At 46.0% G+C, this 61,809-nt stretch overlaps 3 protein-coding genes across 3 annotated transcripts; 1 reads left to right on the top strand and 2 right to left on the bottom strand.

The window, feature by feature from the left end:
* Nucleotides 1-13,216: 13,216 nt before the first annotated feature.
* Nucleotides 13,217-14,428, bottom strand: LOC308325442 (calcium-binding mitochondrial carrier protein SCaMC-2-A-like; the record flags this gene model as incomplete). Its single annotated transcript, XM_080777934.1, has 1 exon — nt 13,217-14,428. The coding sequence occupies one exon, from the start codon at nt 14,426-14,428 to the stop codon at nt 13,217-13,219; it is 1,212 nt and encodes a 403-aa protein (XP_080634060.1).
* Nucleotides 14,429-19,468: 5,040 nt separating this feature from the next.
* Nucleotides 19,469-24,583, top strand: LOC308325441 (nipped-B-like protein A; the record flags this gene model as incomplete). Its single annotated transcript, XM_080777933.1, has 2 exons — nt 19,469-21,226; nt 21,461-24,583. 2 exons carry the CDS (start codon nt 19,469-19,471, stop codon nt 24,581-24,583), a joined length of 4,881 nt encoding a protein of 1,626 aa, XP_080634059.1.
* Nucleotides 24,584-32,961: 8,378 nt separating this feature from the next.
* Nucleotides 32,962-58,766, bottom strand: lrrc53 (leucine rich repeat containing 53; the record flags this gene model as incomplete). The annotated part of the gene is made up of 12 exons (XM_080777932.1): nt 58,682-58,766; nt 57,555-57,683; nt 55,644-55,742; nt 54,916-55,091; nt 43,917-44,080; nt 42,751-42,940; nt 42,581-42,631; nt 42,425-42,475; nt 39,773-39,986; nt 37,791-37,958; nt 35,436-36,363; nt 32,962-34,702 (listed from the first exon to the last, which is right to left on the bottom strand). Exons 1-12 carry the CDS (start codon nt 58,686-58,688, stop codon nt 32,962-32,964), a joined length of 3,918 nt encoding a protein of 1,305 aa, XP_080634058.1. The 5' UTR covers nt 58,689-58,766.
* Nucleotides 58,767-61,809: the final 3,043 nt, after the last annotated feature.

Raw genomic sequence — 61,809 nt, 5'->3', positions numbered from 1 at the left:
TCACTCTCTACACCCACTGACACCAACACTATAACTAGGTATATCTACTCAAGTACTGTTACTCCCTGCACTCTAGTCTCACTCTCTGCACCCACTGACACCAACACTATCACTATATCTTTACTCAAGTACTGTTACTCCCTGCACTCTAGTCTCTACACCCACTGACACCAACTACGTATCTTTACTCAAGTACTGTTACTCCCTGCACTCTAGTCTCTACACCCACTGACACCAACACACAGTGGTATATCTACTCAAGTACTGTTACTCCCTGCACTCTAGTCTCTACACCCACTGACACCAACTACGTATCTTTACTCAAGTACTGTTACTCCCTGCACTCTAGTCTCTACCCACTGACACCAACACACAGTGGTATATCTACTCAAGTACTGTTACTCCCTGCACTCTAGTCTCTACACCCACTGACACCAACACTATCACTATATCTTTACTCAAGTACTGTTACTCCCTGCACTCTAGTCTCTACACCCACTGACACCAACACACAGTGGTATATCTACTCAAGTACTGTTACTCCCTGCACTCTAGTCTCTACACCCACTGACACCAACACTATGACTATATCTTTACTCATGTACTGTTACATGACTCCCCTGCAGTCACAAAACAATTTATGTTTGAAATAGACACTCATGCTTTCTAATGTGTGATTTTGGGACCCTAATGATGAATACAAATAAATATCAACATCCTAAAACGGTCCAATAATCAGATGGGGAGGGGGGTGAAATTATGACAGGCAGTTCATGCTGCTGTGAAAATATGACTCCCCAGTCAAAAAACACTTTGTGTTTGAAATAGACACGTGATTTGCGTCCCTAAAGATGGTCTGTCTGTCTGTCTGTCTGTCTGTCTGTCTGTCTGTCTGTCTGTCTGTCTGTCACACACACACACACACACACACACACACACACACACACACACACACACACACACACACACACACACACACACACACACACACACACACACACACACACACACACACACACTACCACATGCCCCCCGCTATGATCCGACAGTGTCTATTGGATGAATGTCAAGTACACTGAATTAATTTGCACATTTGTAGCGATGAGTCCATGCATCATTCACACATATACGCGCACGCACGCACGCACGCACGCACGCACGCACGCACGCACGCACGCACGCACGCAGTCCATGCATCATTCAGCTGTCACTATGTTATTTTAGACACCATCTCATCATTATTTTACACTGCGCTATTTATGTATAGTACTATAGGCCTACCGCCAGGGAGATAGAACACACACACACACACACACACACACACACACACACACACACACACACACACAGGCCTACCACCGCAGAGATAGAAACACGTACACACAAAACCAAGTATGTGCAATTCATGACCTCAATTATACACCCTGCACACAACCTGAATTTTGAACATTCAGTGCAGGGCTTTCTGTGGTCTGGGGCTTTCTCTGTGCGTTCTGAAGCCTTTTGAGCTAAAATGAAAACAGGCAAAACCGTGAACACAGTGACATCTGCAGGCAAATCCTTATTGCGAACGCAGTGAGCACTAACTATGAGACCTAGCAGATCATGTCTGTCTGTCTGTGTGTCTGTCCCGCTGTTACATCACCATGACTCAGCCATAAACATCCCCAAAGCAGCTATACGTCCAAAACCCAAATATGTACGAGCTGCGTTCGCTTCCCGCGTTTGCGCGTCTTACTTGTGTCATATAGACCTCACAGTCCACAGGCCAATCGGAGCCAGACCACAGAACATCTACTGAATGTTAAAAGTTCAGTTTTTTTGGTGCAATTGAGCTCAGAAAACAAAACATTTTTTTTAAAAGAAAACTTACAAAAACATTTGTGTCTAATGTCACAATCCTTTTCAGGTACTTTTACTTTAATAGAGTATGCTTTTACTTCTACTCCAGACCACTACATCTACGATCCAAGTATTACACTTTGACTCCACAACATGTGAAAGGAGGTGTGTGTGTGTGTGTGTGTGTGTGTGTGTGTGTGTGTGTGTGTGTGTGTGTGTGTGTGTGTGTGTGTGTGTGTGTGTGTGTGCGCGCTGACAGCCTGTCAGCTTGTGTACACAACAGTGTGCAGATGAGGTCCTCGTTTTGACAGGTTGGACTACACATATAGGCTACACAAATACATATACGCACGCGCACGCGCGCACACACACACACACACACACACACACACACGCACACACACACACACACACACACACACACACACACACACACACACACACACACACACACACACACACACACACACACGCACACACTTGGAGGGCAAGAGAGAGAGGGATCGAGGAACACAAAATAAATTGGATCACACAGGTTCAAAGTAATCGCCCGTTGTCAAGGTGACGAGAAGGCCAGCGCGCCAGAGAGCATTATGGGATGGACGGGGCTGATCAGTGACAGAACACTGAAGGGCAAACCACTACAGTGTATAGTCTGCTGATTTTTTACGAAAATTTATAGTTTTAGTCATATAATCCTGTGAATATAATTTAATTCACTTTTAGTCATATTTTAGTCATTTGAAAAGTTATAGTTTTAGTCTGGTTTTAGTAGACTAAATATACAGTTGATTTTGTAGACAAAAAATAATATTTCATGCAGGCCTCGCAGTGACGTCGTAATGGCTGATTTTACACTTGGTTGCGTGCTGAAAATGGCAGAACTGTGCCAGCTATTTTCAGAGCGCGACACAGAGTACAAGCATAAATGACTCGTCTCTTAGTTCTACTGGTTCTCTTCTCCACTGTATAGTCCCTCCCTAACATTTAGTTCTACTGGTTCTCTTCTCCACATGTAGTCCCTCCCTAACATTTAGTTCTACTGGTTCTCTTCTCCACTGTATAGTCCCTCCCTAACATTTAGTTCTACTGGTTCTCTTCTCCACTGTATAGTCCCTTCCTAACATTCAGTTCTACTGGTTCTCTTCTCCACTATAAGTCCATCCCTAACATTTAGTTCTACTGGTTCTCTTCTCCACTGTAGTCCCTCCCTAACATTTAGTTCTACTGGTTCTCTTCTCCACTATAAGTCCATCCCTAACATTCAGTTCTACTGGTTCTCTTCTCCACTGTAGTCCCTCCCTAACATTCAGTTCTACTGGTTCTCTTCTCCACTGTAGTCCCTCCCTAACATTTAGTTCTACTGGTTCTCTTCTCCACTGTAGTCCCTCCCTAACATTCAGTTCTACTGGTTCTCTTCTCCACTATAAGTCCCTCCCTAACATTCAGTTCTACTGGTTCTCTTCTCCACTATAAGTCCCTCCCTAACATTTAGTTCTACTGGTTCTCTTCTCCACTGTAGTCCCTCCCTAACATTTAGTTCTACTGGTTCTCTTCTCCACTATATAGTCCCTCCCTAACATTTAGTTCTACTGGTTCTCTTCTCCACATGTAGTCCCTCCCTAACATTTAGTTCTGCTGGTTCTCTTCTCCACTGTAGTCCCTCCCTAACATTTAGTTCTACTGGTTCTCTTCTCCACTATAAGTCCATCCCTAACATTCAGTTCTACTGGTTCTCTTCTCCACTATAAGTCCATCCCTAACATTCAGTTCTACTGGTTCTCTTCTCCACTATAAGTCCATCCCTAACATTCAGTTCTACTGGTTCTCTTCTCCACTATAAGTCCATCCCTAACATTCAGTTCTACTGGTTCTCTTCTCCACTATATAGTCCCTCCCTAACATTTAGTTCTACTGGTTCTCTTCTCCACTGTAGTCCCTCCCTAACATTCAGTTCTACTGGTTCTCTTCTCCACTATAAGTCCATCCCTAACATTCAGTTCTACTGGTTCTCTTCTCCACTGTAGTCCCTCCCTAACATTTAGTTCTACTGGTTCTCTTCTCCACTGTAGTCCCTCCCTAACATTCAGTTCTACTGGTTCTCTTCTCCACTGTAGTCCCTCCCTAACATTTAGTTCTACTGGTTCTCTTCTCCACTGTATAGTCCCTCCCTAACATTTAGTTCTACTGGTTCTCTTCTCCACTGTAGTCCCTCCCTAACATTCAGTTCTACTGGTTCTCTTCTCCACTATATAGTCCCTCCCTAACATTTAGTTCTACTGGTTCTCTTCTCCACTGTAGTCCCTCCCTAACATTTAGTTCTACTGGTTCTCTTCTCCACTGTAGTCCCTCCCTAACATTTAGTTCTACTGGTTCTCTTCTCCACTGTAGTCCCTCCCTAACATTTAGTTCTACTGGTTCTCTTCTCCACTATAAGTCCATCCCTAACATTTAGTTCTACTGGTTCTCTTCTCCACTATAAGTCCATCCCTAACATTCAGTTCTACTGGTTCTCTTCTCCACTGTAGTCCCTCCCTAACATTTAGTTCTACTGGTTCTCTTCTCCACTGTAGTCCCTCCCTAACATTTAGTTCTACTGGTTCTCTTCTCCACTGTATAGTCCCTCCCTAACATTTAGTTCTACTGGTTCTCTTCTCCACTGTAGTCCCTCCCTAACATTTAGTTCTACTGGTTCTCTTCTCCACTATAAGTCCATCCCTAACATTTAGTTCTACTGGTTCTCTTCTCCACTGTAGTCCCTCCCTAACATTTAGTTCTACTGGTTCTCTTCTCCACTGTAGTCCCTCCCTAACATTCAGTTCTACTGGTTCTCTTCTCCACTATATAGTCCCTCCCTAACATTTAGTTCTACTGGTTCTCTTCTCCACTATAAGTCCATCCCCAACATTCAGTTCTACATGGTTCTCTTCTCCACTGTATAGTCCCTCCCTAACATTCAGTTCTACTGGTTCTCTTCTCCACTGTATAGTCCCTCCCTAACATTTAGTTCTACTGGTTCTCTTCTCCACTGTAGTCCCTCCCTAACATTTAGTTCTACTGGTTCTCTTCTTCACTGTAGTCCCTCCCTAACATTTAGTTCTACTGGTTCTCTTCTCCACTGAATAGTCCCTCCCTGACATTTAGTTCTACTGGTTCTCTTCTCCACTGTATAGTCCCTCCCTAACATTTAGTTCTACTGGTTCTCTTCTCCACTATAAGTCCATCCCTAACATTTAGTTCTACTGGTTCTCTTCTCCACTATAAGTCCATCCCTAACATTTAGTTCTACTGGTTCTCTTCTCCACTGTAGTCCCTCCCTAACATTTAGTTCTACTGGTTCTCTTCTCCACTATAAGTCCATCCCTAACATTTAGTTCTACTGGTTCTCTTCTCCACTATAAGTCCATCCCTAACATTCAGTTCTACTGGTTCTCTTCTCCACTATATAGTCCCTCCCTAACATTTAGTTCTACTGGTTCTCTTCTCCACTGTAGTCCCTCCCTAACATTTAGTTCTACTGGTTCTCTTCTCCACTATAAGTCCATCCCTAACATTCAGTTCTACTGGTTCTCTTCTCCACTGTAGTCCCTCCCTAACATTTAGTTCTACTGGTTCTCTTCTCCACTGTATAGTCCCTCCCTAACATTTAGTTCTACTGGTTCTCTTCTCCACTGTAGTCCCTCCCTAACATTTAGTTCTACTGGTTCTCTTCTCCACTATAAGTCCATCCCTAACATTCAGTTCTACTGGTTCTCTTCTCCACTGTAGTCCATCCCTAACATTCAGTTCTACTGGTTCTCTTCTCCACTGTAGTCCCTCCCTAACATTCAGTTCTACTGGTTCTCTTCTCCACTATATAGTCCCTCCCTAACATTTAGTTCTACTGGTTCTCTTCTCCACTGTAGTCCCTCCCTAACATTCAGTTCTACTGGTTCTCTTCTCCACTGTAGTCCCTCCCTAACATTTAGTTCTACTGGTTCTCTTCTCCACTGTAGTTCCTCCCTAACATTTAGTTCTACTGGTTCTCTTCTCCACTATATAGTCCCTTCCTAACATTTAGTTCTACTTCTGGTGGGCTCCGTGAAGAGGCCTGGTCCACAGCGGTCACAGTCAGTTGGGTTATAACTCATTGAGTTAGTCGACGGAATCAAACACTTGTGTGTAAACATTATATGTACAGCTTTTAAGGATATAGAACAATGTGTCGTAAACCATTACATGGTATCAAAACATTCTGATTAAAAACATCTCCATGAATCTATATTATTTTCTTTTTCAGCACGTAGAGAAGTAAAAAAAAATCATGCCACTAGAAAAAGGTCTGTGTCATTTATACATATACTGGACACATAATTAATATGTATTGCATTGTTCGCCCCTTGTTTTCTTTTAACCTGTGCAGCACTTTGGTTGACTTTGTCATGTTACAATTTAGGCATTTAGCAGACGCTCTTAATCCAGAGCGATTTACATTCATCAAGAACAAAAAAGCATGGCAATACATCACACATACATACAAAGTATAGTTACCATAAATCATACGTATAAGCTAAGCACGCAACAGTGGAATATCTATATAATGAATTAAATTAAACTATGCACATAGGGCCATGTTTACATACAATGTTATAAATTTACATAATCTGCCATCTAAAGTCTACATAAAATGCTGTCTAATTTACATAAGTTGAGCCTACGCATATACGCCTGTAGGAGGTCGAGGTCAGGGCAAGTAAACTATGTACGGAAAGTGGCTACGGGCTAAGATGGAGTCTGAAGAGGTGCGCTTTCAGACTGCGGCGGAAGACTGGGAGTGAATCTATATAGTTCTGATTCTAATGGGGAATACATTCCATAGTTTAGGACTAGCCAGGAGGGAGAAGGGTTTGGGACGTGTGGAGCGTTGTTGTCCCGGTGTTTTTAACAAGGGTATATACTTGCAGCTTCCCTGCAGATCTGAGCGCGCGGGAGGGTTTGTATAGGGTTTGATCTATAGCCTGGGGTCCACCTATAATGCTTTCTATGGCATATAGGCAGCCCCCGGCAGGATCCGCCGGGAGAATCTAGACGCAGCTGCGCGACATGAGACTAATTAATTAGAGCGACAGAGAGAGAGAGAGAGAGGAGTATGTGTGTGTGTGTGTGTACGTGTGTGCGTCAATTTAACAAAGGTGCAGACGATCAGAAATCAGCAGAGAGTGATCGACGCTTATTGCGCCACTCTATATGCCGTATTGAAGTGGACTCGGTCCAATACTTTTTCTTCTCTCCCTGGAAATAAAAACGTCTGGGTTTCCGAGGCTATAGGTTTGATCAGACTTGCGAGATATGGCGGTGCCAAACCATTGGTTGCTTTGAATGCCAGCATCAGAGTTTTGTATTCTGTGCGGGCATGGGGCAGCGACCGGGAGCCAATGGAGGGAGCGGAGAAGGAGCTGGGACTGACATGTGAGAATTTTGGCTGGTTGAAGACCAAGCATGCCGGTATATAGGCCAGCAAGGAAGGAGTTAAATGTTAAATGTGCTATAAATAAAAGTTGTGTTCAGTTCAGTTGAGTGTCATGTTTATATAAAAACCACTTTACACACAGTCACACACATATCCGTGTATATATAGGCTACTGGACAGATATTCAGACGTGTGGCTCCACCATATAATCGGCAGCGTATCGAAATCGGCCATATCGGTATCGAATCGGTCTCAATATTACCCCGTTTACACGCACGCATGCATGCACGCACGCACACACACAGGCACGCACGCACACGCTCATCTAACGCCTCAGTGCTCTAACACAATGACACACTGAGATTGATTCAGGCTCCCAAACAGGCCACGTCCCCATCATATTAAATTATGTCTTCTCCCTCTCCTCTCCTCTCCTCTCCTCTCCTCTCCTCTCCTCTCCTCTCCTCTCCTCTCCTCTCCTCTCCTCTCCTCTCCTCTCGTGTATGAATGTGTGTGTGTGAATGCATGGGTGAATGTAATGCACAATATAATATGAAAAGGTGTATGAGTGAATGTGTGTGCAGTGCATGTGAGTGGGTGAATGTAATGCACAATCTATGTAAAGGTGTATATGAGTGCGTGAGTGCGCGCGTGCGTGCATGCGTTTGTGCGTTAATGTGTGTGAATGGGTGAATGTAATGCAGTAAATGGTAAATGCACAATCTACGTAAAGCTGCTTGGATATAAAGGCGCTCTATGATATAATATATAAATGCACCGTTTATACCATCTTACCTACAGTATGTGAAATGCTTGCGATTATCTCAATGAATTGCGATGAGACAGTTATTACATAATTGGGACAGGCCTAGATTGATCATCACAAAGTAAACAGGGGGAGAGAGAGAGAGAGAGAGAGAGAGAGAGAGAGAGAGAGAGAGAGAGAGAGAGAGAGAGAGAGAGAGAGAGAGAGAGAGAGATAGAGAGAGAGAGAGATAGAGAGAGAGAGAGCGACGCGAGATGAATATAGAGGCCAACAGTCTAAACAGGGAGAAATGGAGCGCGGCACATCAATCATCATGATGATTATTATGGCAGTTGTCATGGCAACCCCTCCACCCCTGCCCTCCATTGTGCCCCCCCCCTCCCCTCCCCTCCCTCCCCTCCCCTCCCCTCCCCCCCTCTCTCTCTCTCTGCCGGTGTCTCTCCATCTCAGTTCAGTTCCAGTGGTGTTCTAATAATGACAACGACACACAGTGAAATAATGTAATAATGTGGACTGTATATATGTGATACTGCATCCGACGCCACAGAGATCGTCGTGATAGGTCAAAAAAACCCACTGGTGTATATACGGCAGTGGGTTTCAACCAATCAAGACTCATTATTTATATATTGGGTATTTTGAGCCACGGACGGAACCACCATTTGATGAGATTTTGCCTCTCAGATCCAAAACTATAAAGAACAGTTATTTGTCGCTGCATGGGGAAGATTTAGTCCAAAATTCCATTCTATTTAGGTGGGACGGGGGAGGGAGGGGGCTGGGAGGGCTAGCAAACTGGGGGAAGTGAGAGCTATAGGTACCTGAGAAACAGGAGGTTTCTGAAGCGCCGAGCAGAGCAGGTTCTGGAGCGCCGAGCAGAGCAGGTTCTGAAGCGTCGAGCAGAGCAGGTTCTGAAGCACCGAGCAATGTGGTTTCCGGAGTGCGGGGCAGTGAGGGACGCTGGTGGCGCCAGGCCTCTTTCGGGCCAACCCAACTGGGCATCAGAAGGCGTGGGGTCTATAGCAGCTGCTCTGTAGGTATAGGAGGTATAGGAATCTTAACCTTGCTGCTAAAATATAGTGCAGCAGGCTCACAGAGTCCGTCTTCGGTGAGGAAGACTTTGGGGGCAGGCATGGCTGCAGGTTCATGACCCCGAGTCTGACAGGAGGAGGAGCAGGCTATAGGCTGGGAAGCAGGGGTGACATGGGGTGGAATGACGTCGAAAACCCTTTTAACCTCTCACGGACAATGTTGAGATGAGGCACAGAGTGGCTCACCCTGCACGGCCGCTCCCGGAAAACCATATAGCTGCCGGGTGGAAATCCTTCTTTCAATGTCAGCATGATTGGGAGCTGAGGTGATGTTAGTGGAGTATTTCCAATTTCATCTACTGTTACTTCTACTTCACTAGAGGCACATATTGTACTTTTACTGCACCAAAATTATTTGAAAACATTAGTTTATACTTTGTAGATTTCGATTATTATTATAACAAAACATATACAGTGATCACTTCAGTATACATTTCGGCATTTTGAAAATAGCCGATCTATACAAGCTCACAATGTGTTGGCGATGCGACACATTGTGTTGTGAAAGCTTGTAGATCTGCTATCCTTCATTTGAAGTGGGACATGCTGCATCATGAGTAATTTTGGTAGTTAAAGTACATTTTGATGTCAATACTTTTGTACTTTTACTCAAGTATATTTTGAATTCTGGACTTTTACTTAACACCCCCCCTCTCTCTCTCTCTCTCTCTCTCTCTCTCTCTCTCTCTCTCTCTCTCTCTCTCTCTCTCTCTCTCTCTCTCTCTCTCTCTCTCTCTCTCTCTCTCTCTCTCTCTCTCTCTCTCCCTCCCTCCCTCTGAATTTACGTAATAAACGGGAGACCATGGTTTCCATGACAACCAAGTTAAATAACCCCATAATCAGTTTTTGAGATGGGATGGAGAGATGGAGAGAGAGAGAGAGAGAGAGATAAATGATCATCTCTGCCCGTAGCGTATAGCACTCGCCCTACATATACTGCATAGCTTCGACGACCTTGCAGGCTTATATGCAAGGCTAAAATATGTCATTTAGATACATAGCATGTTATGTAGTATAGACACATGCCAGCCAGATGGGGCGGCGGTGGCTCAGGGGTAGAGCGGTAACCGCAAGGTTGCAAGTTCTCTCCCCCAGAGTAGTGTCGAAGTGTCCTTGAGCAAGACTCTGAACCCCTAATAGCTCCTGATGTGCTGGTGGTTTCCTTGCATGCAGCAGTATACTGTATGCATGTGGAGTGAAAAAGGGGATATGGATTTGATAAGATTTTTGTCTCTCATAACAGTATAGCGAAAGTATGAAAGCACGTTTGGTTGGTTGCGTTGGGTGGCGGACTAAATCTATATGACCAAAAAAAATGCTATACAACTAAAGACAGATTATATTGAGATCAAACAAACATAACTAGACAAAAATGTTAGGACCAGTAGAGAGAGATCCAGTAGACCTGAAAGACAAGTTATTTCTGAATATAGCAGACTTGTAGATCGGCTATTTTGAGCATGCAAAATCAGCCACATTATGCCATCAAGTCCTGCCAAAAATATATTTGACTAGATTCAGTCGACTAAAATCGTATGGTATTACTATTTAGTTAGTCTCTCAAGACAGACTGTTGCCTCGCGTCAACTAGTCTGTCGGCAAGCAGTAGAAAGAAACGTATCACTGGCCTACAAGTATGGACGCTGTAGTTCAGGAAGTCAGCCGCGCAATCACCCAATCACATTTAGTGGGCGGGATTTACATGTGTGTGCAGCGAGGAAATTTTGTCCCACTGGAAGCAAACCTACACGCTTCCATTATTATTGAACATGGCTTCCTCTGGTCAACAAACAACACCAAAGATTAAGAAACCTATTACGAATGTATGTAGAGTTTGTGGAGATTATTTAAAGTATGGAGTAAAAGGACAAGTATTTAATTTATTCACAAATCAGGGATTGGAGACTATAGTCTCCAATCCCTGATTTGTGAACCGAAGAACCTGTTGTTGCAGACGATCCACTGTTGAACAAATAAGTGTAAACTCCGTCAAACTAAATGTAATGTAAACTGTGTACAGTACAAAGTATGAATAAAAGCGTTGGTTATGATTAAGTGTAACTTCAATCAAATGCGTTAATTGTGTTGTGTGCTAATATTTACGTTTCCCAACAAATGACCCCTTTATTTAAGCAACTTCAGAACAGTCCGTGACTACAAATATAACGGACGTAAAACAAATGTATTTTGCAGTACAAATTAAAGTTATAAAAGCTTTGGTTTAGTGTTCAATCTGAAAGTGAATTGATTTGGAAACCGCGGGGGCTCCTTTTCACACTGTTTCACAAATCACATTAGGATACAAAGCCTTTCAGACGTGGTATTATCTATATTTTTGCTTTAAACTTTGAGAAGGGGTCCATTACGTTTTACAGGTCAACAAGGACCCATTATCTAGTGTAATCAATGAATATAAATCCTCTTACATTAGCTACATTTATTGTCTAAATTTCAAATTGTGTTGCATATTTATAATAAACTTGATTAAATGGATGGGTCCATATGATCGTTTGACAGTACTAAAAGTACATTCAGTGTATTTTATTTTAGACACTAATCCCTTAAATACTCAGCACTTGATCAAAATGGGTGATCTATAAGGTCACAATACTATAGCACTGAGATGCATTGTGACTCGTGAGTTTAAAGCTGGCTGTTTTTCTGCATGCCATGATGCAACATGCATAAGTAGTAGTACACATGGTTAAATTTTATTTTCTAGCATTATTATGATTAAATGTTAATAAACGGCATGTTTTCAGAGTCTGTAGATGCATTCTGCCCAGCATATGCTGCAGAAATGCCTCGCTCCGTCAACATTTTCACTTGCTCTTCCATTATAGAAATGAGTGGGCATATAACTAAAAGGATAGCGTCCTTTAGCCATCTCTCTGGAAAGGCTTCGGAAAGTAGGGAACACACCGTTGGCCAAGCTTGATATACGAGGCTTTTTCCAAAACCAGTAGGTAAACATAATAAAACATCTCGTCGATCGATTAAATATTTCAAACAAATGTGCTGAAGCGGTTTGATATGTTCAACATTGTGTAGAACAGCAACTCTCCTTAGCACACTAGCAAAATTTTCCTCCTCCGTTACATCCATGTTTTGTTCCGCAAAGGAATGGTTGAAAGTAGGAATGAAAACTGTGCGACACAGCGGTAGTAGTGGAACTCGGCGGAAAAGCAAGGGCCTTTTCCGGTTGATCGAAATTCTAAACAGACGTTGCCCCCAGAGTCTAATTTCGAGGAACAACAGCGGAGGCGCTGTTTTCCCGAATATTTGACGATGGGATTCTCAGATTGCTATTTAGTTGACCCAAAACTAGCATGACCACGACCACTGAAAACGCTGCACAACCACTGAAAATGCCTGTAGTACATATGCCGGGCCTGTAAGTGGCGCTGCAAAGCTGCCTGCCACAAAGCACCAGAAAGAGTGAAGAAGACAACTCATGTGACGGAAACAATATAGGAAACGGAAACTGCACGAGAACCCGTCTGCTTGTTGCTGACAGTGGTCGTATAAGGAGTAAATTATTGTTACACACCATCACAGACATTCCCAAACCCAATTAAGCCTATAGAGCGTCGCAGTCCCTCCCCCTTTCAGAACGAGTGGCCCAGGAAATGAATCCCAATGCATTTTTCCCATAGGCTTTTCTTAAAGTATTTATTTAAAGACGGTTACGCCGCGGACAAAGCCAACTCGGATCGTAACAAATCATGACAATGAACACAATGTTTTGGGCCGATCAAATCATTAGAAAGAAGAAAAAAACGGCAGGTTACAACACTTTTTTTGTTGTTTTTCTTCTTATAAATTATTTGATCGGCCCAAAACATTGTGTTCATTGTCATGATTTGTCACGATCCGAGTTGGCTTTGTCCGCGGCGTAACCGTCTTTAAATAAATAATTTAGGAATCGCCTATGGTGAAAATGAATGGAGAACCATTTCCTGGGCCACTCGTTGTTCTGAAAGGGGGAGGGACTGCGGCGCTCTATAGGGCTCAAATTGCACTTGAAAGTTAAACCCTCTCTATAAAAAAAAAGAAAGCCGAGTTGCCTCAGCGTGACGTCACCCCGAGGTACGTCTTCAGGCGCTCATAGACCACGTAGCTGATGCTGACGGCCGGGATCACCTTCACAAAGTTGGGGACCAGGCCCCTGTAGAGGCCGGCGGGACCCTCCGTCACCATGATGCTCTTGAAAAGGACCATCATGGTGGTCACCCCCCCCGTGCCCGCCTGCATGCGGGTGCACACCAGGGCCAGCGGGTAGCTGGCCAGCTGAGCGCAGGTACTGGACACGGTGCCGCAGGCCAGCAAGACCAACACGCCGGGGCTGTCGGTACCGCCGGTACCGGTGCCGCCATACCGCTGCAGATAGGAGTTCTTCAGCGTCTCGTAGACCGCCAGGTCGATGCCGGCGTACGGGATGACCCCCAGCATGTTGGGGACGAACCCTTTGAAGAACGCTCCCGCGCCTTCCCGACGGAGGGTCCGCCCGGCGCAGTCCGAGATGCCGCCGTACTGCCCCGTGGTGCTCAGGGCGAGCCGCGTCTTCAGAACCTCCAGGGGGTAGATGGCGCTCTGGGCCAGCAGGCCCGCCAGAGAGCCCGCCGCGACGCGGTCCGCGGCGCTCAGGGCCTTATTGGCGTCGCCGGCGATCAGCCGCTTGATCCGCTCGTAGGCCATGAACTTGAGCGCCGACTCGGGGGCGATCTTCAGCACGTTGATGCCGTTGCCCCGCCACAGGGACCGCACGCCGCCCTCTTTGATCATCCGGGCAAAGCCGCCGGCGATGCTGCGCGTGTGGGCGTCGACCTGCATCGTGACCTTGAGACGGTCCAACGGGGCGGTGCAGAACCGGGACACGGCCCCGGCGCCGCCGCCCGCCACCAGGTGTCTCCACAGCATCCCCGTGGGTTTGTCCTCAGTGGGTTTGTCCTCGGTACGTTTGTCCTCGGTACGTTTGTCCTCGGTACGTTTGTCCTCGGTGCGTTTGTCCTCGGTACGTTTGTCCTCGGTACGTTTGTCCTCGGTACGTTTGTCCTCGGTGCGTTTGTCCTCGGTGCGTTTGTCCTCGGTACGTTTGTCCTCGGTACGTTTGTCCTCGGTACGTTTGTCCTCGGTACGTTTGTCCTCGGTGCGTTTGTCCTCGGTGCGTTTGTCCTCGGTGCGTTTGTCCTCGGTACGTTTGTCCTCGGTACGTTTGTCCTCAGTGCATTTGTCCTCAGTACGTTTGTCCTCAGTACGTTTGTCCTCAGTGCCAGACATAATATTAATCGTCAGACAGCGCCGGATTATCGCCCGCGTCCTCGTCACAGACTGCAGGGTGCTTCTCCGCCCTGTCGCCCCAGCGGATCGCCATTGCTCCGTCGTCGTCACCTGCGCTTCGAAGGGCCGTCTCTGCGTGCTGCTGCCGTTCGGAGGCGTGAACGGCGGCGACGTCTCGGAGAGACTCCGTCGTCGACTCTCTCACCTCGGAGTCGACCCGGCCTTCATCCCGACCGTTCACCACGAGCTTCTGGTCTCTTTTGTAATCTCTTTGTAAGTAGTTGACGAACTCCTCCTGTCCACGTCGTATACGGTCCCTCTCCTCCTCCTCTGCCCTCTTTGAGGATCTAACGGTCCGCCATTTCCGGTAGGCGCCGTGTTCTCGGGGCGGCAGGCACACGCTCAGCTTGGGAAACGACCTCAGACCCAGCGGTAGCCGTTGGGATTCAAGAAGTTCTATGTTAATCGGGTCCAGCATGTTGAGCTCTCTGACTGGGGAGAGACTGGCTGTGACTGGGGAGACTGGACCACATTTGGAGGTGTTTTCTTTAGCTATACTTGTGGGCCGGTTGCTGCCATCAACGCAAATCATCATCGTTATAGGCAATGGTTTTATGCCAATAATGGGGATTCGAGACGTGCCTGGCTTATGCCCAAATATGGGCACGTCACAACTGGCCACATCGTCATGCTGATGTCACTATATGACTCAGCCATATAACCAAGGAGTTCGCAATGGTATAGACAAGACAGAAACAGACATCTCCATATATGGGCACAAAAGGGACACGGAGAGATGACAGGTACTCTGACAAAGCCACGACACTACAGGTATATGAAGGTATACAGGGAAGTGAGGACGCTGGCGTCGACTGTTCGCCGCTTCACCTCCCAATGTATGAATGAATGAACCATTGTAAAGCGCTTTGAGCACTTGGAAAAGCGCTATAAAAATGCAATTCATTATTATTATTATATGACTCAGACTAGTGCGAAAGGCTAGAACTCCTAGCGTGTGTGTGTGTGTGTGTTATATTTCCCCAAACTTCGAGCTTGTATATCTGCTATTTTTGAAAAAAAACTTGAAAATGTGTCGCAAATCTTTGAATATATATTATTTCAGAACGATTTTAACTCAAATATTTTCTTCTGGGGAGGTCCCTGGAACAACATATTTCAGATGGGGTTCAGCGGCCAATTACATATATTCTTGGGGGACCTTGACATAGAAACATGTTTTTTTTGGTGAAAACTGTGATGATTTAGAAGTAGAAACATGCGAGTATACTTTTCCCCCCACTGCGGTTTCCCTCTGATAGGGAGATGCGGAGATGCATGGCATGTCATCAGAGCTGTATTCTATGTGACAGCTGAACTATCTGTGTGATCTTATCGTCCTCCTCCTCTCGGTTCACTTATCACTATAGTGCTCGTATCCAGGTCAAACAGAGGCTGGGTGTGTACAAACATGGGTAATACATACTCCTTCTACAGAAACCAATAGAATACGCACTTAGACCCACCGGTTCGGCCTCCAAAATTTGGAACATTAATTATGAATTGAGTGGGGAAAAACCATATCTATATTAAATTGTCAATACAAGTCAATTAATATTATGATAACCTGTATAGTATACTTAGCTTTTTCATATTTTTATTTATTTTTTGCTACATAATGCCCTCGTATATTTAAATGTACAATTTCAGAAAATGTGTAATACAATAAATCATTGTCAGCGTAAGTAATCAACTGGGGAAACTATTAATTACATTTTTTACCAATTCACCTATCACGTACAGTGCCTACTGGTGAAAATTACAAAATGTGTGATAAATATGAAAAAGCTATACTCCTGTGGAAGCGTTATCATATACAGTAGGCCTAATTTACTTGTATTGTTCCTATATACAAATTTAATATAGGTATGGTTTTGCACACTCAATTCATAATTATATAACGTTCCGATTTTGTAGGTCTGGCTCATGGACTAAAAACTGGTTCTAACTGAACCGGTTCCCAACAGGTGGAAAAGGAGCTTTTACTAGAGGTGCTGGGTTTAAAAGTGACATCAGACAAAGAGAAAAGAACCTGCAGAACCACTCATCTGCTCCAAATGTTATACCTTATTGACGACGTTTCGAACCAAGGCTCTTCAGATGAAGAAACATCATCAATAAAGTATATAACAATTGGAGCAGATTTCTAAATACTCCTTCTAAACGTAAACTTAAAGGTTTTATGACATTCATTTTCATTTATTTTTGTTTTTTGTTTTAGGTTTTATGACCTCAATTACACCCAAAAAACCTGAACTTTGAACATTCAGTGGATTTTCTGTGGTCTGAAGTTTTCTTTGGGGTTTGGAAGCCTTTTGAGCTACAATGAAAACAGGCAACACAGTGAAAACAGTGACATCTGCTGGCAAATCCCATTGACATATATGGGGATTTGCAGGATCTTACATCACAAACTGCCGGCAAATCAGAGCACCTGTTTGAGCCAGAAAACCCCAGATCACAGAAAATCTATACTGAATGTTAAAAGTTCATGTTTTTTGGGTGCAATTGAGATTAGAAAACCTAAAAAAAAAATAAGAACAATTCCAAAACCGTTTTTTTAATGTCACAATCCCTTTAAATATGTTGACAATTTCATCAACAAACAAAAACTATATAGACTAAAATGTTAGGGAGAGAGACTAGTGGAGAAGAGATCCAAAGACAAGTCATTTCATGTTTGGTTGCGCGGCTCAAGCGACCAAGTGTAAAATCAGCCATTACGACGCCATCCACGCCTGCCAAAATACATTTCTACTAGACGACAAAACCAACTGTAGAGACGTATAGTCAGATGGACAAAAATGTGACTAAAACTACATTACGTTTCATCCAAAAGACTATGACTAAAATAAAATGAGCTGCTTCCCATTCTGTAGACCAGGCTCATGGTCACACTCAGGGGTCACCAATATGTCTGTCCACGGACACATGTGTCAAAGAACTTGGTCGTGTCCGTGGCAACCTTTTAGATTTTCTGTTTTACACACCATCAGAGATTAAAACAGGGTGCATTTTGCATCGCAAAACGCAGTTTATAGTTAAGGGACGCAATAAAACAATGACCTCTGCATCCACGGAATGCTCTACTGTAGGCCTACTATACTGTACTGTTTTTTATTCTAGTTTATTTTGCTAACTTTAGTTATAATAATAATTTCTTCTCCTGTTTTCTAAATGAATATAACCACATTATAATAAATGGGATAAATAAATGGGAGTTAAATGCTGCAATTTGTAAAAATGGCAAAATATGACTCCTAACGTCGTTGAAGTGGGACTCATACAATGTCCCTGGGACTCATTACATTGAAAACCTATTTACATCACTGCACCATTAGGATGTTCTTATTTTTATCATAAAACCCAATTACTGTACGTCAATCTCCAGGTTTTCTTCAGAATATGTATGGCAATTATTTATGATGACACAGGAGTCCAACTAGTAGGCTACCATATAGATAGTGGTTCTCAAATGTTCCATTTGAAGAGACCCCGTTAACTCTGAGTTACGGGTCGGTTTGGTTACATGTGAACACTCAGGGTTACAGACCTGTTACTCTATGTTTGTGTTTCTGGTAATATTATTGTCCGCTCATTTTGTATGTCCGTGGCAAAACAAAATATGTTGACAAAAATGGCAACATGCCTCATACAGTATGCACGCTGGATAAGAAGGTATATACATGAGTGACGAATACAATACAAGTACCGGTATAGGCCTATTATATATTACATAAATATGAAATATCTATAATACAAAAAGAACGTAATTGTGTGCAGCAGGCCCGCACGTTGCTAATTAGGGAGAAAATAGCTTTTGCGTGAAGCGGTATTAATCTCACTATACGATCTAAATCCTTCCTCTGCCTCTTTCTCTATATCTCACCAGATCTGTCTGTCTGTCTGTCTGTCTGTCTGTCTGTCTGTCTGTCTGTCTGTCTGTCTGTCTGTCTGCCTGTCTGTCTGCCTGCCTGCCTGCCTGTCTGTCTGTCTGTCTGTCTGTCTGTCTGCCTGCCTGTCTGTCTGTCTGTCTGCCTGCCTGTCTGTCTGTCTGTCTGTCTGTCTGTCTGTCTGTCTGTCTGCCTGCCTGTCTGTCTGTCTGCCTGCCTGCCTGCCTGCCTGCCTGTCTCTCTGTCTGTCTGTCTGTCTGTCTGCATGTCTGTCTGTCTATTTTCTGGGTCCATGCTCTGACACAATCAGACTTCAGCTCCTATCAACTCGCTTGATGCTCCACTGCACTCCTGGAATGGACACGCCACACACACACACACACACACACACACACACACACACGCACACACGCGCGCACACGCCCCACACACACACACACACACACACACACACGCACACACACGCACTCACACACACATGCTCACACACACACAGTGGTGGAAAGTAGCCTACTTTTTTTTTTTTACTTCTAATTCCACTACATCACCTATTCAGATTCAGAGGCAAATATTGTACCTTTTGTAACGATGGTAAAATGACGCATTTTCATATTCTCTATAGTTTCTATAAACCCACCCTCTCTCTCTCTCTCTGTCTCTCTCTCTGTCTCTCCCTCTTTCCCCCTCGGCCTCTCTGTCGTCAGGGTTCTCCAAATATGGGCATGTGCAGTGATGTCATTCACAACATAATCCGTTGCCTGAAAATGCCGATTTGTGCTTACAGTAGGGATCCCCATAATGGGCATCTCATACGTATAATTATGCATATAAGTACTGTATATGCATATACACACACGCATGCGTATAAATATATATATATCCTATCGTCGTCTCCTTTTAGGAAATATAATTGTACTGCGTATAGCCTCCATGATTCACGGCTTCCTCGAGGCCTCTCCTCTTCTGTCGTAGTTTTTCTCCACCCTTTGAGCTTCCATCTTCCCCTCCTCTCCCTCCTCCTATCCACAGTGAGTCAGCCTTCTAATATATATTATACTATTTATTATACATCATACTCTTAGTGCGCTCCATGTCGATCCAGACGAATACGTCGTACGCCTCGGGCGGTCGCAGCCGGAGCTCCTCCTCCAACGAGGACCTGCCGCCGCCGCCCAGCATGAGCGAGGTCGCGAGGAGGATGCAGGAGAAGCACGAGAGAAGGAAGGCGTACCGACTGACGCTGACCCAGGAAGAACTGGTGGACTCGTCGACGTTCAAGAGGTTCCTGAGCAGCGTCGACCACATCCTGGAGACCCTGGAGGGCGTGGACCTTACCAACGGAGCCGAGGGCGGCGAGGGCGGCGGCGACCACGACATCATCCCCGGGGAACTGTTGCTGGGACGAGAGCAGCTGAGCGCGCTGGCCAGCGACTCGTCCGAGGTCAAGGCCATGGGCGTCTGCAGCAAGATCTCGGCGGACAAGCTGGTGAAGCTGCTCAACGTTCTGGACAAGAACATCCAGGACGGATCAGAGCTCTCTCTCGCCTCGACGACGGACCAACAACAACGCGAGCAAGACGAGGAGACGAGGCCGCGGGGGAGAGACCCGGCGGTCATGGAGAGGGTCACCGCGTCGGCCGACGCCTGTCTGACCGCGCTCAACGTCATGACCTCGACCTCGATGCCCAAGGCCGTGTACATCGAGGACGTCATCGAGCGCGTGCTGCGGTACACCAAGTTCCACCTGCTGAACACGCTGTATCCGCGGTACGACCCCGGGTACAACAAGGACGACCCGCGTGGCGATCACGGCGCGTCGGGTTCCAGGGCGAGGCGCGCTGGGCGCGCGCAACCCGCGATGATCGCCGAGCTGTACGACAAGGTGTGCGACATCGTCGGCAACGTCTCAGAGCTGCTGGAGATCCAGCTGCTCACCGACACCGCCCTCCTCCAGGTCTCCTCCGTGGGCATCACGCCGTTCTTCGTGGAGGGGAACGTCGGCGAGCTCCAGCTGCGCGCCATCGGGCTGCTCACGGCGGTCTTCTCGCGCTACGACAAACACCGCCAGCTGATCCTGGAGGACGTCTTCGCGTCTCTCGCCCGGCTGCCCGGCGGCGGCAGGCGCTCCCTCAGGAGCTACAGGTTGAACGGCTCGCGCCGGGACGGAGAGCCCGCGTACATCCAGATGGTCACGGCTCTGGTGCTTCAGCTCATCCAGTGCGTGGTCGTCGTCCACTCGCCCCGCGACACGGACGAGGATCAGGACGACGCGTGCGTCACCGACTCCTTCGAGGCGGCCACGTGGGCCGCTCACAACTTCCTGTCGGTCTTCCTCAAGAAGTACGGGAGCAAGCAGGGCGAGGAGGACCATCGGCCGTTGTTCGAGAACTTCCTCCAGGACCTGCTGTCGGCGGTCGACAGGCCGGAGATGCCCGCCGCGGAGCTGCTTCTGGGTCTGCTCTGCAGGCTGTTGGTGCAGCAGTTCACCAACAGGCGGACGGAGCTGGCCCTGAGGGTGGCCTCCCTGGACTACCTGGGCACCGTGGCCGCCCACCTGAGGAAGGACGCCGTCGCCCACGAGACGGACCGGAGCTCGATAGAGCGCATCCTGGAGGACAGGCGGCCCGGTGGCGACGACGACGAGGTGCAGACGCTTCAGAAGGCCCTCCTGGACTACTTGGAGGAGAACGCCGGGACGGATGTTTCACTGGCGTCCGCCGCGAGGTTCTACGTCGTTCAGTGGTTTCGCGACACGACCGCAAAGGCAGAGAAGCTCGCGAGGAGGAGCTCGCCGAACCAGAAGGACGAGGACTCGTCGGGCGGAGCGCAGCATGCTCTGGACACCGAGGCCACCGGGGAGATAATGAAACATACCATGGACACACAGACCACCGGGGAGATGAAGCAGAATGCTCTGGACACACAGACCCCTGGGGAGATGAAGCAGCATGCTCTGGACACCGAGGCCACCGGGGAGATAATGCAACATACCATGGACACACAGACCCCCGGGGAGATAATGCAACATACCATGGACACACAGACCACCGGGGAGATGAAGCAGCATGCTCTGGACACACAGACCCCCGGGGAGATGATGCAGCAAGCCGAGAAGCACAAGATCTTCCTCCGCAACATCATGAAGACCATGACGCCGGCTCAGTTCACCACACTGGAAATTAACTCGGACAACACTGTGAAATACGACGACTGCCGTCTAATCGTGCGCTATTTGGCCTCCGCGAGGCCGTTCGCCCAGAGCTTCGATGGTTACCTGACGCAGATCCTGCGAGTCCTCGGGGAGAACGCCATCGCCGTGAGGACCAAAGCCGTGAAGTGTCTGTCCGAGGTCGTGGCCGCGGACCCCGGCATCCTGGCGAGGTCGGACATGCAGCGCGGCGTCCACAGTCGACTGATGGACAGCTCCACCAGCGTGAGGGAGGCGGCCGTGGATCTCCTGGGTCGCTTCGTGCTCAGCAGACCCCAGCTCACCGAGCAGTACTACCCCATGCTCGTAGAGAGAATACTGGACACGGGCGTCAGCGTCAGGAAGCGTGTGATCAAGATCCTGACGGACATCTGTCTGGAGCAGCCGGCCTTCACCAAGGTCACCGAGATCTGCGTGAGGATGATCCACAGGGTGAACGACGAGCAGGGCATCCAGAAACTGGTGAATGACACGTTCCAGAAGCTGTGGTTCACTCCGACGGCCGCTGGCGACAAGGAGACCATGACCAGAAAGGTCCTCAACATCACAGACGTGGTCGCGGCCTGCCGAGACACCGGCTGTGACTGGTTCGAGCAGCTTCTTCGGAACCTGCTCAAGTCCGAAGAGGACGTCTCGTCCTCGAAACCGTCCAACAAGGCTTGTGTTCAGGTGGTCGACAGCCTGGTGGAGGACATACTCAAACGCGAAGGGTCTCTTTCGGGAAACGAGGGTGTGAACTCGACGAGACTGGTGGCGTGCATCGCCACCTTGTGCCTGTTCAGCAAGATCAGGGCCCGGCTCGTGGTCAAACACGCCACGACCCTGGAACCGTACCTGAGGACCAAGTGCAACACCGCCAACGACGTCATGGTCATCTGTAACGTGGCGAAGACCCTGGAGCTGGTGGTCCCTCTGATGAAGCGCCCCAGTCAGACCTTCCTGGCTACCGTGGAAGAAGACCTCATGAAGCTCATCGTCCAGTGTGGCATGACGGTGGTCCAGCACTGCGTGAGCTGTCTCGGAGCCGTCGTCAACAAGGTCACTCGCAACTACAAGTTCGTCCTGGCCTGCTTCAATAAGTTCTACGCCGCGCTGAACAAACTGAAGCAGCAGCACCAGGAGGATCCCGACGGCGCCTCGCTGGTCGCCAGCAAGGGTTTCCTCCTGCGATCCCTCTTCACCGTGGGTGCCCTGGCACAGCACTTTGACTTCGACCGTGAGGAGTTTAAGGGCCCTGATGACAAAGCGACGTCTGCAATTAAAGACAAGGTACTGGAACTGCTGCTTTACTTCACCAAACACGAGGACGAAGAAGTCAAGACCAAAGCCATGGTTGGCTTAGGCTTCCTGGTGGTCATGCATCCCGGCCAGATGTGCGTGCCCGAGGTGAAGGCCCTGTACAACGGCGTCCTGGTGGACGGCGGAACCTCCGTCCACCTCAAGATCCAGATCCTCAAGAACCTCCAGACGTACCTCCAGGCGGAGGACACGAAGATGAAGGCCGTCGACCGGGAATGGAAGAAGCTGTCAAAGAAGGAGAACCTGAAGGAGATGGGGGACGTCTCGTCCGGCATGAGCAGCTCCATCATCCAGCTCTACCAGGAGCAGGTGCTGGAGGCGTTCTTCCACGCGCATCCCGACGTACGGCACATGGCTCTCAGCGTCGTCGCGCTCACGCTCAACCAAGGCCTCATTCAGCCTCTGCAGTTCGTGCCCTACCTCATCGCGGCGGGAACAGAGCCGGAGCCCAGCGTGAGAAACAAGGCCGACCAGCAGCTGGAGGAGATTGACAAGAAGTACAAAGGTTTTATCCTCATGAAGGCGGCCGACGGGATGAGGATGTCGTTCCGAATGCAGCAGGCCACCGCCGCCGCCTCGTCCCACGACACCGTCACCAGGGGGTTCCGGCAGGACGAGACCCCCACGGCGCTCTGCGCGCACCTGTTCGGCATGGTCGGGCGGGTCCGGCAGCACCGGAGGGACTTCCTCAGGTCTCTGCTCAGACTGTTTGACGACGACAGTCAGACGGCCGTGAGCATGCTGCTGTTCGTAGCGGACAACCTGGCGTACTTCCCCTACCAGAGCGAGGAGGAGCCTCTCTTCGTCGTGCACCACGTGGACAACCTCCTGTCGGCGTCCGGCAGCAACCTCCTGCAGACCTTCAGAGAGTTCCTGCTGAAGGAGCCGGGTCGCACGGAGAAGAAGGTCGAGGAGGACGACGAGAAGATGGACTGCGACTCGGCCAGGGGTGACGAAGAGGAGGAGAGCGGCGACGCCGACGAAGATGCGGTACCGCGGCCCAAGAAGGCCAGAAGACATTCTCCAGAGACCTCGGACTCCGAGTCGGACTCGGACCTGGAGGGTCTGGACGCGGGGGACGTGGACAAGGTGATGAGTCGTCTCCCGGAGAACCCCGCGGCGCTTGGGGACTTCGCCAACTCCATGCAGGGCGTCCTCCTGTTGCTGGCGCTCAGACAGCACCTCAAGAACCAGTACGGGTTCTCCGACGGTAAGATCCGGAAGTACTCGCCCACGGAGTCCGTCCAGGCGTACGACAAGCCGACGAACAGGAAGGGCCACGTGCGCTACGACCCCCGGCAGACCGTCGACTTCATGGCCGCCGGCGGCGGCGCGACCCGCGCCGCGCTCACGGACGACGCCAAGAGGCGGATCGTCAAACAGCTCCTGGATTTCAAAGCTCTGATGGAACACCTGGACCCAGAAGACGACGACGACAGGGAAGAAGATGCGTCTGCCGGTGCCATGAAGGCCCTGAGGCGGGGAAGCCCTGCAGGGCCAATGGCGGGACCCGGCCCGCGGGACCAGACGGGAACGGTGATCACGGTGATGGGGCTGAGAGGAACCCTCATGGGTCCCAAACCCGGGTCCTCAGGAAGACTGAGACGACCGGGCGAGAAGTCCTCCAGCCTGGGACCGTTATCCGGTCAGATAAAGAGACGGCCTCGCAAGCGAGCGAGCGGTAATGTCGCCCTATAGTAAGGTCACATTAGCATGCACAATCAGAGAAATAATAATTATATTCACTAAAAAAGGCCTGATCTGATCCGACTGTATGCGCAAAACTCTGAATCTCTTTTTTTTCCTTTCACACCTCCCGTTTGTTTCCGCCTCCTGCCTGCGGCAGTATCTAGGCCTAGACAATTAATGGACACATTACATGTCAATGATCAACACAAAACAGTGATGAAAGTCTGTCTGATCAACCATTTAAGCGCTGTAATAATCTGTTGTACATTAAATGATTGATTGAATGATTGAATACCCTGCCCTAGCCTAGCCCCTTAGATAGCACTTTATGTAGACTTAGATAGTATTTTAAACAGACTTATAGCTTGTTACGTAGACAGCATTAGAATTGCATTTTATGTAGTCATAGCACTTTATAGTACACACATGTATAATATATAATATAGTATAGTATGTATAGTTGACATATATACTCCACTGTTACGTTCTTAGTTTATACATGATTCATGATAACTACTTTTTATATATGTGATGTATGCCATGCTTTTTGTTACTGCTTAATGTAAATCGCTCTGGATTAAGAGCGTCTGCTAAATGTCTACATTTTAAATTGTTAATACGTTATTAATAACAAGTTTGTTAACGGTAGGCTATAGGTATAGTACAGTCAAGGTTATAATAAACGGATAACTCAAACATCTACAAGGGGCTTGTTTCCATTGTGGTTCATTGTACTCAATTAATCAGTAATACTACATACACTACAATATAACATACATGTTGTAATAAAAGTAGCATCATAAGTACAGAGAAAGAAGGGCGGGAAGAGGAAGGCGTTCAATATAATGGCAATCTGAGAACCCGTTGTCAAAAAATAAAGGAAAAACAGCGCCCTGTTTTCCTTGAATTTGACGGAGTCAGCGGTCGACTAAACACACAAACATAGTGAAATATAGCCAGTCTACAAGCTCAAACAATGACGCACCGTGAGCTTGCAGATATTTTAAATGTTAAAAAAAAAGTTAATTCATAATTAACGTTAATTAATTAACGTTAATTGAAGTTAATTAATCGAGGCTAAAGTTTGAAATAATGTGGATATTGATTTGAACTTTGAAGTCATATCTCACAGTCCCTTAATCTCAGCCGTTCTCTTCACAGAGCCACAGTGCCCCCTACTGTCCGTCCATAGGTACTTGAATTGTTTTTATTCAGTTTGTAGAATATGGGTAGGCCTACCTACAGTTCAAACGAACATACACGTCAATACAAACACTGCTACTGAGGATATAACCAGAAAAAAGCACTAAGACTTGTTTACGTCAGGGTCCTACATTATCAATTCATCAGAAGACTGATGATAATGACAAAACGTAAGCAGGAACTCTTTGACACCGACAGTTAATAATATATAGGCTCTACTATACCACGCACACAGAATAACTCACCCTACTTCTTTCACAGGTGATGCCGATGATACTAATGAAGGCTCTGTTCCATTCTGGTCAAACGGAGTCAGGGTGCTGCTGCTGTGCTGTGTTGGCTCTCTGTGGAAACACTCTGCTGCACCGGAGGGTCTCAAAGTGTCCTTGAGTGGGGTCAAATTGCCCCGTAAATGCAACCAAATTATGGCCTGTAGGCTATAGCAATAGGCCTATAAGCAGTTATAATGAAACAATTTATATAAAAAAACACTTTCAAAGTCATGAAAAATAAGCCTTTAGTTTAATGATTGTTGGATCAAAAGTTATGTACAGGCGGCAACAGTCGACAGAAATAGGTGACAGACAGAAACAAAGAGGGAAGAAACATTTCTAACAAGGTGAGCTCCTCTTCTCAAACTCTCTTCAACGGGGGAATGTCCGGGTTGCCTAGTTAGTCCGACGTACCAAATTAATAGTCCGACATACGTGGCTGGTTAAGACAAACTGTATGTGGCTGGTTAAGACACTGAGGGCTGGATTTTGCGTGTCTTAAGTACCAGGTCTTATTCCCGAACTTGAGTAAACTAAAGACCTGGAGGCGTGATCAATGCCATTTGGCTATTCTGAGTGGCCAAAGAGCATTGATCACGCCTCCAGGTCTTTAGTTTACTCAAGTTATAGGGAATAAGACCTGGTACTTAAGACACGCAAAATACTGTACGTGGTCCGGTTAAGACACATACGTGGACGATTAAGACACATACGTGGACGGTTAAGACACATGCGTGGCTTCCGTGTGCGGTTAGGTTATGGTTAGGTTTTAGGGTTCGGTTTGGGGTTCGGGGTAGGGTGTCGGACTATTTCGTATCGTACCGTTAGGACGTCGGACCAATCATAATTATGTGCACCCCTCTTCAACGAACATTGGACAGTCAGTGAAATAATACAGCAATAGACAAACACTCATAGGCCAGCTCCTATATACATCAAAGATAGTAAAATATGGCAAAGAAGTTTAGGGTTTTAAAGGGAATAAGGCGTGCCCATGTATGATAGTAGGGCCATTTGTATAAACAATACTTTAGTAAGTAATTCATTTTCAATGAGACCTGGGTTTTTTTTCCACGCGCGTGCTCGTTCCGTGCAAACGCCCACGAGTCGCGACTGACCAGACCTGCATTCAGTCGAGTTCTTTCTTTACGCCTGCGTTAATCGATGCCTGTCTGAAAGGACCTTAACCCATTCTGACCTGAGATCAGATTCATACGAGGTTTCCACTGGACACACACTGGGTCTGATTAACCCATTCTGACCTGAGATCAGATTCTAAAAATGTCAGTTGTTCTTCGATTTTTCAAAAATAGCAGACCTACAAGCTCGTAGCGCGCCACTCGGTGGCGCGCTATGAGCTTGTAGATCTGCTATTTTTCAATACCTAAATGGGTTCCCGTTCAGAATGGGTTAATTCATTTTCAATGAGACCTGCGTCTTCTGTCAGGGAAGTGACAAACGCAAGCATATTTACGTGGGTGCGGACGGTCCAGTGAAATTGACGCACACCAACGTGCTCGTTTCGATTATTATTACAAAACATACCTGCATCGCCCACTTCCCTATATACATCTGGGCCATTATGAAAATAGCCGATCTACAAGCTCACAATGCGTTGCGCGTTGTGACACATCGTGAGCTTGTATAGATCTCCTATTAACAAGAGTATTTCCATATTGCAGTATTGATACCTTTGTGTGTAAAAGTGTAAAATGTGAGTACTTCTCCCACCACTGGGTATATTTTAGAGAAGTGGTTCTCAAAGTGGGGTCCGGGGACCCCCCCAGGGGTCCTTGAGGGAGTTCCAGGGGGTCCCTGGCCCCAGCTTGATAGTTTGGAACCAAATGAACCCTTATATGGGTCCGTAACTCAGAGTGTACAAATGGAACCAAAATGGTCAAACTGGGGGTCCTTGAAATGGAAATGGTTGAAAATCACTGCTAGAGCCGTAAAAATCTTCTCTTACGAGGGTCCCTGGAATGTATTTTCAAATGGGGGTCTGTGGGGCTAATGAGTGTCAATTTGGGGGATCCTTGACTTGAAAAAGTGTGGGAACCACTGTTTCATAATAAAGGGATGAACAGACTGTACATATTTACAACGTGATACAATTATTATACAAGATATAATAAATGTTTAATTTTAAAACCAGAGATGAAATAGTTATGAATACACAAGCAAAGCAGACCGACGGGGTCCTCATTTGGGTCACACGGGTAAATCAATTTCAGATTAACTTTGTGCCGAGACCCAGTTATTTCTGACGCCCTACAAAGCCAGTGCAGTCACTAGAATAGTGACTAGTCACTAGAATAGTGACTAGTCAAACTAGTCACTATTCTAGTGACTAGTCAAATTAGCCTTCGTGATTTTGGGGTATACAATTTGGTGTAATATCACTTCTATGCCGATATCATATTTGGCTGACCAGACCGAGCGCACCTTTATCCCATTAAGACCTGGCACGCATCTGTGTCGCCTTAGCTTTTAACCACTCCAACCATTGTTTTTAACTTCAGCTACTGAAAAACAGCAGATATACAAGCGGTCCTTGACATAAAAAGGTGTGAGCGCCACTGATATAGAAACATAGTTTTAGTTTATATATAAAACTGTCATGATTTAGAAGACATTTGGCAGAATCCCAGGTCTCAATAGGTTAATAAAACCCATTCAATCAGTGGTTCTTTTCCCCGTAGTTACTCCTGCCCTCCGGCTTCGCCGGGCAGCCTACCTGCGAGACAAGGTCAAGGTCGGGTTTCGGACCCGGAATGTCCGATCGTGCCTGATCGGGCTTCGGGCTCCGAGTAGTGATCCCCGACGGCAGGACTCGGACGCAGGGCGGCTTGCCAGCCTTCTGGCGGAGGTACACCAGGGGCTGGACGAGACCGAAGAGGACCGTGATGAGCACCCACGTCGACGTGAACAGGTTGAGCGACGAGGAGAGCTCCCGGATGTTGACGACGATGGCGGCGATGCCCCAGATGAAGTACGTGGCCAGAAACGACACCATGATCAGGCAGATGATGATGAAGGCTCTCTTCTTCATGCCGTCCTCCGTCGTCCCGCCTCTCTCACCCCGCCCCTTCTCCCCCCCCGCCGCCGCCGCCGCCGCGGGCCGGCGCTTCAGAACCCGGAGGATGGCCAGGCTGCAGAAGAGCATCACGGACACCAGCACCAGGCACTCGATGAGGTGCAGGTAGTTGGCCATCTCCTCCGTGTAGTACAGCGCCAGCAGGATGTTCAGCAGCGACAGGCCGATGATGAGCAGCCAGGCGAGCGCCGAGCACGCCACGCGGTAGCGCAGGGGCTTGTACTTGAGGAAGACGCCCGGGTGGACCACGGCCACGAATCGCTCCACGCAGATGCACGTCTGGAAGACGGGCCGCGCGATGAACTGGAAGGCGTAGGTCAGGAAGTAGAGCGGGCGGATCTGCACGAAGAGCAGGAGGAAGTAGAAGAGGCTCAGGATGATGGCGCACACGCTCAGGTTGAGCGGGAAGATGTCCGAGGCCATGGTGCCGGCGGCGCCGGTCAGCACCAGCCACAGGACCCAGCTGTTGATGGGCACTCCCAGCACCAGGTTGACCGTGGTGGAGGTGATCTGTAGGATGACCACGTTGCTGTCCACGTCCGCCGAGGACTCGTCCGCGCCGGACTCGTTTGTCGTGTTCATTTTTTCCTGTGCAGGGCAGCTTCGATTCCAACGCAGCACTCTCCCTCTTTTCCAGAGTTAGATATCTTGGGGGAGAGATGGTCAAATGAAAAGGCAGATAAAAGAGAGAGAGAGGAAGGGAGGGAGAGAGAGATTACAACCACACACAGAGATTACAACACAGATTACAACCACACACACACACAGAGACTTTGAAAACATGACCGATGACAAAAAAACTCCCATGTCTGCTGGGCGAAGTACAACAATGTGTAAAAACACAGCAGCGAGATTTGTGAGGTTGCTGTGATAGGAGAAGGAAATCAAATGGAACACAACCACCCTGAAGACTAATCATTGTGTATATTCCTGCACTATACCTGCATCCAGTGATCTTGGTACATAGAATTTGATCTATTGGAGATTCTGACCTTCAAATGTACATCATTTTTGTTTTGATTGTATTGCTGTATTGTTCTTTCTGCTTTGGCAATGTAAACGTATGTTTTCTCATGCCAATAAAGCCCTTTGAATTGAATTGAATTGAAATTGAGAGAGAGAGGAGCATGGTGATAAGACGCACTTTGAATAGTAAAACACACTTGATACTAATCAAGTGTGATTAGTATCACACTTGAACTAAATATGTCCAACATTAATACCAATCAAGACATATCTACAACATAAATGCTAATCAAAACGTAAATGCAATATAAATGCTAATCAAAAACACCAACAAAACACAAATTTTTATGTATTTTTCAATCAGACCTTGAGCTGTGTGAAGTCCTCTAGTCCTCTGTGCGCTCTCCACAATGGACCTGCACCCTTGAATGTTCTCCCCTGGCTGGATATGCGAATACTTCTCATATTCTGACAGGCTGTCGGTGTTCTCATCAACACACCATTTAACCCATTTTGGACTGAGACCAGATGCTACGAAATGTCTTCTATAAATCACGACAGTTTTTGAATATATTCTTTCAGAGCGAATGTTTTGAACTCAAATCTTAGAATATATTCTTTCAGAGCGAATGTTTTGAACTCAAATCTTTCAAAACATTCGCTCTGAAAGAATATATTCTAAGATTTGAGTTCAAAACATTCGCTCTGAAAGAATATATTCAAAGATTTGAGTTCGAAAAATTCGCTCTGAAAGAATATATTCAAAGATTTGAGTTCGAAACATTCGCTCTGAAAGAATATATTCAAAGATTTGAGTTTGAAACCTTCGCTCTGAAAGAATATATTCAAAGATTTGAGTTTGAAACATTCGCTCTGAAAGAATATATTCAAAGATTTGAGTTTGAAACCTTCGCTCTGAAAGAATATATTCAAAGATTTGTGCCACATTTTCAAGATTTTTCAAAAAATAGCAGATCTACAAGCTTGTGAGCTATGAGCTTGTAGATCTGCTATCTTTCAATAGCTAAAGCATAGCATGATGCTTTTGACACCAAAAGGCAGTTCCCGTCCTGAATGGATTAAAAACCCTAATCAAACCTCCCCATCAGTCACGGCCGTGAAATGTACAATTGTCCCTCGATAACGAGTTGAAATATCACAGATGAGAGTGACGTGTAATTTGACGCCTCAGACGAATTCAATTTCAATAAGTTTTAAACATAGTTATTACTTCCAACATTATTCGACGTGCATATTGTGGTTAAAAATATTCGTGCCAAGTTCTGATTATTTAGATGAATAGCGCCAATTGATCTGTTATTGAACTTCGGTTCTCTCTCCCCTCTGGCTCCCCACACTTAGAAAAGCTATATATAAATCCTAGATATTATTATTATTATTCTTATTTGGCTTTTTTTTTTGAGGGGCGCTAACCACTCCAATGCATGGCTTTGGGAAACTACGTCGTGTGGCAGCCAAGCCTGTGGACTTTTAACGTTTGTTTGGATTTTAGAGCCACCTGAGGCAGATTCAAAAAAAAAAAAAAAAGCTTCTAAATCCTAGCAGTTTTCTGAAAAACCTGTTTCTAATTCTATGTCGGTGGTGCTAAACCTCCCCCTCCAAGCAAAGATTTGAGTTAAAAATGTTCACTCTGAAAGAATATATACAAAGATATTTCCAAAATAGCAGATCTACAAGCTTGTGGCGCGGCACCGAGCTAAAGTATATAGTATAACATAATGCTTAAAACACCAAAAGAGGTTCCTGCCCTGAAAGATTATTACATTATTTTGTTTCTTCTTTCTTTATTTTTTTGAAGTTTGAAGTGTTTACCTTCATCCTACGGGGGAATTATTGGCGAAAAACTGACTTTTCTCAAAATGTGTAACATTTTACACCTGGAGTATACTGTATGTGGGCTACACTTTGATGTTGGTGAATAAAAATCCACATGGATGTCTTCATGCTTATGTTCTTCATTAGTTTGCATCGTGTTTAGACGGAATGCACGTTTAATTCTGGTCTGTAAGCAATGCCAAAGAACAACTTGCTAAAGTGGGTCGATTGTAACACACACCATACCATTAAATACCATTATGTAATATTTACATATTTGACATATTGGCCAATATTATATGTTCAGTCAGCTGTCTTTCATTACAGAGTGTATTCTAAAAAGTTTAGGGTTGTATAACATTGTACAACTCAATCAATCAAACGTATTTTCCCATTGAACTGACTCAAACGCCCAAACTGGTACACCCGGTACTATTTAATATTTCCCTTATGTTTGATCAATTTTCTTATCACATCCATGGTATGAAAACAATGTTAAGGAGTTGCTTCAATGAAATATAATTGCTTTAAGCTGAAAACGATATGTTTAATGGTGTTTTTTTAGCGTTGTTACATTTATCACGCATGCCGTTACAATTAATCCGATAATATGCGCAGCAAATGTAACACTGGAACAGCGTCCACGTTCGGTTTAATAACTCCCGACCGGTTTTATCAATTGAAAAACGTGAAGTGGTTTATGGTAGCAGACATGTGTAGGTCCGTTGCCTGAAAATATGACATATGTAGATAAACGGATCTCTGAGTAAAAGAGTGAAACGTGTTACAAGTGTTACAACCATGGCGGCTCTCCCCTACTATTCTCTTTTTTTCCCTCTGTACCAAACCTCTTCGCCAAACATTGTCGATAGAGCGGCTATTTTCGACGAATGTTTCCCCCAGAGCAGTGATATGGTTTATGTAAAACTGTAACATTTGGCGGACCCAGAACTCTAAGGACCCTGACCCCCCCCCCCCCCCCCCCAGGGGCCCCTAGACCCCCCCTTGGTGAAGACCTATCGTATTTTCTTCTCCAACGCGGTGGGCGGTCTGTTGGAAGTCTTCTCGGGAAGTATCAGTCTCAACTTCCGCTTGGGGGAGGAGCCTCCGTCCTCTGACAGAATAGTCTGCTGCAGCACCACCGTGGCCCCGCCCCCTCCTCCGCTCTCAGGCCCTGCAGCGGACGCCACGCTGCCTCCTGTGGCTGCAGACGCACCTGCAGCCACACTCATGGCTGCGACCGCAGAGGCTCCGACTGCAGAGCCATCAGGTAAGTACAGCACCGTCCCTGCTGCTGCCGCAACGTCTGCTGACCCAGAGGCTGCAGGCAGGCCTACCGTAGACCCTCCAGAGGCTGCAGGCAGGCCTACCGTAGACCCCCCAGAGGCTGCAGGCAGGCCTACGGCAGACCCTCGAGTGGCTGCAGGCATGCCTACGGCTGCAGGCATGTCTACCGCAGACCCTCCAGAGGCTGCAGGCATGCCTACCGTAGCAGAGCCTCCAGACACAGTCTGTGGCAGAATGTTGGTGCTTTGTATGTTCTCCCCCGCTGGGGGACCCTGCCGACGGGGCGCCAGTGGAGACGAGGGTACGTCCCCCCCGAGCGGAGGGCCCTGCAGGGCTTGGGGGGGAGGTTGAGGCCGAGTGTCCTTATTGCTGCTGCTCTTCGTGAGCACTGGAGGAGGCTGGGGGGGAGCTGCTGCTGCTGCTGGGGGGCGATCCCCACTCTGGAGGCCTGAACCCTGGCTTGGATCCGACGTGACGATGGACCCTGGGTTCCTCCTAGCGTCCTGAGGGGGGTGCTGCTGCTGCTGTGTCTGGGAGAGCGACTGAACGACGGGCGGAGGATTCACGGCTGGGTTTACGGAGACGTGGGCTGGTGAACCTCCGGTCTGTGAGGTAAGAAGAGACGCTTTCGTCGGACTGCTCTGCGACGGATTGGTGGGCGCGGCGGTAGGGTTAGCTAGAAGAGAGGCAGGAGGATTCGGGGCTATAAATCCACCCTGCGGAACGAAGCTATGGCTCTCCGGACCGCCGTAAGGGGCCGGGTTTGGGTTGAGTGCGCCGCTCATTCCACCGTACGCCACGTTAGGGGCGACGTTAGCCGCGCTGCTGCCGGCGAACCTTGGATTAGCCGTGCTGGGGGCCATGTTAGCTCCCTGGAGAGAGAGCGCGCTGCCCGGCCGGGACATACCTTGCGTCATGGGCATGTTGGGGGCCATGCCTGGCGTCATGGGCATGTTGGTGGCCATACCTTGCGTCATGGGCATGTTGGGGGACATGCCTTGCGTCATGGGCATGTTGGGGGCCATGCCTGGCGTCATGGCCATGTTGGGGGCCATACCTTGCGTCATGGGCATGTTGGTGGCCCTACCTTGCGTCATGGGCATGTTGGGGGCCATGCCTGGCGTCATGGGCATGTTGGGGGCCATACCTTGCGTCATGGGCATGTTGGGGGCCCTACCTTGCGTCATGGGCATGTTGGGGGCCATACCTGGCGTCATAGACATGTTGGGGGCCATACCTTGCGTCATGGGCATGTTGGGGGCCATACCTGGCGTCATAGACATGTTGGGGGCCATACCTGGCGTCATAGACATGTTGGGGGCCATACCTTGCGTCATGGGCATGTTGGGGGCCATACCTTGCGTCATAGACATGTTGGGGGCCATACCTTGCGTCATAGACATGTTGGGGGCCATGTTACCCCCCTGGAGAGGGAACGCGCTGCCCGGCCGTGCCATGCTGGGACGGCTCCTGTCAGCAGCAGAGAGGGAGAAGGTTATTAGAGTTAAAGGGACACTTCACCCTTTTTGCAAAAAAATATATGTTAATGACGTTTAGAAGCTTTAGAACACTTTCCTGGGGGTCTTTATGTGTGTAATATGTGGTTTTAGATATTTTAGATTGTAGCAGTGAGCCTGTTGTCTCTGATGTCATGGACACTGAGCTCACTTCCTTCCTGGACTACATGTCGTCTCAGTAAGACAGCTCTCCCCCCTATCCACAAGGAGGAGCAGTGCACCAAAGAACTATGGGAATTGTAGTCCAGGAAGGTAGTGAGACCAGTGTCCATGACATCAGAGACAACAGGCTCACTGCTACAATCTAAAATATCTAAAACCACATATTACACACATAAATACCCCCAGAAAAGTGATCTAAAGCTTCTAAACGTCATTAACATATATTTTTTTGCAAAAAGTGTGAAGTGTCCCTTTAATGAAAACGAACCAAATAATAATAATAAAAAAATAATGTGTTAACTGAACAAAATAAAACCACAATAAAAATGTTGTGATAACTATAACTAAACTGAAATTATAGACAAAATGCCCATATAGTTTTAGTTTATTTATAACAGTTCATATATAACTGAATAATTGTTTAAATGCTATATTTTGTTACATACACACACTAAACCTAAAAGAAAACTGAAAAAGAAAAGAAAATACCAAATCCGCTCTAAAAAACTGAATTAAAATATCACCTTGGAGAGAAGGGAGGCCCCTGGAAGCCCCCTTGGCCCTGAAAGGCCCCCCGTGGCCCCTGGAAGGCCCCCCCTGGCCCCTGCGGTCGGACGTTTCCCTGGAAGGGGAACCTGGGCCGCTGCATGTTGGGACTCTGCATGTAGGCAGCAGGTCCAGGAGGCCAGTTCTGCTGGCCAGCGGCGGCCTGGCCGGTCCCAGGAGGCCAGTTCTGGCCGGTCCAGTTCTGCTGGTCAGCGGCGGCCTGGCCGGTCGTCGTGGTGCTGCTGGCGTCGTCGCCCGGTGGTTGTTGAGACGGGTCGACGGCTGCAGCTGCTGCTGCTGCTTCATCTTCCTCGCTGCCTTTTGTTTTAGAGCCTTTCTTCTTCTTCTTGCTTTTCTCATCATCCTCATCATCCTCTTTTTTCCGTCTGGATTTAGACGTCTTCGTTCTATCGCCCTTCTTCGTCTTCTTCTTGCTCTCGTGGCCTCCCTTCGGGTGTTTTCCTCTCCTCTCGTCTTTGGGAGAGACCCTGCTCCTCCTCAGGGGGTTGAGGTTCAGTTTGACCCGCAGCGTTCTGCGTTCCGCTGGCTGACCTTTAACCTTCTGCTTCCCTTCCTCCTTCCCGTCCTTCCCTCCTTCCTGTCTGCCTTTCTCCTTCCCTTTGGACGAGGAGGACCCCCCGCCGCCGCTACCGCTGTTACTCGCCCCGTCTCCCCTGTCCCGCCGCGCGCGAGCAGCGTTCCCCCCTCCTCCTCCTCCTCCTTCCCGGAGTGCAGCGGCGGAGGAGCTCGCCTGCAGGTCAAAGGCGACGTTCCTTTGGAAGGTGACGCTCCTGGCCTCTCCTCTCTTCCCTGCCGGCCTCATGCCGGTCGTCTCCGAGTCAAAGAGGTAATTGAGAGTCCCCGCGGCGGCGTTGCCCTGCCCCCGTTGACCCCCGCCGCCGCCGACTGCTGTCCCGCGGCAGCTCTCGCAGCTCACCTTCCCGTACGAATATAATCCGTCGGCGTTGGTTCTGCCGCCGTCCGTCTCTCTGCCGATCCTTATAGCGGCTTGTTGTTGTTGCTGCCGCAGGGCTCTCCTCCTCTCCTCCTCCTCCTGTCGGAGGAGGTGCGGGGGCGCCCCCTCCTGGCCGCGGCAGGTAGGGCATTTGAACTGGCCTCCTCCTCCTCCTCCGCCCAGCTCCCTGGACCTAAAACAGTTGTTTTTACTATAGTCAATAATAGTCATCAAAGTCTCTTAACCCATTACATCCTGACAGTTTTCTGAAAAAGCTGTGTTTCTGTGTCAGTCGTTCTTTGATTTTTCAAAAATAGCAGACCTATACAAGCTCTTAGCGCGCCACTTGTAGATCTGCTATTTTCCAATAGCTAAAGCATAACGTAATGCTAAAACCAAAAGGGGTTAATAGTGCATTTAGTTGAAGTCACATTTTAGTCACCCGTTTATGTTTATTTATTTGACATCACATTGCTCATTGCACAATTGTACAACTTGTAGATGCGTCGTTTACAGTGTGTTAGCACGAGTGCTAGTTTTCACCACTTGTCCATAGGAGACTTTTCTGAAGAAAAATAAAACAAGTTAAAAGAACACCCAATCTAAAAATAAGAAGTACGTACATTCAATAAGAAGTAGATTCAAGTGAAAATGTTACAGTACACATTACATAACCTCCAGTACAAAAGTAAACAATCATGCATGTAACAATTCAGCATGCAAACAAGTGTAAAATGACTTATACTGGATCTTATACTTGTCCATTATAGAGCGTCGCAGTCCCTCCCCCTTTCAGAACAACGAGTGGCCCAGGAAATGAATCTCAATGCGTTTTCCTCATAGACTTTTCAGAAAGTAAAACAAATAATTACAAAGAAGAAAAACAACAAAAAAAAGTGTTAAAACCTGCCATTTCTTTCCTACTTTCTAATTCTTTGTTTGGTCCAAAATATTGTGTGTGTTGTCATGATTTGTCACGACAAGAGTTGGCTTCGTACGACGCTTATAAAAGGTCTTTAAATAAATACTTTCTGAAAAGTCTACGAGGGAAATGCATTGAGATTCATTTCCTGGGCCACTCGTTGTTCTGAAAGGGGGAGGGACTGCGACGCTCCATAGTCCCTTCCTGACATTTTAGTCATAGTTTCTATTTTTATTTGACGAAATTGTCAACACATTTAGTCTTAGTTTAAGTCATCACAGCTGAAAGAAGTATTAGTCGACTAAATCAACGCTGACCTAAAACGACCTCCGCGGTGGTTGTAGTCGTCGCCGGTCCCTGCAGGCTCCTCCTCCTCCCTGTCCCACGGGCGCTGTGGTTGGTCGGCCTGCGAGCCCACGTCCTTCTGGCTCCTCCTCCTCCTCCTCGTCTGGCCGCCTCCTCCTCCTCCTCCTCCTGCGTCTCTGTGATTGGAGGAGGCGTGGTGGAGCGCGCCTCCTCCCTCGCCCTCCTCCCCCTCGCTCACTCCGTTCTCGTCTCGGCGTTTGGCGGTGCGGACCGCCGCGCGGTTCACCAGAACCGCCAGCAGCGTCAGACCGACCCCGCCTGAGGTAGACAGGTAGACACACAGACCGCCATTAAAACAGCATTAACCCATTTACGCCTGAGGATCATTCTGCAAATGTACAGTTTTCACAGAAAGTTTTTACAGAAATACCCATGTATAGAGCGTCGCAGTCCTGCCCCCTACCAGGGCCCAGGAAATGATTCTCCGTTCATTTTCCTCATAGACTTTTCAGAAAGTATTTATTTAAAGACGTTTATACGCCGCGGACAAAGCTAACTCTTGTCGTGACAAATCATGACAACAAACACAATGTTTTGGGCCAAACAAAGAATTAGAAAGTAGAAGAAAACTGCAGGTTATACAACACTTTTGTTGTTGTTTTTCTTCTTTGTAATTATTTGTTTGGTCCAAAATATTGTGTTTATTGTCATGATTTGTCACGCCTGGAGTTGGCCTTGTCCGCGGCGTAAACGTCTTTAAATAAATACTTTTTGAAATGTCTATGGGAAAAATGCATTGTTGCATTGCTTGTATAGATTTGCTATTTTTCAATAGCTAAAGTGTAACATAATGCTTAAAACACCAAAAGGGGTTCCCTGCTAGAATAGGTTAAGGACATACAGTAATCATTTAATCTGAATCAATAAAAAAATGCAAAACAAATTGACTTAAATATATCGATAATGAAACGTTAATTTGTTAATTAATGTATTATCCTTTTTACGTCGGCGTTGCAGGTTTGGTTCAACTCCCTATATTCTGGCCAGAGCACAAGACAAAAACATGTTTTTTATCTCATCTCCAATTAGCTCAGAACTCTGCCTGCAGAATCCTAACCAATACTCAGTCAGAAGTGTGAAATATGCACACCTATTTCTGGCTGCTCTTCTCTGAGTGCCAGGAGCTATTTTAAGATTGTATTATTAACCACTTCCTGCTTTACTTTACCCTGCATGGACAGCCTAGACCACTATATGGGGCGATTCATACTCCTATTTTAGAGGGGGAGGGGGGGCGGGTACTGTCCTAAAGTCGGATCTTCGGTGCTACTGAAAATCTCTGACGAGCCGAAATCATTTCGGCACTACAGCGCCGAAACAGCGGTAAAATGGGAGTATATGAATCGGCCCTATGTACTTGATTCTGATTGGCTGGTTACCGTCACGTGACCGGTGTAAATTCCACCGATAACCCACTCCTTCAATCACTGGGGCCTACTACTTGCCGAGCAAAACAAGGAGGTGATGTGGCGGGTCGCTCTGGTGGCGCAAAGCGTAGCTATACTTTTGTGAATTCAAATCGTTTTATTAGGTCAATATTGCTATATGTTTGTAACCGTTTTAGAAAAGCAATAAGCCACTCGAGGCCCCAGCTTACCGGGTATTTTACACTGGCTGCAGCACCTCGGGTCTGCCTACGCCCCCAGCCAGTGTAAAAATACCCGCTATAACCTGAGACCTCTCGTGGCTTATTGCTTAAATATAAGTTGACAACTTAAAGGTAGAGTAAGTGATTTCACTTAATTCAAATATCACTTATTTTTTTGTTTTGTTGTGATAATCCTCTCTACTATAGAGTGTGCTGACCATATAAGGAGTTCCCCCCTGTCCCCAGTTAACCCCTGGGGGTAAAAAAAACCTTAGGTTTCGTTTTTGACTCTCTATCCTGATTGGACGAAGGCTTAGGTCCCACAGCCAAAAACGAAACCTAAGGTTTTTTGAGTGAAATCACTGAATATACCTTTAATTCATGAAAGAAGTATATTCATTTGCTATTGCATGATGTACGACGACATGAGCGCCCCGCCGCCCCCCTCTCTAGTTCACACCGGCGTGTTTTTATTTTTCCTCACCTGCGAAGCAGACGACGGCGGCCACGGCCACGTCGCGCGCGTAGCGCCGAGGCGTCACGCCACGCCCCGCCTCCGCGCGCACCACCGCGACGCTCTGATTGGTCGACGGGTCGACGCAGTTGGCGGTGGTGAGCTCCAGCAGCGTGGTAGTCACGGGGGCGGGGTTGTCGTTGGCGTTCTTCACGCACGCCATCCGGCCGCCGTTGTGCAGCACCTGCAGCGCCGCGGGGTCACGTGACATGATGAGACCAGTGTTGGTTTCGTCGACTAAAACTAAAGACGAAAAATGTTCGTCGACTACCTTTTTTCACTGACAAAAACAAATGGAAACTAAATGAAAACTAAGCTACGATGACTAAAACTAAGACTAAATATACTGACAATTTCGTCAACAAATAAAAACTAGACTAAAACGTTAGGAAGGGACTAGTGGACAAGAGATCCAGTATAAGTCATTTTACACTTGGTTGCATGCTGAAAATAGCCGATCTACAAGCTGACAACGCGTCGCAGTGTGAGCTTGTAGATCGGCTATTTTCAGCAAGTGTAAAATCAGTCATTACGACGACATCAAGACCCGCCAAAACACATTTTAGTCGACTAAATCACCTGTAGATTTAGTCGACTAAAATCGTATGACATTTAGTCGACTAAAACTAGACTGACACTAAAACATTCCAGGTGACTAAAATGTGACTAAGACTATAAGTGAAAACCATTCAAGAGACTATATGACTAAAACTAAAATCAAAATTTGCTGCCAAAAACAACACTGGTTTTGGGTCAGAGAGGCTATAAATGTCATCAAATGGTGGTTCCGTGGCTCAAATACTGAATACATAATGGGCCCTGAAATGAAAAGGGTTGAACACTGGGTTAAGTATAATAATAAAATAATAATTGAGATGTAGGCTATAGGGAAACTATAGCCGATCTACAAGCTCGCAAACGTTATTTTCACTAGCTGGGTTTCCCAGAGCAAGCAAATGTAACCCAGGTCAAAATAGCCAAGTCGATAAAATAAGGATCTAAATATAAATGGATTTAGGATGAAACTGCATGCAGGTTAAAATTAAGTTTATTATTATTTAGTTTCCAGGGTTAAAGCTCTTTTGTAGAAGTTTGGTTAGTTTATTTAATAACTAACCAAACTTCTACAAAAAGAGCTTTAACCATGGAAACTAAATAAATATTTTACTATACAGAGTACAATGTATGGGTTTATATATATATCTATCTGTATTCACATTCATCTACAGAGGCAGCGGTGGTCGAACGGTCTGCGGAGCGGTCTTGATATGGGAAGGTCGCTATAGTTCGTATCCCCGGACCGGCACGTTACAATTACCACCGCTGAAGTGCCCTTTGGGCAAGGCATTGAACCCCTACCATGAAATGTTCTATGAGCAGGGCCTGGCTGTAAACAAGTTATTGAGCTTAGTCTAGTTACCCTGGGTAAACATGGTAACTTTGCTTTGTTTTGCTTATACATTCATCTACTTGTGTAGTGTCTTTGAGAGCCCTGTGAGGAGCTCTGAACAAGCCAATGAACCAATTGACCAATCAGGCGTGCCCAAGACGTCCACAGACGTCCTGGACTAATTGCATGCTGCAGAGCACAGAATGTTCTGCAGAGAACAGAACGCTCTGGAGGGAACAGGAGAGAGAAGTCTGGTTGAGCAGACAGTTTGACGAACAGAGAGGAAAGACAAGATTTGATGAATGTGAACAGATTGTTTTCACTTAACCCATTCTGGGCGGGAACCCCTATTGGTATCTTATATCCCCTCAGGCCGGGAACCCATATTTGGGTTCTGTACAGTATGTACAGTATTCAAAAATGTATTTTTTTTTTATTCCGCTATATAAATATTTGAAGTTTTTCAGAAACCTTAGGTCAGGATTTAGAGGCGTTTTTATAATCGGCCTTATAGGCCTTGATTGATCATAGTCTCTTTTTGAGAGGGAAAGAGTGCTGCTCTTTTTGAGAACTTTGATCCTGGAACCTGTTAACACAATCGGTGCCGGGATTCCTTCAAAATAGGAGCTCTGGGGGGTGCCGGAAAGACATGACCGCTTTTACTCTGAAACCCACGACCCGGTAACAATCCGCTGAAAAAAAGTTTGCTTTACATTGCATATAGCTTACATTGCTATCGTTTTAATTTATACAATATATGATCCAAAAAGAAGCATGCGCAGTTGAGACCAGGAAGTTGTACAATTTGCACAAATTTGGACATGTACAACTTCCCTGGTCTGCAACTGCTCATGTTTCTTTCCTTCCATGGAGCAAACATGGCGTCGCCCGTGCGGTCTTCGCGTCTCGTCCTCTTTAGACAGTCCTTGTAGGCGGAGAGGAAGGCAGCCACAGGAGCAGTTCCAGGTGTTGTTAACACATTCTGACCGGGAACCCGTTTTGGTGTTAGCATCATGTTATGCTTTAGCTATTGAAAAATAGCAGATCTACAAGCTCATAGCGTGCCACCGAGTGGCGCGCTACGAGCTTGTAGGTCTGCTATTTTTGAAAAATCGAAGAACGACTGACATTTTTTAGAATCTGATCTCAGGTCAGAATGGGTTAATCAGACCAGTGTGTGTCCAGTGGAAACCTCGTATGAATCTGATCTCAGGTCAGAATGGGTTAAGTACCTTGTCAGGCTGCTGTGTGTAGGCGGTGAGGAAGGCGGCCAGGCCCAGCAGCTCACAGGAGCAGTTCCAGGTGTTATATTATTACCTTGTCAGGCTGCTGTGTGTAGGCCGTGAGGAAGACAGCCACAGGAGCAGCTCCAGGTGTTATATTATTACCTTGTCAGGCTGGAGGGTGTAGGCGGTGAGGAAGGCGGCCAGGCCCAGCAGCTCACAGGAGCAGCTCCAGGTGTTATATTATTACCTTGTCAGGCTGGAGGGTGTAGGCGGTGAGGAAGGCGGCCAGGCCCAGCAGCTCACAGGAGCAGCTCCAGGTGTTATATTATTACCTTGTCAGGCTGGAGGGTGTAGGCGGTGAGGAAGGCGGCCAGGCCCAGCAGCTCACAGGAGCAGTTCCAGGTGTTGCGGTCCAGGTTGAGGCTGCTCAGCCGGCCCAGGTAGGAGAAGGCCTCGGCCGGGGTGGAGCTCAGGCGGTTCCGGGACAGGTCCAGAGTCCGCAGGCTCGCCAGGCCTCGGAAACTATGATGATGATGGAAATACGGATGGAACACTTTAATAGAATTCATTCACAGCTGGGGGGTGGGGGTAGGGAACTGTGATGGACATTGTGAATCTGTTTGTTTAACTGTATGTAATGTGTTTTATTTTCGTCATTATTTATTTATTTTTGTTTTGTATTTATTATTGTCAATTCATTTCGTGATAAGATTTTGTTTGTATTTGTGCTGCCAGAGGGATGTGGGGGGGAAAAAATATATGTCAATTGTTGAAAATACTTATGTGTAATATAAATAAAATGAATAAACATATGTTTAAAAAGAAAATTTGTGTAAAAAAAATTCATTACACTTAATTATCAGACTTTGGATACTCCCCTTTTTTGGTGTTTAAAGCATTGTGCCATGCTTTAGCTATTGAAAAATAGCAGATCTACAAGCTCATAGGGTGTTGTATGATGAGGTTGTATTTATGTGTATAGTATTAATGCATCCCTATCCATTGGTGTTGATGAGGTTGTATTTATACTAGGGCCGGGACTTTAACGCGTTAATTGAGATTAATTAGCTACAGAAAAATGTAATTTACATTACACAGTAAGAAACAGTAACATTTATGAAGTACATTTTTGTGATGTCACTGAGATGTACTTCATAATGTTACCGAATTCTTTTCAGACCTCCAGTTCTAGGCAACACAGAATGGGGGGGGGGGGGGGGGGATACTTTCTTATTATATCCACACAACAACTCTAAGGTAAATTAATGACAGTAAAATTTTGAAAATGAGTGGAATCCCGTATAGTCACTATTCACTGAGATACCAAAAAAACATTAAAAAAAAAAAAAGGTCTCTCACTGTTCTCGGGTTGAATATTGATATGCGATTAAAATGCGATTAATCGAGATTAATTAATTACAAAGCCTCTGATTAATTCGATTTTTTTTTTTAATCGAGTCCCAGCTCTAATTTATACGTATAGTGTTAATGCATATACCTGTCAGCGTCCAGGTGGCTGATGAGGTTGTCAGACAGGTCCAGAGTGTCCAGCCCCCGGAGGTCTTCCAGGGGGAAGGATCCGGACGACAGCTCCCTGAGCAGGTTGCTCTCCAGGAGCAGAGTCTGGAGGGCCCTGGAGCCCAGGAACCAGGTGCCCTGGACCTACACAGCACAACACAGGGCCTTATTAGAGAGTGGAGGGCCCTATAGAACCAGCTGCCCTGGACCTACAAACAACACAGGGCCTTATTAGAGAGTGGAGGGCCCTATAGAACCAGCTGCCCTGGACCTACAAACAACACAGGGCCTTATTAGAGAGTGGAGGGCCCTATAGAACCAGCTGCCCTGGACCTACAGACAACACAGGGCCTTATTAGAGAGTGGGGGGGCCCTATAGAACCAGCTGCCCTGGACCTACAGACAACACAGGGCCTTATTAGAGAGTGGGGGGGCCCTATAGAACCAGCTGCCCTGGACCTACAGACAACACAGGGCCTTATTAGAGAGTGGAGGGCCCTATAGAACCAGCTGCCCTGGACCTACACAGCACAACACAGGGCCTTATTAGAGAGTGGGGGGCCCTGTAGAACGTAGCTGCCCTGGACTTACACAGCACAACACAGGGCCTTATTAGAGAGTGGGGGGGCCCTATAGAACCAGCTGCCCTGGACTTACACAGCACAACACAGGGCCTTATTAGAGAGTGGGGGGGCCCTATAGAACCAGCTGCCCTGGACCTACACAGCACAACACAGGGCCTTATTAGAGAGTGGGGGGCCCTGTAGAACGTAGCTGCCCTGGACTTACACAGCACAACACAGGGCCTTATTAGAGAGTGGGGGGGCCCTATAGAACCAGCTGCCCTGGACCTAAAGCACAATAAAGTGTCGCAGTCCCGCTCCCTTTCATGACGACGACAGGCCCGGGGAATAATTTACCATGCATTTTTTTCCCATAGACATTTCAAAAAGTATTTATTTGAAGACCTTTAAAGCCTTGAACAAAGCCAACACGGATTGTGACAAATCTTGACGACAAACTGAACAAATAATTACAAAGAAGAAAAACAAACAAAACAAATGGTTGTGTCCTGCCTTTTTTCCCTCTCTTTCTAATTATTTTGTTTGTTTGTTGTCATGATTTGTTCACGATCCGAGTTGGCTTAATTGTTCGAGGCTTACAGATCTTTAAATACATACTTTTTAAAATGTCTATGGGAAAAATGCATGGGGAATTATTTCCTTTGGCGTCGCAAATATCAGCAATATTAGGTGTAATGGCAATCCTTCCCTTCATCATTTTGTTGCCCATTACTTCACAGGTGGTGAAAGTGGTCGTACGCAGCAGTGCACACAGAAACATGAAAGATGGATGTCCAGTCGTAGAGCTTAGTTTGCCTGTATTTATTGAAGTTGTTGCAGTTGAAATGAACATACCAATATAGCGATTATCCTGTTATTCTGGCTGCATGGTAAGCTGTGGCTGCATGGTAAGAACGGTGTGCTCCCACCATACCCTGTGTCTAGTTCCTCCCTAGTGCCCCTGTGTGTCACCTTTATAAGTGGTCACCTTCTATGTGCTGTGTTTCTAAAGCCCGCCACCAGGTGGTCAAAAATAATACTGGTAATAATAATACAAATAATGCCTCTCTTCTAATGGCTCCTACACACCGGCCCCTAATTGTTTCAAGGGTAACAATTAATAACCATATAAAGGAGTCATATTCAAATTTACATTTACATGTTATTTTTTTTCGTTCTTTCTCAATTTCAAAAGAAAAATAAGAAAAATAAATTCATTCAATCTTCTTTGAACATCAGTCTCTTTCGTTTTCAGTCTCTTGGAGCAGACATATCTTTGTTATCGGTCTCTCCAAGATGTTGCTCTTTGGTCTTCTCCCCAGTAACCAGGCGCCTCGTGGTGCAGTGGAATCTACCACCACCACAATGTCGCCGGCGGCAAAACTTCTCCTTTCAGCTGACCATTTTTGCCGTTCTTGGATTGATGGTAAGTACTCTTTTGTCCATCGTTTCCAAAAGAGATCTGCCATGTACTGTACTTGTTTCCATCTACGTTTGATGTACAGATCCTCTTTCACAAAGACTCCCGGTGGCAATATTGGCTGCGTTTTCAATAAAAGAAGATGATTTGGGGTCAGTGCTTCCAGGTCCATTGGGTCGTCAGAGGACTTGGTGATGGGTCGATCATTTAAAGTTGCCTCTACTTCACACATTAAAGTTTGCAATCCTTCATCATCAAGCACTTGTTGATTAAGAACAGAACGGAGTACACTTCGTACCATGCGGATCAGTCGTTCCCAAACACCGCCGTGATGGGATCCTGCTGGGGGGTTAAAGCTCCACTTTATCCCTTGCTGAAGCATAGCATTCTGGATTTTCTCCTGATTCAGGCTATTCAGTGCTTCCCTTAATTCTCTTTCCGCTCCTATGAAGTTCGTACCGTTATCTGATTTTAGAGATGAAACTTGACCTCGTCGACAGATGAATCTTCTTAGTGCATGGATGCAGGAGTCTGTGTCGAGTGTATGTGCAACTTCAAGATGTACTGCTCTGCTTGCCATGCAGGTGAAGATTACACCATACCTTTTAACAAGACTTCGTCCTCTCTTGATCTCTAGAGGACCAAAGTAGTCTACTCCCACATCTGTGAATGGAGGCTTGTCTGGTTGAATTCTCTCCAAAGGCAAGTCTGCCATTTTTTGCTCACCAACTCTACCCCGCTGTCGTTTGCACACAGTGCAGTTGGTTATGATTTTCCTTGCAGCAGAGTTTGCTTTGATGATCCAATATTTTTTGCGGAGATGAGACAGCATGTAATTCCTTCCTCCATGTCCGAATAGTTTATGGATGTGTCGTAATATCAGTGTGGATATGTGAAAGTCTTTTGAGAGGATGATCGGATGTTTGCTTTCTTCAGGCATCGCTAGCCTATTCAGGCGACCACCTACTCTCAGTAGTCCATCATCCAACACTGGATCCAATTTGTACAAATTACTGCTTCTCTTGAAATTTTTATCAGTTTGCAGAACAGATATTTCTTCTGGAAATCTTTGCATTTGACTGAATGAGATGACTGCATGTTCTGCTTGGATATGATCTTCGGGAGTTAAACACTGTCCACGAAGTGTCGCTTTAAAGACTTGCATCTCCTCTTCAACCTTCTCCTTTAGTTTGACAGGATCCTTTTCAATACTGCTGACAGCAGCTTGAAGTTCCTTTCTCCTTCAGTTGCAAGAGTGTGGTCTTTACTTTAAGGAGCCAAGCTACAGCAGTCTTCAGTCTCATCCATGTTGAGAAGTAGTGGATCAGATAGTTGGTTGGGTTCAGTTGATCTTTAATAATGACATTTACTGTGATGTCAGGTTTGATTTCTGGATCATTGGCGGATATTGTCGATTCAAAGGGCAAGTTAGGCCAATCATAATTTGATCTGCAGAGGAAATCTGGTCCTCTGATCCATTTCTTGCAGTTTAGAAAGCGGTCTGCTGTCAGCCCTCTTGATGCTGCATCTGCAGGGTTTTCCTTTGTACTCACATATTTCCATTGTGATACATCAGTAGCATCTCTTACAAGAGAAATCCTGTTTGCTACAAAGGTTTGAAAACGTTTTGTTTCATTGTTTATGTATTTCAGCACTGTAGTGCTATCAGTCCAGAAAATGGACCTATCCATTGGCAGCTGCAAGTCCCTACGCAGCATTTTGTCAACTCGGACAGCCAGGACTGCTGCGGCCAGCTCCATTCTTGGAATTGTCATTTGTTTCAGTGGTGCCACTCTGGATTTTCCTATCATGAATGCAATATGCACTTCTCCGTCACTGTTTTCCAGTCTTAGGTAGGACACCGATCCATAGCCACTTTCGCTGGCATCTGAAAAGTGATGTAGCTGTGAGTGTGTGATTTGACCAAAGTTCTTAGGTTTAATACATCTGTCCACTTTGAACTCCACCACTTGCTTCAGATCCGCTAGCCATCCTGTCCACTGCTGTGAGAAGACTTCGGGTATGGCTTCATCCCATCCAAGTCTCCTCCTGCAGAGCTCCTGCATCATCAGCTTGGCTGGCAGCGCAAATGGTGATAGAAATCCTAAAGGGTCATATATAGAGCCAACCACAGACAAGATGCCACGTCTAGTGTGTGGTCTTTCAGGTGCCGTATTTGTGAATTTGAACACATCTGTTTCAACACACCAGTGTAATCCTAGAGCTCTTTCCACTGGCAGATTGTCTTTGTCCAAGTCCAACTCCTTGATCTCTTTTGCCCTGTGCTCGTGTGGAATAGAAGTTAACACGGCACGGCTGTTGCTGATCCATTTAGACAAAATGAATCCACCCCTCTGGCAGAGAGCAGTCAGGTCTTTTACTAATTGTACTGCTTCTCGTTCTGTGGGCATGGATTTCAAACAATCATCAACATAAAAGTTGTTGTTTACTGTGTCTGTCACCTCAGATGGAAAGTGAGCTCGGTTGTCTTCAGCAGTCTTTCTCAAAGAGAAATTGGCACAACTTGGTGATGACACAGCTCCAAAAAGATGTACCTTCATTCTGTACTCGGCCAGATCTTGCTGCACATCACCTTCAGGCCACCATAGGAATCGCAGGTAATCAACATGTTCATCCGAGACCTTAACCTGATGGAACATGGCTTTGATGTCTGCCATCAAGGCAACTGGTTCCTGTCTGAATCTGGTGAGGACTCCAATAAGTGAGTTAGTCAGATCGGGACCCTGAAGCAGTTGAAAGTTAAGTGATGTTCCTTTAAAGACTGCTCCACAGTCAAAGACCACTCTCAAGGTGCCTTTCTTTGAGTGATGCACACCATGATGTGGGATATACCAGAGTTTTCCATCACTTCGATTCAGCTGGTCCACTGGCACTAATTCAGCATAGCCACTGTTAATCATGTCTGTGAGGAAAGATGTGTATTCATCATGGAACTTCTCATCTTTGTTGAACTTGCGTTTCAGGCTCTGGATGCGTTGCTCTGCAATACAACGGTTATTTGGCATGATGGGATCTTCTTGTTTGAAAGGTAAGTTTAGGCAGTAATGTCCATCTTTAATTTTAGCTGAGTGGTTTATAATATCAAGGAATTTGGCCTCTTCTCTTGACATTTCCTCCGTTTCATTACTGGCTCTTTCACTGAAGTCTTGATTGTACTGTTTGACAAGTAACTCTTCCAGGTTTAGAATAGATATTCTATTGACAGCAACAGCAGGGCAGCCATTCTCATCCCTGATGGTGTCGTCTCCTCTTAGTGGACCATAGACGACCCACCCCAATAGGGTCCTCACTGCGTATGGTCCATCCGCTTGGCTATTAACCACCTCCCAGGGTTCCAGTAGTTTTGAAGCGTTTGTGCCGATGAGGAGGTCAATGCCAGAGTTTATTTCGGGTAGTGTGATATGGTTTAAATATGGCCAGTGAGACAAGTCTTTTTGTTTTGGAATGTTGTGTTGTGAGACAGGCAAGGTTGCGTGTGTGAACACATCAGGCAGTTGAAGAAAGTCATCCGAGTCCATCCTTGCTATTTCCAAACCAGTGATATGATAGCTAGACTCAGGCTTCACCTGATTCATCGTTCGGAGGAGTATGTTTGTTTTCTGTCCTGCCATATTGAGCCTTTTCATTAGGTTTTCAGTGCAGAATGTAGAGGTGCTGCCATGATCCAGAAATGCGTAGGTTTGCAAAACTGTGTCGCCCTTGTGGCTCTTCACTTGCACAGGTACGATGGAGAAGATGGAAGTTTCATCACCGGCCCCAATATGACCACATGTATGCGGTGAGATGACAGTCTTGCTTTCATTTGATTTATGTGTCGGTTGTTGTTCTCCTTGTTGAATGTGAAGTATGTCAGGATGTTTCAGTTTGCATGTGTCACAAGTTAGACGACCTCTGCAAAATTTCGATAAGTGTCCTCTTTTTAAGCAGCCAAAACAGATTCCATTTTGTTTTAGGAAATCTATTTTCTCCCTGTGGCTCTTTTCCATGATTTGAGGACACCGTTCCAATGTATGGCCACTTCTTTTGCAGAACAGACATGGGTTGTGACTGATGGATGCATTCGTTTTCTCTCCATTTGACTCCACAGCTGTTATGAGTGTTACTGTTGTTGCAAAACTGCTTCTTGGACTTGACCTTTCTTTTGATTTAACAGTGGTTGAGGTTTTGACAGTTGAAGTCTGCTTGGGGTCCTGGATGTTTCCAAAAAGTGGGTCGGACATTATCATCACTTGTCTTTCGATGAAATCAACAAGATCAGGAAGGGAGGGGGCTCATCTCCCATCTCAAAGCCTCAGTGAAGGTTAAGGATCGACGCATCCATCTCAAGTCGCACAGTAGCTGTTTTGTAGGCTCTGATGCTATAGATGTGGTAATGGATCATCTCTCCCATGCTAGTGGCTTCGAAGGTGTTGATATCCAACGGGACAAGATTGTGTACATCTGTCAGGCATTGTTGAACTGCAATGTGTTTGAAGCAGTGGACACCAAAATGTTTGGGAAAGACAAGAAGCAGGATGTGTTTCAGGACAGCAAAAATGCTCTCTACAGGTTCCTGGACACAGAAATGCCCCCAACGGGTGAGTTGGAGACAGGCGAGCTCTGCCATGGAATCCTCAACTTACTGTGCTGTGCTCCTACAGACGGGTATGCAGAAAGGCATGAACATCCAACTTCTAGTTCCAACTCTGCATTACCGCAATCATTTGTGGATGAACTGTGGCAGGAACAGACCATGGTCAGGCTGTTAACAGTGGTTGAGGTTTTGACAGTTGAAGTCTGCTTGGGGTCCTGGATGTTTCCAAAAAGTGGGTCGGACATTATCATCACTTGTCTTTCGATGAAATCAACAAGATCAGGAAACATTGGCCGATGACCTCCCTCTTTTAGCTCACAGGCCCTGTTCCTCCATATGTCTCTCAGTTTGTATGGCAGTTTCAAAAGAATGGTCCTCATGTTGGAAGTCACATTCATCTCGTCCATGTAGGATAGATTCTCCATAGCATTGCAGCAACCTCGGAGGAATAGAGAAAATGCTTCCAACCCTTTTGCATCCTCTGATTTGATTGTTGCCCAGGCAAAAGCCTTTTCCATATATGCCGTGGCAATCTTATTCTCATTTCCAAAATGCTCTTTGAGCAAATGCTTTGCTCTTGGGTAGCCTTGTGACGGAGGCAGATGTTGGCAGCTGCGGACAAGATTTTTTTGGATGCCCTCTTGTGTATTGCTCCAAAAAGTGTAGACAGTCACCATAATCATCTGTCTTTTTCTCAATTGCCCTCTCAAATGCCCTGATAAAACCTTGATATTGCAATGGATCTCCCTCATAAACCGGAATGTCTCTTTGTGGCAAAGTGGAATACAGATTCTGTTTGACAAATAGGGCCGTGATGTCATTCTGTCTTTGTAACACATTTGAAATATCACCTTGATTGACAACATTTGTAACAGTAGGTGAAGTACATACAGTTTGACCTTGAACCCCTGTTTTCATTTGACCCGGTATGTTTTTAGTTTGCACATTTCGACTGAGGAGAGGGTGTTGCAATAATGGAGTTTGCCTGGGGAGAGAGTATTGCAATAATGGAGTTGTGTAATGAGTTGTGTCAGTTTTTGTCTTTTCCTTTGGCCTTACAACCCGTGGCTGTGGGGGAGGCTTCGTTTTCATTGACACTTTTCCATTTTGTTGGGTCGTTTGATGTGGTATGAATGTGTTTGGATTGAATGAAGTTGTTAATTTCCTTGGAGTAACAGCAGCGGCCGCTCCTTGTTCCTCTGAGTGCATCCCTATTGATATTCTTGATGCTTTTCTTGATCCCATGGTTTCCAGTACCTGGGCCTTTGCTTTGGCTGCTGCCAGTTTTGTCTCCATCTCCAGTTTCTCTTTTTGCTGGCTGAGTTGTTCTTGATGCTTTGTGAATTGCTCCTGTTGCTTTGTGAATTGCTCCTGTTGCTTTGTGAATTGCTCCTGTTGCATTCTTTGCTGTGCTTCAATCTGATGTTTCTTCCCCAAGGCAGCCATCTGCTCCATCAGAGAAGCCTCTTCAGCCTGGGCAATAATGAGAGCAGATGATGTCGATGAAGATGCTTTGGATGTGGTGGATTTGCGTGTGGATTTGAATCTAGCTGTATTTGACACACTGTCATCAGGTCCAACATCATCAGAATTGACAACACTCATGTTTTCACTTTCATCAGGAATGTATGTTTTTGGTGGTTCATTTTCAACAGTGACATTTTCAACAGTAGTATGCATTTGAGATTCATTTTCTTGGGTGACAGGTATGTATGGCTCAGTATCAACAGTTACAGTGACATGTGGAATTGGCTGTTTCACTTCTGATAGCCATTTGTGTACATCATGCATGAAACCCTCCAGAATGTCAATATGAGGTTGAAACCACTGATTCTGCCTCTCAAATTCCTCTGCAGGTATTTGTAAACCCACCAGAGATAAATGCTCTGCTCTTGCTTCACCACATAAATGAATTAATTCATCCAAATGACCTTTTACAGCCTCCTTATTGTCATTTGAGTTCATGAGCTCCTTCATTGATTCTCTTACTTTGACAGCCTTTTTAACTGCCAATCCTCTTGCCTTTTGATACTTAGCAACCTCCATTTCCAAGCCTTTAGCTGTAAGTTTGACAACTCTTTTTTCCTTTTCAGGTTCAATGTTGCCATCTTGTGGCTGAGCATCTCCATCACCACTAGACATGTTGCTTCTGAATTCACAGCCTCAACTCACCCCAGTAGAGCTGTAGCCTGCAGGTGTGTCCAATCACCTGACAATCAGCATTGGCAGTGAAACAAACAATGTCTGTCCATTTGTGGCTCTTTTGATGTCCTTTGAAGTCCTTATCACTCTTAGTAGAGCTCGTTCTTACAGAATGTAATGGCAATCCTTCCCTTCATCATTTTGTTGCCCATTACTTCACAGGTGGTGAAAGTGGTCGTACGCAGCAGTGCACACAGAAACATGAAAGATGGATGTCCAGTCGTAGAGCTTAGTTTGCCTGTATTTATTGAAGTTGTTGCAGTTGAAATGAACATACCAATATAGCGATTATCCTGTTATTCTGGCTGCATGGTAAGCTGTGGCTGCATGTGGCTGCATGGTAAGAACGGTGTGCTCCCACCATACCCTGTGTCTAGTTCCTCCCTAGTGCCCCTGTGTGTCACCTTTATAAGTGGTCACCTTCTATGTGCTGTGTTTCTAAAGCCCGCCACCAGGTGGTCAAAAATAATACTGGTAATAATAATACAAATAATGCCTCTCTTCTAATGGCTCCTACATTAGGCTTGTGTGCAACATGACAACGGTTTCAAAGTATTGTACAGTGACAACTAAAGTCTCTGTATCTTAACTATAACTTAAATAAATGTACAATGCTAGCACTTTTGAATCTCTGATTCATGTATATTATAGTACATTGTGGCGTTTTTAATATTTAGATGGCAGGTATGTGCCATTGATGAGGACAAATCAAACATATGGGACACTTTATTTAGAACACGAAACAAATCGCTAGAACCTCAGTAATCAACCAGTGAAATAAGGGCATTTTATGGTATCTCTCATAGGGATTGCATTGACAGCTGCAGTATATACCGTTCAAACGGACAGAAGTGGGGCCACGTTCTCTCTCACACACACACACACACACACACACACACACACACACACACACACACACACACACACACACACACACACACACACACACACACACACACACACACACACACACACACACACACACACACACAGGATGGCAAGACATGTATCTTATTGGAATTAATTATTTCAGGGGTGTCAATTGCGTAATATGGCAATCTACTGTATGGCCGCTGCCATATGAAAGAATATATTAATACTTTTTTTCCCCCCCAATACATTCATGAATGTCCCTCAGTGTCTCGTGTCTGCGTTGATTAGCCTATTCAAATGCAAATCAGAACAAATGTACGGTGTCATGAAATGTAATGTATTACTGCCGCCTCTGATCGGGTCATTCGGGAGACATGTTCCAGTGTTTGAGGTGACAGTTCAGAACATGAGGAATGGAGAGTATATAAGGACTATACGTTGGGCTGAACAGAACATAGAAGGAGACATGTTCCAGTGTTTGAGGTGACAGTTCAGAACATGAGGAATGGAGAGTATATAAGGACTATACGTTGGGCTGAACAGAACATAGAAACAGAGACATGTCCCAGTGTTTGAGGTGACAGTTCAGAACATGAGGAATGGAGAGTATATAAGGACTATACGTTGGGCTGAACAGAACATAGTGTTTGAGGTGACAGTTCAGAACATGAGGAATGGAGAGTATATAAGGACTATACGTTGGGCTGAACAGAACATAGTGTTTGAGGTGACAGTTCAGAACATGAGGAATGGAGAGTATATATAAGGACTATACGTTGGGCTGAACAGAACATAGAAACAGAGACATGTTCCAGTGTTTGAGGTGACAGTTCAGAACATGAGGAATGGAGAGTATATAAGGACTATACGTTGGGCTGAACAGAACATAGAAACAGAACAAATCTTTCAATATATTCAAAGCAAACGTTTTTAACTCAAATCTTTGCTTCTTCTGTCCCTGGAACAACATATTTTCAGTTGGGGGTCGGCGGCCAATTACATATATCTTTGGGGGTCCTTGACATGAAATAGCTTGAGAACGACTGACAGAGAAAGTAGAAACATAGGTTTTTCAGAAAGCACGTCAGGGGAACCCCTTTTGGTGTTCATGTCATGCTTTAGCTATTGAAAAATAGCAGATCTACAAGCTCATAGCGCGCCACCGAGTGGCGCGCTACGAGCTTGTAGGTCTGCTATTTTTGGAAAAATCAAAGAACGACTGACACAGAAACATAGTTTTTTCAGAAAACCTGCAGGATGACTGCAAGAAGACATTTTTTTAATCTGATCTCGGGTCAGAATGGGTTAACTATGAGGCTCCACCCACCATGGTGATGTGGTTGTTGCTCAGCGAGAGGACCTCCAGGCGTGCCAGGTGTGTCAGAGCGCCGCCCTGCAGGGCGTGGCTGGTCAGCAGGTTGTGGTCCAGCAGCAACGTGTGGAGGCTCAGCAGGTCTCTGAAGGGCCGCTCGGACAGCACCGAGATACGGTTGTGGCTCAGGCCTGGTCAAGGATGTTTAGCATGGTTAGCATCGTTGGCACAATGACCATGCGGAGTGGAAAACACACAAACAACATGTTAGCATGGTTATAGCAAAAATCTATCAAAATCACCAAATCTAATCTGTGATTTCATCTCTCTCTCAGCTAGAGGTTTAGTTTGTCCCGATAAATGTTAAAGAGGGAGTGCCGCAATTTTGTGTCTTTTTCCAGTTTTTCCATGTTGTCTATGAGGTCACAGTACTTCATTAGACACCCCGGAGTCGTTTTTATGTGCAATGGTGTATTAACTTTGCATTTAGGGTTTCTTTCTAGAGGCTGAACGCTTGACAGTCAAACGGGCCAATGAAATGAACAGTAATATAGTGACATCACCAGCCCCTCCCCTAACCCCTCCCCCTTTATCATACTACAGCTGTGTATGTGTGGCTTCAGTTCAGTCCACCCATCACCACCCACCAGGCAAACCGGAGACAGAGAGAGAGATGGGGCGGACTCTAGAAAGGAGAAACTGTCCGCACACTTAAGACACAAACTCCTCCCGTGACCTCTGACCTATGAATGTGACGTTGCTCAGGTGGGCCAGAGACGAGCCGTTGACCTCAGAGATGGAGCCTTCTCTCAGCAGCAGAGCCTGGGTGGAGTTTGGGGCTTCTGGGAGCCGAGGGGAAGCATAGGCGTTGTTTCAGAGAGATATAATAAAGTTACCACTTGTTACAATTATAAGGCACCAGCTCAGTGGCCTTGGTGGTTAGAGTGTCCGCCCTGAAACTGGGAGGTCGGGGTTCGATCCCCGGCCGGGTCATACCAAAGACTGTAAAAATGGGACCCAATGCCTCCCTGCTTGGCACTCAGCATCAAGGGTTAGATTGGGGGGGTCAAATCAACTAATCATATGATTCCCGAGCGCGGCACGGCTGTGGCTCACCGCTCCAAGAGAGATGGGTCAAATGCGGAGAGCACATTTCACTGCGGTGGTAACGTGTGTGACAAATCCTTTGACTTTGACTTAAATTTAGACCCGAGACCAGATTCTACAAAATGTCTATAGCATGACAGTTTTCAGAAAACCCCATGTTTGCATGTTCTCCCCGTGTCCCCCTAGGGTAGGTAGGTACCCTCAAAAAAACATGCCGTAATCCTGGTCTCTAAACTGCCTCCCCCTGGCCAGCCGGGGCGCCTGATGGAGGGGAAAGGAACTGGTTGGAATAACGTGTTCCTTCCACGCGCTACCAACCAGGGAAACTCCCCCCCTGTCAGGTGTAAAGAAGCCGCTTGGACTCCTCATGCATTGAAGGAAGCATGAGGTCAGTCCGCTGCCCACCCAGGTTGGCAGAGGAAGTGTAGCGCCCAGGATTACATAAGATAATTGACACTGGGAAAATGGGTTATAAAATTGTTGGATAAAACATTAAATCATTTTTTTTTAAGTTTCATGTAATTGGCCCCAGACCCCAATCTCAACATATGGGGTTGTTCCAGCCAGGGACCCCCCCAGGGAACCCCCCAAAAAACAAATATTTGAATTAAAAGCGTTCACTGCATGGGAAAGAATATATATTCAAAGATTTGCACGCATTTTCATGATCCTTTAAAAAATAGTACATCTACAAGCTCGTAGTGATTTTTCTACAGTTAAAGTTTAAAACAATGGTTAAAAGTCTACGGTGACACAGATACGTTCCCGTCCAAAATGGGTTAAGCCATTCTGAACGGGAACCCATTTTGGTGTTAGCATCATGTTATGCTTTAGCTATTGAAAAATAGCAGATCTACAAGCTCATAGCGAGTGGCGCGCTACGAGCTTGTAGGTCTGCTATTTTTGAAAAATTGAAGAACGACTGACATTTTTAGAATCTGATCTCAGGTCAGAATGGGTTAATCAGACCAGTGTGTGTCCAGTGGAAACCTCATTTGAATCTGATCTCAGGTCAGAATGGGTTAAGCCCCACATCTGAAATAGCAGGAACAACATATTTTCAGATGGGGGTCGGTCGGCGGCCAATTACAGATAATTGTGGGTCTCCTTGAAATGAACAAGTTTGAGCACCACTGACATAGAAACATAGGTTTTTCCTTAAACGGTCAAGATTTAGAAGACTTTTTTTTTTTTTTTACGTCAGGCCTAAATGGGTTAACATATTTTGATGAGAAATATTTTTTTACGGAATAATTATATTACATCGGGTAAAAATATACCCGGGTTTTAGTGATGTTGGGTTCAGTGTTCTAGGGTTAACAGCGTCACCTATGATGTGAGTTACCCACTTGTTTATTTTTATTATTTTTTTATATTTTTTATTTCAGTTATTGTTGATGTCATTAATGTACAATTTGTGGTTTTTTTACATTGTATTTCAGACTTTTATATATTTTTGTTGTTGGTTTGTCCTGTATCTGTCATGTATCTGTTGTCTGTCCTGTCTTATGTACAAAAAACTTGAATAAAAAAACTTGAATAATAACCTATGATGTGAGTGAGTCTGCGACAGATGAGGGCGTGGTCAGAGCAGACCAGGCAGGACGCCGGACAGGACGGGAGGCTGACCGATGGCTGGACTCCAACGCTTAACAACAGTAGCATCTGGACGATACCTAGAGGAGAACAAGATGGACGCAACGCGTTAGTCCCGACTACGTGGCCATGAGACTCACCTCAGACTCAACCGCGCAGACGTGTCAGTTGGATTATTGTTTTACCCACCCTTCTATGTTTAAATGAATTACTAAAATCTGAAAAACTAAAAGTAATCTATAAATTGGGTGCTTTTCTGAAAAATGTTCTTCCACTGTACAAATAGGGAAAGCCTTCCGATATGTCTATGTATATCGTGTAACCTGTAATGTATTTGCGAACGCAGTGAGCACCAACTATGAGACCTAGCAGAACATGTCTGTCTGTCTGTCACGCTGTAACACCACATGCCTGCCACCAGAGGGCGCAGCTGTATCACACACAAAACACACACACACACACACACACACACAAAAACCTAACTTAAATGCGTTCGCTTCCCGCGTTTGCGCGTCTTACTTGTGTATACCTCCGATTGTATACTTTTATGAATCTGTGCTCCAAACCATGTGATCATGGATGGTCGTGAGTTAAATAAATGATGATGATGATGAGGATTATGTTTCCTTTGTGGCAACATAAACAACAGGGAAATATAGGTCTTGAATGTAACTAAGTAACGCCACTGTTTTTGGAAAAGGTAAGAAGTATAGGTAACGGATTACTCTAATAGCAAACTAACTCGTTAGGTCACTATCCGTTACCAAAAAAGTATTCCCGTTATCCCCAACACTGATTATTACAACATACACAACACAGCACTAGAATTGCATTTTATGTAGTCATAGCACTTTATAGTACATATGTATAGTATAATATTAGTATAGTATGTATAGTTTATATATATAGTTTCATTATATAGATAGTAGATACTCCACTGTTACGCTCTTATAGCTTACCCATGTTTCATGATAACTACTTATATATGTATATATGTATGCCATGCTTTTTGTTATTGCTTAATGTAAATCGCTCTGGATTAAGAGTGTCTGCTAAATGCTTAAATTGTACAACTCACTGCTCATGTTGTTATAGAGAGGACAGCATGGTGGTGAGGTGGCGTCTTATCCATGGGGCTCTGGCCCAACACATCACCATCACCATCATCAGCAGCAGCAGCACAACCTTCATCCCAAACACCTTGTCACAATTAGCAAAGGCAGGAAAGAAACACATGTTAATAGCCGGGCATTAGCATATACGATACAAACAAAAGAAGCAAAAAAAAAAAAAAAATGCGGGGCATCACAATAAAATTAAGCATAATGTGGTAATTCCACAACTGCATAAATCGGTATCGGTTGATATCGGAAATAAAAAATTAGGAGTTGGATATCAGCTAAAACAAACGTCAAAATGGGACTGGACATCCCTATAACCGTCACGATCGGTGGCCTTTCCGTTTGTCACAAGATAAATACTGGTTTGAAGCCAAATCTCCAGGCACAGTAACAATAGATAGATAGATATGTTTCAATAGCTAAAGTATTTAACATAATGCTTAGAACACCAAAAGGGGTTCCCGCCCAAGAGTAAAGACACATATATTGCCGGTAAAGACTCACCCGTGGCTGACATGCGTTGTCAGAACCCCCCCCCCCCCCCCCCCCCCCCACACACACACACACACACAAGCCATCACAGTTGGATCTGGTCGCCCTATATATGGCTGCATCACATTAGCATAACCCTAAGCCAAGAATTTGATGACCAAAGAGAGTCTCCATTGGCTCTGCTCGGTCATCAAATTATAGACTTGTCAGAATCAGAATCATTTAATTTGTCCTTTTCCTATATGTACTTGCATACAAAAGAACATGAAATATCGTTTCCCCTCAGTTATTGGCAGTGCAACATAAAACATAGAGCCCATTTGAAAACACAAGCTAAAAACTAAAACCACAACAAACGTTTAAAAAGAGCCCCAGTATGTATGTAACAAAACAGTGTGTAGTTGATATTGAAATAAGTAATTTTCTGGGTGAACTACTGTACTCCTGTTAAGTTAATTTAACACGTTTTCCTGTGTGAACAACCTTCCTGTGAATGAGAGCCGAGGACGCACACAGACAGTCACACACAGCTGGCGTGTTAATTTTCTAATTAATCCGTTGTCATGTTTGTAAACTCTAGGTTGCTTTGGTGGTGTGTTGCTATGACAGCAAACACTGATGGATGTGATGGCGATGAAATGACTCATCCAGTGTGTGTGTGTGTGTGTGTGTGTGTGTGTGTGTGTGTGTGGCTGTCAGTCGGTGACACCCACCTACTCTTCATTTAGCAATAATAGGTCTACTGGATGTTGCTACACGCACACACGCGTGCACATACACACACACTACAGGGAACGTATAACACTAGACAACGTGGGAGGTACAGTACTGTAGGGAGCCATTAGACAGAACATGTTTGTGTCTGTGTGTGTGTGTGTGGCCGTGTGTGTGTGTGTGAGACAGACAGTCAGAGCAGGTGTTGAGAGAAGATCTCCCCAGAGTATCCTCCTTATGACAGTGTGTGTGTGTGTGTGTGTGTGTGTTGCTGTGTATGTGTGTGTGTGTGTGTGTGTGTGTGTGTGTGGCACAACTATCATGTTTCTGACCATGCCTTACCTCCAGCGGGCTCTCCACTAACAAACTGGACATCAAGGAGTTACATTTTACAATGTAGGCAACCGGGTCCATTTGGTTCCATTTGTACACTCTCAGAGTTAAATTGACATTGATTTTACAATATGAATTGGGGGTCCCAGAGATAGAAATGCCATTAAATGGGGGGTTCCGTAGACTAATATGCATGTCAAACTGGGGGGGGGGGTCCTTCAAATTTAACGGGTTGAGAATCTCTGCTAGAGCCGTAAGAATCTTCTCTTATGGGGGTCCCTGGCATATCTCTTCAAATGGGGGGTCCGTGGGCTAATTAGTGTCAATTTGGGGTTCTTTGACGTGAAAAAAAAGCAGCACTGCAAGGAGAAAGATACACTCTGGTATATTGACAGATAATTAATAAATGGTATAAGAGTGCATCGTTATAAGAGAGCCTGCTGTGAGCAGCCGATACAGACAGACTGAGGAGAAATGTCTACAACACCCTGGAGGACTCGTCACATGTCCAAAAACTCATACTTTTCAGGATTCAAATTCAGAAATAGCAAAAGAAACGAGCTGCTTCTTATCGCTCCGCGAGTTTGTATGGATCTGCTATTTTTTATGCTTTTGCGTGACGCCGTTGTATGATAAAGTACGTATAGGATGTTGACTTATTTTGGCGTCATGCTTTAGCCATTGAAAAATAGCAGATCTACAAGCTCATAGCTTAAATGTGGCCCCCAAATGTTTTAATATATTCTTTCAGTGTTCGTTTTTTAGCTCAGAAAACTGTCAGGATTTTAGAAGGCATTTATAGAATCGTTCCTATAGATCAAAATGGGTTAATTTATGGAAGACACCTAAATAAAAAGGTTCACGCATGGAGTTAGGAGGTTTCTCTGCCCCGACAGCAAACGTCATCTCTCTAAAAAATAAAGCTGTTATTTCCTGAGCAACTCTGCCAATCGCTGCTCTATAGATTAGTCAATACTCAATACCGCACACATCACATCACACCGCGGCTCACCTGTTGTATGAAATGGTACATTCCGGATTCCCCCCCAAGTCACGTATTAATCCATCGGTCCATCCGTTCTGCAGCTCGCCTAGAGCTCGCCTAGAGGGGAGCGCGCTCCAACAACACCATAGGTCCCCCCTGGGAAGCATCACATCACACCGCATACACGCTCCTGCACCCTGTGCCTGGCTGCTGCTATACACTGGTAACCTGGTCCCAATGGATAAGCATGGTAAACGTTAAGCGACTGTGTGTGTGTGCCTGGCTGGGTGTGTTGGGGTGGGGGGGTCAGGTTATGTTACCTGTAACCTGGGCCCGGTGTGGAGCATGCTCAGTAGGGCTCTGCTGTCACCTGAGAGCCACAGGTGTTCTCTTGTGTGACTCGGTGGGTCCATTTGTTTTTTTAATCAAGATCCTTTTACAAAAGGAGTCATGCTTTACTTGTAGGTCACTTTACCCCGCTATAGTTCAGTGTAAGTTAGAGTTCAGTGAAGTTTAGCCACTTAAGCCCAATTTCATGCTTTGTCGTAACGCACGTGTTCT

The sequence above is a fragment of the Protomyctophum bolini genome, assembly GCF_963924005.1.
Source record: "Protomyctophum bolini genome assembly, chromosome: 12".
In the NCBI taxonomy this organism is placed as follows: Eukaryota; Metazoa; Chordata; class Actinopteri; order Myctophiformes; family Myctophidae; genus Protomyctophum; species Protomyctophum bolini.
The sequence above is the reverse complement of the archived record's forward strand: the minus strand, read 5'-3'. Positions and strand labels throughout refer to the sequence as shown.